This window comes from Candoia aspera, chromosome 4 (genome assembly GCF_035149785.1).
Source record: "Candoia aspera isolate rCanAsp1 chromosome 4, rCanAsp1.hap2, whole genome shotgun sequence".
Taxonomy (NCBI): Eukaryota; Metazoa; Chordata; class Lepidosauria; order Squamata; family Boidae; genus Candoia; species Candoia aspera.
This window is the reverse complement of record NC_086156.1, coordinates 94,917,689-94,976,292: the sequence shown is the minus strand read 5'-3', so window position 1 is coordinate 94,976,292 and position 58,604 is coordinate 94,917,689. Positions and strand designations below refer to the sequence as shown.

Here is a 58,604-nt window from a genome sequence, read left to right as displayed (position 1 = left end):
TTTAATGCATGCTTATTTGTATTTGTACAAATTTATATTTTATGTGTAATTCTAGTCTGTGACTGTAATAAAATATTGATTGATTTCATGGTACCAAAATGCAAAGGACTTGAGGCATTTTGATGCTTCCACTTTTTAAAATTGAATCTCAGATGTATAAGCAACTTGAATCAAATTGATTTGACTTCAAAACTCACACTGCAAACTTAAATAAAACCACACCCCTTATCAAAACAAACTTCACACAAAGAGTGACTGATGGATAGAGATTTACTACACTTATACTGAGCTAGAATACTTCCAAAAAATCTGTGTTCAACACATACATCACAAAAACCAACAACGTGCAAATCCACAACGTACAAATATAAAGGGTGAAGATAATTGAAATTAAAAAGAAGGAATATTACAAAAAAGGAATAGTGAAGGTAGGGTTATTTGTGTGTATGCTACTGATGTTTTCTCTTACTTAATTGTTCCCTGTTGTTGTTTTTATCCATTCTATCATTTCCAATTCTTGAAGACTGCCTGCAGTTCTCTTGGGAAAGTTTTTCAAAGTGGGTTGAAGTGCTTCCTAGGGCTGAGAGAAACTGATGGTGCAAGGTCAACCAGCTTGCTTTATGCCTAAGGTGGAAATAGAACTCATGGTCTTCGGGTTTCCAGCCTGATGCCTTAATCACTATCCTATGAATTTCTCCCTGTTGTTCAGCTCAAGCCTAAACGATAGCAGTCTAAAAACTTACCCATCAGCCATTTTCATGCTTCCTCATTATCCACTATGAACAAACTTTATTTTTTTCTGATTCAATCTTTCAAGAATCTTCTGATTCTTTAAGCAATTGAATACATTCAGGTTTCCCTAAAAATCTGAGGTGCAATCTTAAATAGCCTTCATCACATCTCAGATTTTCAATTTTAAATGAATGATGGCTGATTTGACCACCCTTTGCTCCTATACTGAAAACAGTCCTAAGAATCTCTGCTTCCTCAAAGTCAGTGATTAAAACACTAGAGATTTTTTAAAAATAATACTAAAAGATAATATTAATAAAAATAGGGATGGGTTGCATATTATTATCTTTTTCTCTTTATTAGTTTTTCTCTATTGTTTAGGTCTGGCCTAAGAATAATTATGAAACATTTCGGGAAATATATGCAGCCCAGCAACCCAGCACTAGAGGCCAAAATGGAGAAAACCTCCACAGCCACCATGTATTTGCCTTTGGTGCTCAGGTAGGAAGGAACAAAGGAGAGCCACACACTGCAGAAGATCAGCATGCTGAACGTGAGACATTTGGCCTCGTTGAAACTGCTGGGGAGCTTCCTGGAGAAAAAAGCTACAGTGAAACTGGCAGCCGCCAGAAAGCCCATGTAGCCCAGGACACAGTAGAACATGGTAGCTGAGCCTTCATTGCACTGCAGGATGATTTCCTCAGTTTCTGAATGGGTGTCAACATCAGGGAAAGGTGGAAATGTGAATAACCAGAGTGTGCAGATGCCTGCTTGAATCAGGGAACAAGAAAGAACAATGGAGGTAGCCAGTCCTCTTCCCAGCCATTTCCTCATCCTGGATCCTGGCTTGGTGGCCATGAAAGCCAGAACCACAGTGATGGTTTTTGCCAGCACAGAAGACACAGCCACTGAGAAGATGATGCCAAAGCTAATTCGTTGGAGGAGACATATTACATGATCAGGGGCAACAAGGAACTGCAGTGAGCAAAGGAAGCAGAGGAGGAGGGAGATGAGTAGAACGTAGGTGAGATTTCAGTTATTGGCCTTGACAATGGGAGTATTGTGATACTTCAGAAATGTTGCCAGCACCACAAGTGTGCAGAGAGAAAGGAAAAGTGCCAAAATCAATAGACTTATTCCCACCGGTTCTTTATAAGACAAGAAAGTTATTTTCTTGGGAATACACAAATCTTGGTCCTTGCTTGGATATTGAACTTCTGGGCATTTAAAACAGTCATCCATGTCTGGAATTTAAACATATATTTATAAATGATTGTTTTATTGTCATTTTATTGTTATTCTAATAACATTTTCCTGGAAAACGAGACTGGTACTGATATTATCCACCTGCCATTCTTCTACTTATTTGGGATATAGTGGACTCAAAGGAACATTGTTTTTTCTCTTCATGCATATTTATTGCATATTTCAAATACAATGGGGTTTTTTTTTTATTTCAGTTTATTATTGCATCAGATTTTAATGAATTAAAACCTGTCAGAAAAGCTAGACAGTATTATTGAAAATAATATAAATAGAAACAAATATAATAGGAGCTTGTTGCTATAACTTCTTTGCTGTTTAAACTAGATTATTTTTTAATGTTCCTGTAGCATGAAATGAGTGTTCATATCCATATTGATCTCATTCTCAAGGAAAGGGGGAAAGGATCTGCTTCTTCTTCTTACATCATCAACATACTTCCACCTCAATCATGTGGCACAGATTTTGTGGGAGATAAAATGGTACAAAGGTAAAGAAATGAGATGGTAATCCCAGGGTAAGAGAAACAGGGAGCTAGAATGTTATTTTACTAAACTTCTTTAATTGCTTGAATTTTGTGCACAACAAATTCAGATTTTTTTTTTTTAAATTGTCATATACAAATGTTTCTTCAGCAAAGGATCATTACCTTGTCATGGTGCTGGAACTCGAGCACTTCAATGATGCCATGAGCTAAACTGTGAAGTGCCAACCAAGAAGGAAAGATCATGACAGAGAGGTCAGATGAATTGTGATCCCTGGGGAAGGTAATGGCAACCCAACCCAGCATTCTTGCCCTGAAAACTAAATGGTTCAGTACAACCAGAGATATGTCTGTATACCATCAGAAGATGAGACTCCCAGGTCGGAAGATGGTCAAAATGCTATTGGGGAGGAACAGAGGATGAGTTCAACTAGCTCCAGATGTGATGACTCAAAGCGAAAAGGATGACTAGTGGCCGACAGTGCTGGTGGTGAAAGGCGAATCTGATGTTTTAAGGATCAACCCACCATTGGAACATGGAATGTAAGATCTATGAGCCAGGGCAAACTGGATGTGGTTATTGGTGAGATGTCAAGATTAAAGATAGAGATTTTGGGCATCAGTGAACTGAAAAGGACTGGAATGGGCCACTTCACATAAAATAACCACCAGATCTACTACTGTGGACAAGAGGACCACAGAAGAAAAGGAGTAGCCTTCATAATTAATAATAAAATGGCTAAAGCAGTGCTTGGATACAATCCAAAAAAATTATAGAATGATCTCAATTCGAATTCAGGGCAAGCCATCTAAGATCACAGTGATCCAAATATATGTCCCAACCACAGATGCTGAAGAAGCTGAAGTAGATCAGTTCTATGAGGACTGGACAACGCACCTAAAAGAGACATTATGTTCATCACAGGAGACTGCAATGCTAAGGTGGGCAGTCAAATGACACCTGGAATTACAGATAAGCATGGCATGGGAGAACAAAATGAAGCGGAACATAGGCTATTAGAATTTTGCCAAGAAAACTCACTCTGCAAACACTCTCTTCCAACAACCTAAGAGATGGCTTTATACATGGACTTCACCAGATGGACAACACCAAAATCAGATTGACTACCTCCTTTGCAGACAAAGGTGGCAGACATCTATAGAGTCAGTAAAAACAAGACCTGGAGCTGACTGTAGTTCAGAACATGAACTTCTTATTGCACAATTTAGGATCAGACTAAAGAGATTAGGGAAGACCCACAGATCAGCTAGATATGAGCTCACCAATATTCCTAATCAATATGCAGTGGAGGTGAAGAATAGTTTTAAGGGACTGGATTTAGTAGATAGGGTCCCAGAAGAACTCTGGACAGAAGTTCGCGACATTGTTCAGGAGGTGGCAAAAAATCATCCCAAAGAAAGAGAAAACCAGGAAGGCAAAATGGCTGTCTGCTGAGACTCTAGATGTAGCCCAAGAAAGAAGGAAAGCAAAAGGTAACAGTGAAAGGGGCAGATATGCCCAATTAAATGCAAAATTCCAGAGGTTAGCCAGAAGAGATAAGGAATTATTTTTAAACAAGCAATGTGCGGAAGTGGAAGAAGACAATAGAATAGGAAGGACAAGAGACCTCTTCCAGAAAATTAGAAACATTGGAGGTAAATTCCAGGCCAAAATGGGTATGATCAAAAACAAAGATGGCAAGGACCTAACGAAGAAGAAGAGATGAGAAAAGGTGGCAAGAATATACAGAAGACCTGTATAGGAAGGATAACAATATCAGGGATAGCTTTGACGGTGTGGTCAGTGAGCTAGAGCCAGACATCCTGAAGAGTGTGGTTGAATGGGCCTTAAGAAGCATTGCTAATAACAAGGCAGCAGGAGATGACGGTATCCCAGCTGAACTGTTCAAAATCTTGCAAGAGATGCTGTCAAGGCAATGCACGTGATATGCCAGCAAATTTGGAAAACACAAGAATGGCCATCAGATTGGAAAAAAATCATTTTATATCCCCATACCAAAAAAGGGAAACACTAAAGAATGTTCAAACTATGAAACAGGGGCACTTATTTCACATGCCAGTAAGGTAATGCTCAAGATCCTGCAAGGTAGACTTCAGCAATTCATGGAGCAAGAATTGCCAGACATACAAGCTGAGTTTAGAAAAGGCAGAGGAACTAGAGACCAAATTGCCAATATCCGCTGGATAATGGAAAAAGCCAGGGAGTTTCAGAAGAACATCTATTTCTGATTTATTGACTATTCTAAAGCCTTTGACTGTGTGGATCATAACAAATTGTGGCAAGTTCTTAGCAATATGGGAATACCAAGTCATCTTGTCTGCCTCCTGAGGAATCTGTATAGCAACCAAGTAGCAATGGTAAGAACAGACCACAGAACAATGTATTGGTTTAAGATTGGGAAAGGAATATGGCAGGGTTGTATACTCTCACCCTAGCTATTCAATTTGTACACAGAACACATCATGTGATGTGTCGGGCTTGAGGAATCCAAGGCAGGGTTTAAAATTGCTGGAAGAAACATTAACAATCTCAGATATGCAGATGATACCACTTTGATGGCTGAAAGCGAAGAGGAACTGAGGACCCTTATGATGAAGGTGAAAGAAGAAAGTGAAAAATCTGGGTTGCAGCTAAACCTAAAAAATACCAAGATTATGGCAACCAGCTTGATTGATCACTGGCAAATAGAGGGAGAAAATGTAGAAGCAGTGAAAGACTTTGTATTTCTAGGTGCAAAGATTACTGCAGATGCTGACTGCAGTCAGGAAATCAGAAGACACTTAATCCTTGGGAGAAGAGCAATGACAAATCTCGATAAAATAGTTAAGAGCAGAGACATCACACTGACAACAAAGGTCCACATAGGTAAAGCAATGGTATTCCCAGTAGTAGCATATGGCTGCAAGAGCTGGACCATAAGGAAGGCTGAGAGAAGGAAGATAGATGCTTTGGAACTGTGGTGTTTGAGGAAAATTTTGAGAGTACCTTGAACTGCAAGAAGATCAAACCAGTCCATACTCCAGGAAATAAAGCCAGACTGTTCACTTGAAGGAATGATATAAAGGCAAAACTGAAATATTTTGATGACATAATGAGAAGACAGGGATGCCATGGCCCTGCCGGTTAAACCACTGAGCTGCTGAGTTTGCTGATCAGAAGGTCAGCAGTTCGAATCTGTGTGACGGGGTGAGCTCCTGTTGCTAGTCCCAGCTCCTGCCAACCTAGCAGTTCGAAAAAAAGGCAAATGTAAGTAGTTTAATAGGTACCGCTTAGGCAGGCAGGTAATGGCGTTCTGTGACTGTCATGCCGGCCACATGACCACGGAAGTGTCTATAGACAAACACTGGGTCTTCGGCTTTGAAACGGAGATGAGCACCATCCCCTAGAGTCGGACACGACTGGACTTAATGTCAAAGGAAACCTTTGCCTTTACCTTTAATGAGAAGACAGGACACCCTGGAGAAGATGCTGATGATAGGGAAAGTGGAAGGCAAAAGGAAGAGGGGCTGACCAAGGGCAAGATGGATGGATGATATTCTAGAGTTATGGACTCATCCCTGGGGCAGCTGATGGTTTTGATGACCAACAGGAAGCTCTGGCATGGGCTGATCCAGGAATCAAGAATAGTTGGAAGCAACTAAACAAATAAACAGCAATACAAATGTTTATTCTGGCATGAGAAGTTGGTTAAGTTATCCAGGCTGTCCAATTACTGTGATACAAGCTATTTTTAAAGTCTTAATTTTTTGCCTGAAACCTTCCTTTTAAAGGGTTGTGGAATCCTTCTTTGTGGACAAGGAAAATCTGTCAACCAACAAATGATTATAACTCAGCTTCCATAAAGATGTGTTCATAGGTCTGCTTGGTGATGCCTGCAGAACCATAAGTCAACTTGGTTCACAATTCCTCTTACCCTTTTGGCTTGACATTTTTTCCTTGGGACATGGAAGGCAATCATAGCAGCAAAATGTCTTCCCCTCCTGTGTTCTCCTGAAATAACCAGGAAGGCAGCTCTCTGTACACACCGAAACAGGCAGGGTCTGTCAAAATATAAAAGAAAAAAAAAATGTTAGCATTCAGTCATTGATTTGGAAAAAGTTGAATCAAAATTGCTCTCTCTACAACTCCCTATTTAATTGAATTCAAACTTGATTGTTGGATGACAATGGAGGCAAACAGTCAGGAATTGTATAGCGCTTTTCATTTCAGGAAAAAGCCTTTCTGAGCTGCAGCTCATTTCATCAGATGCCTTTTAATAAAATTTGTTAGTTGGAAAAGGTGCTACCAGATTTCTCATGTGGACATGCAGCAGCATTCTCATTCAAATTCATTCTGCCCAGCTCTGCTCATCCATCATCAGAAGACAGAGTTGAGTTTTTGGGAGAGGCTGGCTGTGCATCAGCAGGAGCAAAGAGCTCCATAACTAGGCATACTATCACCTCCAAATTGAAAGAAACAGTAGAGGACAGTTTAGGTACACAATTACTTTGTGTAATGGATTAGATATTTCTGCTTTTCACTTTTTGTTTTTTTTTTACACTGCTAATAACTCTACAAAGTTATAGATAGATTCATATCAATTGAAAGAATAAGTTTTCTAATATTTTTTCTATTAAAAAGAATACAGCTATCATTTGGATATTTTGCATATTTGAACATTAGCATACAAATATTCAAATATTTTTAGAGAACATAGTTAATTGGATATCATCCCAATTATTCAAGCAAAATCACCTACATTCAGAACCTACTTGGTTGAAAGTGCTGTGCCAGCTGATGGCTTCCTCATGAATGGTGAGCTTTTTATCTTCAGCAGCCCAGGGATCCAGCTTCCCAACTTTCACGCGATGGAAGGACTAGTTTGGGAAAGTGACCCAGTTCTCAATATCCAGTCCTGTATCCAGTTCTCCATTTTGACCAAAGGAAATTTCATCCCCAGCATTGTTGTTAAATGAGTGTCTTTTAAAAAAAAAGTGAAGCTGAATATAGAAAGAATATGCAAATATTTGCAGAGACCATAGTCAATGTAAAGAAATATGTGATACTATATAGGGAAGAGAATATGATGGGATTCAATATCTGATACCTTTCTGCTCAAACTGACAGTTCCTTACAATCAAATGATGGAGTCATACAGCATTGGATGTATGGGAAGATTGTGAAGGGAAGTAGAAGGAGGCAAGAGTTTCTCCCCAATATTGTTATTTTAACATATTTTTAAAAGAACCATTGCAATGAAAATGTCCTGAAATGGACTAAAACCAGCAATACTTTTGCGGGCAAAGATAAGAGTAAAGCTGAAAGTAAATATTAACAGTTGAACAAGGCATATTTCTCTAGCTATGTCCTATCCTCAGTTCAAAATCCTCTATGACCCTTTGCCTTTGATTGGTAATTTAGGAATCCCACCATATGGGAAAGAGTGGGATGGAACCCTGACAACTTCATCAGAAAGCAATTATTTGAATGATCAAAAGGCCTGGCCTTCAATTAGGGCAAATTTTGAAAATCCAAACACCACTGGATTTCCTGTTCTTCAGTTTTATTCCATCCCTCAGATTCAGTGCCTGACATCTTTGTAATGTCTTCCAGGAGCAAGAATGTTCTATTTGTTCCTTCTAGGCAATGTAACATTTACCAATGCATTAATCCATGTGCAATGTACAATTGTTCATGCTAGGGAGAGATGATAGGCATCCTCAATTGCAAATATGTTCTCCTTACCTTTACCCAGGTCACAACAGGATATTATAGAACTGGCCACTTTTTTCAAGGAACTGCAGTCTATCCTGTGGCTGACATCGATGAAGAGGTTATGAATAAATACATTGGAAAGTCTGTTCTTGCTGCGCATAGCCAGAAGATTGCAAAACTGAGTTTCATGTTCAGTTGGTGAGTGAAAGCTGGGAGGTAGGGCTATTATTTTTTACCAACCTGTGTCAAAACCTGAAAATGGACTGTAAAACTGACCACCCAATTTCTAAAACACCAAAAAAAAAAATATTTTTTTTATTTTTTTATGTGTAACCTAAGAGAAGCTTTTTACAGCAAAGAGATGCTAGGTCTCTCAGTGATCTGAATTATTTTGGGGATTTTTAAACTATTTTTAAAGTTTTTTTCGAACTGCTAGGTTGGCAGGAGCTGGGACTAGCAACAGGAGCTCACCCCGTCACACAGATTCGAACTGCTGACCTTCTGATCAGCAAACTCAGCAGCTCAGTGGTTTAACCGGCAGGGCCATGGCATCCCTGTCTTCTCATTATGTCATCAAAATATTTCAGTTTTGCCTTTATATCATTCCTTCAAGTGAACAGTCTGGCTTTATTTCCTGGAGTATGGACTGGTTTGATCTTCTTGCAGTTCAAGGTACTCTCAAAATTTTCCTCAAACACCACAGTTCCAAAGCATCTATCTTCCTTCTCTCAGCCTTCCTTATGGTCCAGCTCTTGCAGCCATATGTTACTACTGGGAATACCATTGCTTTACCTATGTGGACCTTTGTTGTCAGTGTGATGTCTCTGCTCTTAACTATTTTATCGAGATTTGTCATTGCTCTTCTCCCAAGGATTAAGTGTCTTCTGATTTCCTGACTGCAGTCAGCATCTGCAGTAATCTTTGCACCTAGAAATACAAAGTCTTTCACTGCTTCTACATTTTCTCCCTCTATTTGCCAGTGATCAATCAAGCTGGTTGCCATAATCTTGGTATTTTTTAGGTTTAGCTGCAACCCAGATTTTTCACTTTCTTCTTTCACCTTCATCATAAGGGTCCTCAGTTCCTCTTCGCTTTCAGCCATCAAAGTGGTATCATCTGCATATCTGAGATTGTTAATGTTTCTTCCAGCAATTTTAAACCCTGCCTTGGATTCCTCAAGCCCGACACATCACACTGACAACAAAGTATACTTTTGAGGATTATAGACCATTTCCCTTACTTGATGAATCTGCAGAGTTGAATCTTTATCTCTCTGTTTCTACCTTCCCTTGGGAAGCTGTCTCTGCTTTCACTTTCCACAACACTGAATACATATATCTGTAAACAATGAGTTGGAGGATTTCTTTAATATCATGGACTCTGTTTGGTTAAGTCACTAGAGGGCACCATAATGTTCTGTGGTGAGACACGGAGGAATTCAAACAGATTTTCAGTGATTTCTACCAGGAAGTTTTATTCAAGCCTTTGAACATCTCTCAGAACTTGTGAATATTATTGGGAATATTATTCTCCCAATCATTGGGGAAAAAAAAAACTGATAAAGTTAAAAAAATACAAAAAATACAAATATGTTGCTTCAAGGAGAAAGTCTGAAATTCAGATTTTGGAGCTAAAAGGACAATGGAAAACTGAACTGGAGAAATTTGATGGTGAGAGGGATTTGTATTTAAAAAGAAAATTTGGATACACTGTGTTGATGGAATATAAAGAAAGAGAACAAGGTTTTGAATGTTGGAAGATCTTTGAAGAAAATCTCGAATTTTTGAGGGAACTAGAAAAAATGGAGATTTTTAAGGGGAAAGGTCTCTGTATACTGTGGAGATATGTAAATACTCTGGTTTACTTTAAAGTGGGAATAAAGGCTAAGTATCATTGTTTGGATGGTCTTTTAAGGATTTGGATGGATGTTTCTGGGTTTATTTTTTTGGATATTATACTTATGTTTGCTATTAACAAAGATATTAACAAATATTAATATTTGGGATATTAACAAAAGTTATTTTTTGCATGTACATTAGAATTAAAATGTAGACAGCTTAAGTTATTATATTTTACTATAGTTTTATATTTTAGTAGGAAAAAAGGAGTAAAATTAAAGTGAGGAGGGATATTATTTACTTTTTTTTTTCTTGGAAGGAAAACTAGGTTGGAAGAGGTTGTTGTACACCTTTTAAAAATAGGAGAAACATTGTTTTGGATGAATGTATTGTGTTGTAAATTGAAAAGAATTATAAAAAAATATGTTTATTATAGTTTAACTTGGAGCAAAAGATTGATTGATGTTTCTGTACATTTTTGTTGTAGAAAGTCAGAAGTCACTCTCTATGTAGTTTCTCACATATTTTCACAACTTTCCAAGATTTTTTCCTTTTTTTTTTTTTGTAGAATATTCTTTCATGCTTTTTAGTTTTTATCTATATTTTGAAAATTAATAAAATTTTAAAGAACATATGAGTGAAATTAAAGAACATAAGATGATACCACAAATGTGGAATATATATATATATATATATATATAACTTAAGATTTACAAAGAAGGGAATGATCCAGAGAAACAGACCAGTTTCTTTCTTGAATGAAGACTATAAATTCTTACAACAATATTAGCTGAATGACTAAAGAAATTTATTCCAGATATTACATATATATCAATAAAACAGGTTATATTCTGAGGAAGAACATAAAGGACAACACCCAGTTTATAATCAGTACAATAGAATACTGTGTATTGAAAGAGAGAGAGAGAGAGAGAGGGGAGAGAGAGAAGGCAGTTCTAATCTGACTAGACACAGAAAAAGTCTTTGATAAGCTTCAGTGCCAATTTTTGCATGCAATATTGAAAAAAAAAACATACTGGAGAAGAGTTCAGTGCCTGGGTTAAAAGTATAAATCAACAGCAAAAGACCAAGATCATAGCCAATGGAGCCCTTTTTGCAGATTTTCAAGTAGGTAAAGGAACTAGGATGTGCACTCTCTCATCACAGAACCACAAAGTGTGATAAGATGGTTGATTAAAATTTGAAATGAAACCATTATTCCTCTTACAAGCATAATGCCATTTTTTTTATTTTCTCCTTTTGCCTGCTTGTTCTCCTTCCTTCCTTCCTTCCTTCCTTCCTTCCTTCCTTCCTTCCTTCCTTCCTCCCTTCCTTCCTTCCTTCCTTCCTTCCTTCCTTCCTTCCTTCCTAAATGAAATCTAACCTAAGGAAGCAGCTCTTCAAATTTTAACAGAAATATGATCTGTTGCATGAATTATATGGGTGTTGGGTTGGTGTATGTGTTTGTGAAAGAGAGGGAGAATAAGGACATAAAATAGATCTCAACTAACTACAAGAAAAGGAATTAGACAGCAAGTGAGATGGAATGACAAAGTCTGGAAAAAAATACTTTAAGATTAACAATCTTACAAAAACAGGGAGAGTGAGAGATAAAGAGGAAATAACTTCCTAACTTTATACCTCACTGCCTGTGAGGTACTGAAGGCTCGGTGCAATTAAAATCCCATTTCCAACAGCTTTGACTATTCAGGAACTTACCTGCCATTGCTCTACCTCCAGAAGATTCATTTTCCTGTCACTGAACATTCTCCGGTGTGGTTGTGGCCTCATCTGCATGGCGTGTAAAGCATGTGCGATAGCATAAACTGCATTGTATATACAGTAACTATGACTGGTCATGCTCATTTCAAAAAAAGCCCCAGGGAGGCTCTCCAGTTTCTCTTTCCCAGTGCAGACATTCTCTGTTTCCTCATTCACAGATGGGTTTGGAAATATACAGCCAAAGGCCTGCTCCCACACATCTTTAATGAAGCCATCTTGGTGAAAGAATGAGAAATGGTTTCTTGTCTGAAGAAAATGCTGGAATCCTTCAACTTCATTTGAATAAGTTGCAAAGGCCAGAGCACCATGGAGAACTTGGATATCCCAGTTCTTCTGATAAAAGAATGATGCAAGTCCCATTTTGGAAGCCACGATCCACACCTTACCTTTTGGCTTTGTAGAAACTGTTTCTATTTCAGGTAGATATAACAACAATCTCAAATAGAAAACATAATTATCATTGCTTATCACAGCATTGGCTTTAGTGTTACTGAAAAGATGAAATGTTTTCACAAGAGATTTCAGGTCATCAGAAATTGTATTAATATAAAATGGCTTGAGTTGTTCTAAAAAGGCAACACAGATACCATGGTGAGAAAACATTGGAAAGTTGAGTTGATAATATTCTGCTGCACCATCTCCTTTCACAAGTATGCCAACCCAGGTCCACCTGAAGTGCAAAAGTAGTTGAATAATCCCTCTGAAATGGAAGTCTTCCCCTGGAACCATTTGGTAATAGAAGGGGATTTCAGTTTTACCATTCACACTTGGAGAAGAGCCATATAGCAACTATAAGAATAAAAAATGGATAAAAAAATAGAAAGAATAGAGAAAAAAATGAAAATGTATATCCTCTGAAATATAAGAATTTTGAAATATATTAGTATATACTTTCCTACACTTTCTATGGACAAGATAGTTAGGAAACTATGGTTGCAGTCCTTCCCAAATCCACAATACTATGATTAAATGAGTTGCCATCCTTTTACCACTTAAACTGGAGATTTATTCTGTTCCATCTACATTGAAAATAATAGGTTTGAAAGTAATTTATTATTAGATAAATTTATAGGACAGTATAGATTTTGTAAACTGCTTGTGGGAGAGAATGTAAATATACAGTCCATGTCTTCTCAATTTATTGAAATTTTTATTGGCACTGCTTAGCATTTTCCACAGTGAATTCCTCAGTCTTTAATGCCTTCTGCAAGGATGGAATATCCAACAAAGATGAGCTGGCTTGGTACAGTATGGGCATTATTAGCATGCTTTCATAAAGTCTCTGATATTTATAACGTAGCTTTGCTTGTTATATATTCAATTTGTTATTTGCTTACACACTTAGAGTCCTTATAGCCCCAGAGGACTCTGGGCATCATACAGCATGGAAGAAAAAAGAAAATTAAACACAATAACAACCAACCAAAGCAATATATATATAGATTAAAAAACAACAACTACTACTACTATGAAACAAACTCAGTTTCATGTGAAGATTATATACAGAAATGGAATTACTGGCAAACTACCCTGTATAAATTACTATAAATGTTGAATATTGACTTTACTAACTGCCTTCTTATAACACTAAAAAATCTAAATATTATTTTCCATTCTTTCAGGCTTCAGTAAACTGATCTTTCTGATATCTTTCCTGGTGTAGTATGTTGAATTGCCCAGCTGTTACATTGTAACAGTTCTGTCTATTCCTGACACCAAACACTTTTTAAAAAAATCTTATGTGCTCAGGTTAGGAGTTGGATATTAGCAAATATCCCAAATATACATAAAATATGGCTGGAGAGCCAGATTGATCTAGCAGTTAAGGAACTAGGCTAGAAACCAGGAGTCTGAGAGTTATGGCTCCATTTTAAGCATGAAAGCCAGCAAGGGGAATTTGGGCCAGTCACTCTCTCTCTCAGCCCAACTCACCTCACAGGGTTGTTGTGGGGAAAATAGGAGGAAGAAGGAGTATTTGGTATGTTCACTTCCTTGAGTTATTTATAAAAATAATAAAGAAGGGGATAAAAATATCTGAAGAAAAAGGGACAAATATCTGGGAGGACTTCTTAGAGATACAAAGCCATTGTTCTGCTCCACATACAGGGCCAGGAGACTTCTGAATCTGCCCAGATATCAATCTCTTTAGTGATAGTTTCTTTTACAGGGTGATCAATTATAGTTCTAAGTCTAAGAATATATTTTCCTTTTATTAAAGTATATTATTTTCTAACATTTAGTGTACAAATTAGTTTCTGCAGTGGATTCTTTCCTCATTCATATCTCATAACCAACTTTCCTCTGAATGCTATGTATAGAACTCATAAAATGTCACCGTGATGAACCGGTAATGATTATTAATGGTTAATCCTTGAAACTAACCAATCCTTACACCACATTCTGAAAATGAATTTATATTGCTTTATGGTTTAATAAATGTTTTTTGAATATATTTGATAGAGAAATGTAAGTGAAATTAAATATATCTTAAGGTCTTGTAATACAAAGCAAAATTTGGATGATTTGTCATTAATGCATCTTACCTGTGGAACTTTATAAATGCCTAAAATATCTGCCATATCAAAAGAAATTCCAGGGTCAAGAGTCCCAACAACTGATATGAGTTTGTTCAGGATGCCACACTTGTAGTTGGGAATGAATCTGTTCTGACTGGAGAAAAGTTCCATTGTGGCATGATATGTGTATGGCCCACCATAGCTGTCATAAAATCTGAATCCCAGGGTGATGTTAGGTAAAAGTTGGAGGTCTTCATTGATCATCTTCACAGCAAATACCATGACCAAAATATGCTGGTAATACTTAATTAGGACACTGCAATGGGAATTACATTCTGTATCAAATGGAATTCTGCACCCGAAAATGGCAGTGAAACTAAACTCTAAAACATTCATGTCTCAGAAAGCTGTAGTTACTACTTCACATTAACTGATTTATTTACTATGATTAAGTTCAAATATTGTGGAATTAGTTTCCATTGGAATAATCACTAGCTTTTCTTACATATGTTCTCCATTTTTCAGCTATTTTGAATAAATGGCATTGAAGAGAATCATTTGCCTGCAAGTAAAACTAGAGGTCTTGGGTACAGTCACTCTTTGTTTGGCTAAAAAGTTTTAAGGGACCGCAAAAAAATGGCAAAGATTTTGAATTTAGTCTAGTTTACCTTTTCCTGCAAGACTACATATATCTTGGTGATGCCCCACCAACAGTGATGACTCTTCTTCTTCTTCTCCTCCTTCTTCTCCTTCTTCTCTGTCTCCTTCTCCTTCTCCTTCTTCTTTTTGAAGCCAGTCTTGACTCCTGGCAACTGCTGGGGCAACTCCCTGCAGTTTTTCTTGGCAAGGTTTTTCAGAAGTGTTTTGCCATTGCCTCCTTCCAGGGTTGAGAGAGAGTGACAGGCCGAAGGCCACCCACCTGGCTTTGTGTCCAACCCAGAACTAGAACTTACCATCTCCCTGTTTCTAGCCTGGTTCCTTAACCACTATACCAAGCTGGCTCTCAATAATGACATTTATAACTGCAATACTCAATAACAGTTTGTGATGGTATAAAATGCCTCAGTAAAAGCTATAAACAATTATTAAGCATGGCATAAATTGTAGCTTTTAATATTAGCTTGGTAAGTAATTCGAAAATCTCAGAATATTAAAAATGCTCCTTACTTTTAATTAACATTCAGAGGCTTTGCTCTCCTAAATAACCAGGGTAAAAAGTATTTTTTTATAACATCAACTTCACAGATATTCACAGAGACATAAACGAGAATACAAATTTAAAAGCATATACTGTCAGTAAAAATTTGATAAAAACATGGATTTCTATAGGGAAAATAATAATCCCAACAAATTCAATGTTAAACTCTCCTTCAAATGCTTTCCATATTAGAGACAATTACAATAAGAAAAATGCAATCACATATATAGACATGGTCGAATCAGACTCAGTGAATAGATTAAAGAGACAGCAAGAATTGTTCACTGAAAGCCAGAATATATGTTTGTATGTTGATGTATGTACAAGTTGCTGGAAGATAAAATCTCATCTTAAGAACGAGGAGATACATTAAGAAAAATAACAGAATTTGAAATATGTATACAAAACCAAGACACTCTTTTAGGGGACATATCCCAACTCCTATGTAGACAAAGAGACAAAACAAATTTTAAAAAAACTGTCTGATAAAATGGATACAAAATTTTAAACGAACAGTGACAACACAACAATGGGAAGAATTATAGAGCAAATCCATATATTTTTACTCCAAGCCACAATCCTTTTTTTAAAAAATATACAAAATATTTTATAGATGGTACACAACTCTGTCTAAAATCTCCAAGATAGATAAATCATATAGTAATAAATGTTGGAAGTGTCATGCAACAGAAGGAATAATTTACTACATGTGTGGACATGTAAAAATAACCCTCAATAGTAGGGGAAAATTATGCATAGTACAATGCAGAAAATTTTGGAAATTAAATTCAAAATAAAATCATGACTCTTTTTTTACTAGGTATAGTCCCAGAATAGCTCAACAAGAAATATCATAAAATTTGAGATACATGCCCACAGCAGCCAAAATAAATTTAGCACAATATTGGAAGAAACATACAATTCTGATGAGAATGATGGGAAATTAACCTTGGGGGATATACAGCAATGGGAAAATTAAAAGCATATATTCACAAGACAAGCTTAAGTAAATTCAAGCAATAATGGTTCCCATATATACATATATTATACAGCATGGCAAATATAAACACTTACAGGATAGTTTTTAAGGTGACCTAAATGCGTAAAACACCAGAAATTGGTAGAGGCCAAGAAGCGGGGTTGGGGGGGAGTTAGAAATAAAATATCTTTTTAATTTATAAACAAGAATAAGTAAAAATGCAGTGGAAGCCTTAGCATTAATTATTAAGCATAAGATAGAAACCTTTATTAAGTAAAAAAATGATTTAATATAGTTTGCAGTTCTGCATCAATCCCACATTCAGCTTTACATGTAAAATTTAAGCAACCTTATACTTATCAATATTAACATTTTAGAGATCATAGTTCATAAAGAGATAAACATTCCTTTTTCTTTACTGTTAAAGGTTTACGTTATGTAAACATCAGAGTGTTAATAATTGCCAGTCAACCCTATGTAAATATCACTGTACTCAAACAATTAGAGTTGTTACTATTTGTGTTTTATAATAATATAATAAAATGATATTACAAGGAAAATATTATATTGATATAATCATTAATGCCTTGGTAAACCCACCTATAAGAACATGTAATGAAGAAATTCAGAGAGAAAGAGAGAAAGAAAAGAGTATCTATAAAAAGCAGAATAAGAATTTTACTGAGGGTGGGTATTTCTCCCCTCCAAACCCCCCAAAAGGCTTCAATACATCATAAAATTATTCTTGGAAGGAAATTGCAATTTTCTTGTCCTTTTATTCATTTAAATTATGCTGCATCTCCAAATGAATACTATTATTCTAGTTAATTAAATGCAATTTGAATTGTTTGCAATATCAGTTTTAGGAACTGATGCTGTACTCCCCACACTTGGGGAGTGGGGTGGATCTCGGTATTGTCTTTAATGTGCTGAGCAAATATACTGAATGGTTAGTTTGATTTTATTTTTCCCCTTCATTTAAGGAACACAGAATCTTCTGTTGGTTTCCTTTAGAAAGTACAAGAACATAATATATGATTTGGAAAAATATAATTTAGATTTAACTGGGAATATCTACATATATTTCCATCACTCCCAATAATTATGATTCATAGAATATGTCCATTAAAGAATTCCATATAGATTATAGAAATAAAGTAATGTCTTACAGAGGTTCCCCAACAGCAGAATGCTTAGGATCATCCTCAAAGGTTTCAATATCTGTAGGCAGGACAATAAAAGAACTAATGCCACCAGCAATTAGGTCACCTGGTTGGAAATAATTGTGCACAATTGGGATGGGATCTCTGGTCCTACATTTTATTTGACTTTTACAAGCCATATGTGGCAATAGCAGTAGTGGAAGAATTGTTCTCAACATGTTAAATATTAATCCCAGCTGATAACGTTTCTCCCAATTCCACATAATGCTTAAAAGTCTCCAAGAATAGACTAGCTTGAACTGAGTCTCCACCTGTTGCTCGCATTCTGTTTATGACCTTAGAATAAAAATAATTCTGAGAGAACATTATGATAATGATCTCACTTGTCCCTAATCATTAAGAACAATATAAAATGAGACATTTTACTTGTCCATCAATACTCAGTACTCAAGCTTCTTAGTAGGAATCAAATGGCAATCAGGGCCTGGCAAACAGCTAAATTAATAATAGTCATTTTGATATGCATTAGCAGGAAGGAAAATTGCAACCTTCAAATTTCAATTTCTCTATGGATTTAATGGCACACCAAGGGCAGAAGAAGTCAATAGTTATAATGTAAACTAAATTTAATGGGCGCTTATCTGTTTGTTTCATTAGTGATGCTGTCTGCTACTGAATCCTAGAGTGAATGATTATCTTAACCTTAGGTATAATCCAAAATGGATTAAAATAAAAACTAACTAAAGTAAATAAGTACCAGAATCCTTGGCTTAATTGAATGCAGGGGAAAAATAATAGAGACTGCATTACCTTTTCTAAAAGTTGAAGACACACCATTTGGCAAATTTTAACTGAAAAACATGCATGCACAAACACACATAAATGTGTTTGCAAAGTTATAACTCACACACATATTTAAATATTAGTTTAAATATTTCGAAGCAAACCTCTGTTGTGCACTTTTAGAAGAGAGCCAAAGTTTGATTCCTCCATCAGCAAGCCATGAAAATTCAGACAGCAGCCCAATTTAGTTTGACAAAGTTTAACTGGTAACGAGAGCCAATCTGGTGTAGTGGCATCAGGGTAGGAATGAGAGTTTCAGTCCTTGTTCTGCCAAATGTCCAAGCAGTGATGAGGTGCTCAAACAATTGATTCTTTTAGATCCAGAGACAATAAGCACACCAGTGGATGAAGAAACTTCAAGCTTTATTATAAATTAAGCAAACAGAGCTAAACAGAAACACAGTTTAAACCAGAAACACAGTTTAGGCAGATTAAACAAAAGCATAAAAAGCATAGCATGAAGAAAGAAATCATAACATAGCTAAGCAAGTTGATACCCAATCCCTTTTATGTTGCCAGGGGCCTCCTGGCCAAGGCAACAGAGATGCCACTAGAGTGGCAAAATTGTTCTACAGCTCCCAGTGCACTGGATCTGTACAGAAGCTCCCAAATTCCCAAAGCCAGCCCAGGGGTTTTATCCAAGTCTGGTCCTTAAACTTTGTGACAATATTTCCATGGCTTCAGGCTATGAGATCTGACCTTGACTGGCCATTTCTCAGGCCAAAAACACCTGTCCACAAGAGCTTGGGAAGTTTACAGATTTACAAAAATAATGGGGTTTTTCTCTTATCTCTTCCCTCCTATTTCACACTCTCTGGAACTGTGGGCTTGTGCTTACAAAAAAAAAAACAAAAAACAATCTTGTGGTTCTATCTCCCCCCTCCTCATGCCAGGCAGAAATAAAAACAAGCCAATTAAACATCAGCATAAATCAACATAAACTCTAATCTTCTTGTGTGAGGGAGAAAATCAACATATGTCAACTAACTCCTCCAAATAACAATGGTCTTCCGCATATTTTCACTACTGTCCTGCTTTGACATGAAGCCAGCTGGGTGACACTCAGCACTAGGAAGGAGGCAATGGCAATCCACTCCAAAAATCTTGCTAAGAAAACTACAGGCACCTGTCTAACCAGTCTCCAGGAGTCAACCCTGACTTGAAGGCACAAAAACAAAGAAAAATAATTAACACAACTATACACTCATACACCCCAAGCCAATAGCAGGCAAAGGTACTTGTTTAGCCACACATCTAGAGATGTTGGAAGCATGCTGGTGGGCAAGTTCTGAAGTTAGTCTCGTGTCAACTAATAAAGGGTTGGGAGGTGGGGATAATATGACCACAGATGTCTAGGCAGAAGCCACATTTGATTTCAGCTGTTTCAGATTCTGAGGAGGTGCCAAAAGATTCCGCAAAGCCTTTTACATCATTAGAGGCCCCCACTAGCACATGGTTCAAAGCCATTACTGACGCAATGCAATAAAATCTGTTGTCAGAGCTGTGATAAAGAAAATTGTTACTTCAGACCAATTTTGTTTGGATGTTGTAAGTCATGTTGTAATTTTAGTAAAGCTGATGAGGAACGGACTGAAATGGGGGCAATATCCTGTAATACTTACTAGACAGCCTGTGAAGTGGTGAATCTTTCCCTTTAGACATCAGCAAAGGACATCAGCCAGGTAAATAATTATTTGTTATGTAAATACTGGTGGAGCAATCAGTACTCTAAAAATGTGAATTGTAAATAGAAATATAAATTAATTATATTTTTCAATCTTTGCATTAATACCACCTTGACAACAACCAGTTGAAATGTGTATTACCATGGTAACTGCTGCTACTACAAATCTTCTGAAGTTTTTTCAGATATAGAATTTGGTTGCAATTCCATTCTATCATAATGGAGTGTGAAAAGGTTCTTAGAACTTTTACTCATCCGGACATGTATGGAGTTCTGGAGGTGTGTATTCCCTTTTCCAGGAGAACAGAAAACATATCAACACTTATTCATGAAGCAAAGCAAGACATGGCTTTCAGGGCAAGATGCTTACATATGTTTCCTGGAAATAAAATAGTGGTGCCAGCTTAGCTTAGCAATGACAGACCAATCTCATGGATGTTTCAAAAGTTTCCAAAGAAAACCATGGGAAAAAAAGTCATCTTAGCAGTTAGACATGCTACTGAAATATGCCTGGGCCTTCCCTTTATCTGACAAGTCAGGAAGCAAAATAGCTGCTGCCTTCCAGAACATCTTCCTTATAGGATATGCTCCCAAAAATTACACACAGATGCTGATAAATAATTCTTAACCAATCTTCTGAAGAAACTTTTAGCAGTGTTCCTCTCTTTGTACCATAGTCTGCTGTTATAGAGAAGTTTAACCATTTCTGAAAATATTATTTTACAGCTAGACATATTCTATTCAAATGGGTCAGAGAAGTTCAATAGAACACCTTTGATATGGTAGGGTTTCACATCCCCTTACCCAGCAACATGTTACCAGCAGCATTTTTCCAAAACAAAAGTGCCAGCTCTACTATATAATTAGCAAGTTCCCTGGATCTTCCTGGGTCATGGAAGTAGGACTAGTAGAGAAGTAATACCCACATAGCTGGAACACATTAACTTCAGTTGGTTATCTTGAAATTGCTAACAGGAGAAATAGGTGGATTTTTTCTTTGAAAAGCAGGCACTATATCAGCATCCAACAGCTGCTGGAAGACATGAACAGCCTTATAATGGGCACCAAGGATGCCCTAAAGTGTCCCTGCAGTATGATCTGGTGGTTTGAAAAAAATAATCTTTAAGGGAATGAACCACATTCTATTCCAGCTGGAGAAGGACTTGGGTGTGTATTAGGGCTCTTCCCCAGATTATGTACCAAAAAATTCCTCATTACCAGAGGATTCAACACCTTATGTTTATGCAGCCATTATAGAGCACCAGATAGTTGGAGAGTTTTGTGCCATTACTGGTTGTGTGTCTGTGTGAAGGCAAGGTAATGTTTTCATCATGGTGACTTATGACTCACCCCACTACATCTCAGTCAGCAAACAGTACATCAATACCATTGCTATAGAAATCAAAAGTGACCAAAACATAAACAACTGTATTTAACAAGGGAAGATAGTAGTCAAGTTTCATTTTAGGCCTCAGAAAATGAAGGGTAATTGTGTTTAAGGAGCATGGGAGTCCTCCAGACTCCATGGCTTTCTTTGGGTGCAAAGCTTGTAGTGGTCTTGCTGGCTTCTGAGAAACCCCTGTCGTGTACAGGACAGGCTCAGAGAATTGTTCTGTGGACTTTTTCAAAAAACAATACCCTGCCTTGAGCCCCAAAAAGGTACCTAGAGAATCAAACATGGGATGGATAGATAAGAATTTTTATGGTATACTAGAATAAAGTCACATGATTACCCTAAACCAACAAGAGGGTAAAATCCCTTCTTAAACACACTGCAGTTTAATTCTAGTGCTTCCAATTTATTTTCCATTTTCTATATTCTTTACATCCTGTGTGTTACTACACTGTGGATACATCCTATTTCATGGGATGTGGACCACACTATGTTGGCATGCAAAGTACTCTGAACATCCATACTTGTGCAGAACAGCATAAGAACTAATGGGGCAAAACTGGGCTTTGATTGCATTTGTGGCATCCTGGCTAAATTGTAGTAAACCTGACCAGTAGCATATTTACATTTAGCATGGATTGCTATAGAGTATATGGTTTAAGTACACTTAAAACTGTTAATTGATCCTATGCCTTGATTGACCAAAGTCATGATGGGTGGAAAAGGTAAATATCTATGGCCCATCTGGTAACACCCATGGAATATGGGAGACTGTAACTTGACTTGCAAGAAGAGAAAAGAAGGAAGGAAGGAAGGAAGGAAGGAAGGAAGGAAGGAAGGAAGGAAGGAAGGAAGGAAGGAAGGAAGGAAGGGAGGGAGGGAGGGAGGGAGGGAGGGAGGGAAGGAAGGAAGGAAGAAGGAAGGAAGGAAGGAAGGAAGGAAGGGAGGGAGGGAGGGAGGGAGGGAGGGAGGGAGGGAGGGAGGGAAGGAAGGAAGGAAGGAAGGAAGGAAGGAAGGAAGGAAGGAAGGATTGTGCATTGGCAAAACTTATGCTTTAAATTCTGTATTCTTTGTGGACTAATGAATAATGTGCTTGAATCTTTACAAGTTAAATTATTCTGTCTTATTCATGACTCATGAGAAGCATGTCATCCTGAAATGAACAAAGTAACAGAAATATACCTACAAACTTAAAAAAAAAACAAAAAAAAAACAGATAACATGTTAGAAATGAAGGGAAGAAATATCTATTGTTACAATTATTATATATTCATTTGTAAGTGTAGCTCTCTAAATATCTACAATATATGTTTAATACAGCTCGACAACATGCTGCCTGGACCTCTTCTTATCATGCAGAAATGAGCCTCTTATGAGTCCCAAACCTGACTTCAGTCTTTTTTCTGTGTTTCTTACTGTAGTATAGCAAAGTATAAGGATGTTCTTTGTTGGTTTTTGATTTTCTACAGCAAAGAATCTGCTGGCTCAGACTAGGAGAGGTTTTGTAAAGTTGTCTATCTCATGTTAGCATATTATGACAGTGGCCAAATGTAATTGTGTGGATGGATGGATGGATGGATGGATGGATGGATGGATGGATGGATAGATAGATAGATAGATAGATAGATAGATAGATAGATAGATAGATAGATTTGGAGGATAAAATTATCATTCCAAAGCTAGCAATTGTCCACACTTGAAAGGGAAATGGTATTTCTCAGAAGGTGTAGTAGAATCCCAGAAAAACAGACATTTTGTTTAAGGAGTGGTTGACAGGCATCTTGCAAATATTTTTTCCTACCAAAGCCTTATCACAGTTGAGCCCTTAAATGAAGTACCCAAGAAAAGGAAGTTAAAAAAATAGAGTTTATTTAAAAACATTTTTACCATGTTTCAGGTTTTGGACACTCACTTTTCAATTCAGTAACAACTCAAATTACTTTTGGTCAGTTTGCAGAATGTTCTGTATATTTTATCTTTCCTATCCATGCTCAGAACACATAAAGGATGGATTTTTCAAAATATGTTTTCATATTTTAAGCTGTCATACAACACCTATATTTGCCCCTACATTGAAAATACTCCTAAGAATTTCTGATTCCTCGAAGTCAGTGAGGGAAAACACTACAGATGTAAAAGAAGGGATGCTAAAAGAGAATATTGATAACAATAGAGTTGGCTTGCATTTTATAATCTTTTTCTTATTATTAGTTGTTCTCTATTGTTCAGGTCTGGCCTAAGAATAATTATGTAACATTTGGGGAAATATATGCAGCCCAGTAACCCAGCACTAGAGGCCAAAATGGAGAAAACCTCCACAGCCACCATGTATTTCCCTTTGGTGCTCAGGTAGGAGGGAACAAAGGAGAGCCACACACTGCAGAAGATCAGCATGCTGAACGTGAGACATTTGGCCTCGTTGAAACTGCTGGGAAGCTTCCTAGAGAAAAAAGCTACAGTGAAACTGGCAGCTGCCAGAAAGCCCATGTAGCCCAGGACACAGTAGAACATGGTAGCTGAGCCTTCATTGCACTGCAGAATGATTTCCTCAATTTCTGAATGGGTGTCAATATCAGGGAAAGGCGGAAATGTGAACAGCCACAACATGCAGATTCCTACTTGAATCAGGGAACAAGAAAAAACAATGGAGGTAGACAGTCCTCTTCCCAACCACTTCCTCATGCTGGATCCTGGCTTAGTAGCCATGAAAGCCAGAACAACGGTGATGGTTTTTGCCAGCACAGAAGACACAGCTACTGAGAAGATGATGCTAAAACTGATTTGTCGGAGGAGACATATTACATTGCCAGGGGCAACGAGGAATTTCAGAGAGCAAAGGAAGCAGAGGAGGAGGGAGATGAGTAGAAGATAGGTGAGATTTCGGTTATTGGCCTTGACAATGGGAGTATTGTGATACTTCAAAAATATTGCCAGCACCACAAGTGTGCAGAGAGAAAGGAAAAGTGCCAAAATAACGAGACTTATTCCCATTGATTCTTCATACGACAAGAAGGATATTCTCTTGGGAATACACAAATCTTGATCTTTGCTTGGATATTGACCTTCTGGACAGTTGGAGCAGTCACCCATGTCTGGAGGTTAAATACATATTGTATATTTTATGGTTATTGTGTTACTGTCCCTGTTCCATAGCTATTTGGTATACCGTTTCATGGAAGCAAGATTGATACTGACAAATTCTACCACAGAATATTCTAGACAGGGATTGTATTACTATCAGGTTATGTACGCTTAAATTATTTCATTTTTTAAGTTTCTTTAGGATAAAATAGAATGATGGTTCATACCCACAAATATAAAGCTAGTTTAATAAAGGGAAGGAAATGCATTTTTCCCCCTAACATTATCCATGTCCTTCCATCTCTGAGTAGTAGTAGTAATGTCTGAAGAGATCTGAAATATCTCCAGATTTTTTGATAAGGTGATATATGGTTAAACGAAAGTGGAAGGTAATCCCAGAAATGAATGCATTAATTACATTTTTATGAACTCTGTTAATTACTTGACATTTTTGTACACCATATCAATATTTGTATAATGGAATATGATACATAAAATGTGATATACATTAGTTAACAGATAAATTTGCCCTAGAGTGATGTCTTCTTTTTAGTGTAATGTTGATCTGGCACAGATGATGTTCTTATGAGGAGGAAAGAGTGGAGCAATGCAGGCTCCACATTTCATGTTATTTCAGCAGTTTTAGACCCTTATGTTTTGGTCTGAAGGGTAAGGGGTTCCCTCTTTGTGAAGAGGACAAATCTGTCAACAAACAAAGACTGTAAATCAGCATCGATACTGATGTGTTCATAGGTCTGCTTGGTGATGCCTGCAGAACAATAAGTCAACCTTGTTCACAATGCCTCTTACCCTTTTGGCTTGACATTTTCTCTTTGGGACATGGAAGGCAATCATAGCAGCAAAATGGCTTCCCCTCCTGTTTTCCCTTGAAATAACCAGGGAGGCAGCTCTCAGTACACATTGAAACAGGTGGGGTCTGCCCAAAAGATGAAAGCAAGAAAATGTTAACATTCAGTCATGGATTTGGAAAAAGTTGAATCAAAATCTCTACAACCTCGTATTAAAATTTAATGGTGTTCATGCAAAAGCATGAATGTTGGATGACAATGGTGGCAAACAATCAGGAATCTTATAAATGATTAATGCATTTCAGGAAAAGCTTTTATGAGCTGCACCTCATTTCATTAGATGCCTTTTAATAAAATTTGTTGGTTGGAAAAGGTGCTACCAGATTCCTTTTGTGGACATTAAGCAGCATTCTCATTCAAATTCATTCTGCCCAGCTCTGTTCTTCCATCATAAGAAGACAGAGTTGAGTTTTTGGGAGAGGCTAGATGCACACCAGGGAGAGCAAACAGCTGTTTCCTCAGCTTACTAGGTATACTATCAGCTCTAAAATCCAAGAAGAGGACAGTTTTGTTCAACAGTTATTTTGGGCAATGGAATAGATAGTTCTGCTTTTCATATTTTTTTTTTAATTTCTGCTAATAGTTTTTTTTTTCAGTTGTAGATAGATTCATATCAATTGAAAGAAGACATATTTAATATTTTTCTACTAAATGGAATATAGGTATAATTAGATATTGTGTGCATTTGAACAACAATTATGTAAATATTTGTAAAGAGCATAGTTAATTTGGATATTATCCCAGTTATTCAAGCAAAGTCAACCAAATTCAGAACCTACTTGGTTGAAAGTGCTGTGCCAGCTGATGGCTTCCTCATGAATGGTGAGCTTTTTCTCTTCAGCAGCCCAGGGATCCAGCTTCCCAACTTTCACGCGATGGAAGGACTGGTTTGGGAAAGTGACCCAGTTCTCAATATCCAGTCCTGTAACCAGTTCTCCATTTTGACCAAATGAAATTTCATCCCCAGCATTGTTGTTAAATGAGGCTCTTTTCAAAAAGAAGTGTAGCTGAATATAGAAAGAATGTGCAAGCATTTGTAGAGACCAGAGTTAGCCTACAGAAGTATGTGATACTATAGGGAATTTGATGGGATTCAATAGCTGATATTTTCTCCTCAGACTGGACTGATCCTTATACTCAAGTGATTGAATCATATGGATTTGCATGTGTGGGAAGATTGTGAGGGAAGTGGACGGAGACAAGAGTTTCTCCACAATATTGGTATTTTTTTTTAAAAAAAAAAAGATCCATTGCAGTGAAAATGTCCTGAAATGGACTAAAACAAGCAATATGTTTGCTGGCAAAGAGAAGAATAAAGCTGAAAGTAAATATTAACTCACTTGAATAAGGCACATTTCTCTAGCTATGTCCCATCCTCAGTTAAAAATTCTTTGCCTTTGATTGTTATTTAAGGAATTCCACTGCATTGGAAAGAATGGGATGAAACCCGGACAACTTCATCTGAAAGCAATTATTTGAATGATCAAAAGGCCTGTCCTTCAATTACAGCAAATTTTGAAAATCCAAACACCACTGGATTTCATGTTCTTCAGCTTTATTCCATTCCTCAGATTCAGTGCCGGACATCTTTGTAATGTCTTCCAGGAGTAATAATGTTGTATTGGTTCCTTCTTGGCAATGTAGCATTGCATTAATCCATGTGCAATGTACAATTTGCCATGGTAAAATTGCAAAAAATGTTTCCCTTACCTTTACCCAGGTCACAAGAGAATATTGTTGATTCCCTGTTTGCTGAAAATAGTTTTTGTACATTTACTAAGAAAATTACCTAGTGTAATTGAACAAAACTTCATATTTCTTTAATAAGATGTTTGTAGCTCCTGAGTCTGTCTGTGTCTATCAGTCTATCTATCTCCCATCTTTCAAATTAGAAAGTGTATTTGAAGTTCTTTCTCTCATCTGTCCCCTGCATTTTATTTCCTTGCATTCTATTTTCTGACTTTCTTTCATTGTATGGAGACATGCTAATTTCTTAGGACAATAAGCTAGCATCTGACACAGGCCATTATAATGGATGTACCACCTTTCCCTGTACAGGGTGTTGCAAACTGAATCTGGAGAGAGTTTTCATTCCTCTCTCTGATAAGACAAATATTTTAGGTAGTTTATTCTAAAATTAAGATCTGTTCCTTCTCTCATTACCAATGAATTCATTATAGTCTCATAACTTTTTGGTAGTGAGTGTAGAAGCAGGGCAATACATATTTCTGTTTATATACTAATTTCTTCCCCTCCAAGGTACCCTCTCATTTCTTGTATTTCATTCATATGCTTCTCATATTCAGTTCTTCTCTTAGTCTCTCATTTCATTGTGGCCTAAAAGTTAAGCTTTTGAAAGTGAGGATCTTTTTTATAAACAGTGAGTTTTCCAAATATCCTTGCCTTTACTTAAATCTCAAAGATGAGCAAAGATAGAATCATGAACTCCCAGGAAGACCATTCCTACTCCTCTGACATCCAGTCTTCCCTGACCTACCTACCTACCTTTCTTTCTTTCTTTCTTTCTTTCTTTCTTTCTTTCTTTCTTTCTTTCTTTCTTTCTCATTTTTTAAAAATAAAATCCAACCTGAGGAAGCAGCTTTTCAAAATTTTAACATAAATATAGTTTGTTGTACAAATTACATGGATGTGTGTGTATGTGTGTGTGAAAGGAACGGAGAACAAGGAAAAACATAGATCTCAACTAACTAAATCTTATAAGGAAGAGAATTAGAGAGCAAGTGAGATGGGATGACAAAATCTGGAAGAAAATACTTTGAGATTAACAATCCCAGAAAAATGGGCAGAGTGAGAAATAAAGAGGAAAGAAATTCCTAACTTTATACCTCACTGCCTGTGAGGTACTGAAGGCTCAGTGCAATTAAAATCCCATTTCCAACAACTTTAACTATTCAGGAACTTACCTGCCATGGCTCTACCTCCAGAAGATTCAATTTCCTGTCACTGAACATTCTCTGGTGTGGTTGTTGTCTCAGCATCATGGCATGTAAAGCATGGGCCACAGCATACACTGCATTGTATATACTGTAACTATGACTGGTCATGCTCACTTCAAAAAAAGCCCCAGGGAGGCTCTCCAGTTTCTCCTTCCCTGTACAGATATCCTCTGTTTCCTCATTCACAGATGGATTTGGAAATACACAGCCAAACGCCTGCTCCCACACATCTTTAACGAAGCCATCTTGGTGAAAGAATGAGAAATGGTTTCTTGTCTGAAGAAAATGCTGGAATCCTGAAACTTCATTTGAATAAGCTGCAAAGGTCAGAGCACCATGGAGAACTTGGATATCCCATCTCTTCTGATAAAAGAATGATGCAAGTCCCATTTTGGAAGCCACGATCCACACCTTACCTTTAGGCTTTATAGAAACTATTTCCATTTCAGGTAAATGGAGCAACCATCTCAAATGTAAAACATAATTATCATTGATTATCACAGCATTGGCTTTAGTGTTACTAAAAAGGTGAAGTGTTTTCACAAGTGAATTTAGGTCATCAAAAATAGTATTAATGTAAAATGGCTTGAGTTCTTCTAAGAAGGCAACACAGATACCATGGAGAGAAAACATTGAAAAGTTGAATTGGTCATATTTTCGTTGGTCATGTGCTTTCACAAGTATGCCAACCCAGGTCCACCTGAAGTGCAAAAGTAGTTGAATAATCCCTCTGAAATGCAAGTCTTCCCCTGGAACCATGTGGTAATAGAAGGGGATTTCAGTTTTACCATTCATGCTTGGAGAAGAGCCATATAGCAACTATAGGAATAAAAATTGGATAAGAAAATAGAAGGGATAGAAGAAAAATGAGATAAGGAAATGTAAATCCTCTGAAATATAATGTTCTGAAATATTTTAGTACTTTCTCAGATACTTTCTGTGCACAAGACAAAACTATGGTTGCACTAGATGAGCCTTGAGTTCCCTTCCAAATCCACAATACTATGATTAAATGAGTTTCCATCCTTTTACCACTTAAACTGGAGATTTATTCTGTTCCATCTACATTGAAAATAATAGGTCTGAAAGTAATTTATTATTAGATAAATTTATAGGACAGTATAGAATATGTAAACTCCTTGTGGGAGAGAATGTAAATATACAGTCCACGTCTTCTCAATTTATTGAAAATTTTATTGGCCCTGCTTAGCATTTTCCGTAGTGAATCTCTCAGTCTTTAATGTCTTCTATGAGGACGGAATATCCAACAACAATGTTCTGTCTTGGTACAGTATGGGCATCATTAACTTGCTTTCATAAAGTCCCTGACATTTATGATGGAGCTTTGCATGTTGCATATTTAATTTATTTCTTGCTTACAAACTTAGTCTCCTTACAGTCCCAAAGGACTCTGGGCAGCATACAGCATAGAAGAAAAAATAAAATGTAATAATAAACAAAATCAACCACAAAACAAACTCAGTTTCATGAGATTATATACAGAAATGGAAATATTGGCAAACTATCCTTTAGAAATTATGAGAAATTTTAAATATTAAACTTTTCTAACTACCTTTTTATAACACTGGAAAATCTAAATATTCTTTTCCACTCTTTCAGGCTTCAGTAAACTGATCTTTCTGATATCTTTCCTGGTTTACTATGTTGAATTGCCCAGCTGTTACATTGTACCTCAAGAGACAGTTTGTCTGTTCCTGCCACCAAATAATTTTCTTTATCTGATCTTCTCAGGTTTGGACTGGGATATTGGGCAAAAAGGTCCAACATCTAGGAGGGTTTCCTGGAGTTAAAATGCCATTGCCAAATAAAGAGCAAGGAGACTTCTGATTCTGCCCAGAGAGCATCTCTATAGTGACAGTTACTTTTACAGAGTGATCAAATATATTTCTAGGCCTAAAGATATATTTTCCTTCCATTAAAATATATTATTTTCCAAAATTTAGTGTGTGAATTAGTTTCTGCAGTGTATCCTTTCCTCATCCATACCTTATAATCAACTTCTCTTTGAATGATACGTGTACACTTCAAGAAATATCACCATGATGAACAGAGCAAGTCACTCTCACTCAGCCCTAGGAAGGAAGCAATGGCAAACCACTTCTGAAATTTTGCCAATAAAATTGCAGGGACTTGTCCAGGCAGTTGCCAAGGATCGGACACAATTAAAAGGCAATTAAATAACTATTTTCTTAAATAAATTTCATAGAGAAATGTAAATGAAATTAAATACATCTTAAGGTCTTGCAATACAGAACAAAGTGTGGATAACTTATCATAAATGCATCTTACCTGTGGAACTTTGTAAGTGCCTAAAATATCTGCCATATCAAAAGAGATTACAGGATCAAGAGCCCCAACAACTGATATGAGTTTGTTCAGGAGGCCACACTTGTAGTTGGGAATGAATCTGTTCTGACTGGAGAAAAGTTCCATTGTGGCATGATATGTATATGGCCCACCATAGTTTTCATAGATTCTGAATCCCAAGGTGATGTTAGGTAAAAGATGGAGGTCTTCATTGATCTTCTTCACAGCAAATATCATGGCCAAAATATGCTGGTAATACTTAATTAGAACTCTGTAATGAGAATTACATGCCGTATCAAAAGGAATTCTGCACCTAAAAATGGCAGTGAAACTAAGCTCTATAAAATTCTTGTGTCAGAAGGCTGTAATCACTGTTTCACATTAACAGATTTATTGACTACCATTCAGTTTAAATATTGTGCAATGAGTTTTTAGTGGAATAATCACTGGCTTTTCATTAGTGTGTTTGCCATTTTTCAGCTATTTTGAATAAATGACAATGAACAAAATGATGGGCATGCAGGTAAAGCAGACATTGAAGTAGAGCTCTGTGGAAAATTCACTTCTTGTTTGGCTAAGAAAAATTTAAGGGAGCATAAAAATGGTAGAGATTTTGAATTTAAAGTAGTCATAATGTGCTAAGCAAATGTATTGAACAATTAGTTTGATTTTTTTCCCTTGATTTAAGGAACACAGAATCTTTCTGTTGGTTTACTTTAGAAAGTAGAAGGAAATAATATATGATTTGCAAAACATCATCTCATTTAGATTTGAACTGAGAAAATCTATATTTGCATCACTCCCAATAATTATTATTCATACAATATGTCCATTAAAGAATTTCATTTATAGTGATATAGATTATAGAAATAAAATAATGCCTTACAGAGGTTCCCCAACAGCAGAATGCTTAGGAACATCCCCAAAGTTTTCGATATCTGTAGGCATGACGATAAAAGAACTAATGCCACCAGCAATTAGGTCACCTGGTTGGAAATAATTATGCACAATTGGGATAGGATCTCTGGTCCTACATTTTATTAGCTGATTTTTACAAGCCATATGTGGCAATAGCAGTAGTGGAAAAATCATTCTCAACATGTCAAATATATATCCCAGCTGATAAAGTTTTTCCCAATTCCATATAATGCTTAAGAGTCTCCCAGAATAGACTAGCTTGAACTGAATCTCCACCTGTTGCTCACATTCTGTCTATGACCTTAGAATAAAAATCCTTCTGAGAGATCATTATGATCTCACCTGTCCCTAAAAGAACAATAAAAGAACAATAAAAAATGAAACCTTTAAACTGTTGATCAACACTCAGTACTCAAGCTTCTTAATAGGACTAGACTGGCAATCAAGGCCTGGAAAAGAGCAAAATTAATAATAGTCATTTTGATATTCATAAGCAGGAGAGAAATTGCAATGTTCAAATTTCAATTTCTCTGTGGAATTAATGGAACACCAAGGATAGAATGAGTCAGTAGTTACAATGTATATTTATTTTAATTGGGGCTTATCTGTTTGTTTCATTAGTGATATTGTCTGCTACTCAATCCTAGAGTGAATGATCATCTTAACCCTAGGCCTAATCTGTTAATTCAAATAAACACTACCTAAAGAAAATTATTAACAGAACCCTAGGCTTCATTGAAAGCAGAAAAAATAAGTAAGTTATAAACCATAGTCTGCTGCATGTTTTCTAAAAGTTGAAGACACACACTGGCTTGAAGTCATAAAAACAAACAAAATCTGTTAACACAACCACACACACATACCCTCCAAGCCAGCAGCAAGCAAAATGCTTCTTTAGCCACATGTCTAGACATGTTGAAATCATGCTTGTGAGCAAATGCTGAAGTTAGTCTCATGTCAACTAATAAAGGGGTGGGGGTAAGATGACCAAACATGACAGGGCAGAAGCCATATTTGATTTCAGCTGTTAAAGCCCACTGTGCTTTTGAAAAATAAAATGGCACTCTCAGATTCCAAGGAGGTGCTTAACAATTCTGCAAACTCTTTTACATCATTAGCGACCCCCATCAGCATGTGGTTCATCTCAAGGCTGTTACTGACAGAATGCAATAAAATCTGTTATTAGAGTTGAATAAAGGAAATAAAGAAATGATAAAGATGAGGGAAATTGTTACTTCTGAACAATTTTGTTTGGATGTCATAAGTGATGTTGTAATTTTAGTAAAGCTGATGAGGAACCAATGGAAATGGGGGCAATATCCTGTAATGTTTACTAGACAGCCTGTGAAATGGTGAAAGTTTCCCTTCCCAAAGAGTGGGAGACTTTTGTGTGGAATTACTGGCTGTGTGTCTGTGTGAAGGCAAGGTAATCTTTTCATCATGGTGACTTATGACTCACCCCACTACATCTCAGTCAGCAAACAGTACATCAATATCATTGCTATAGAAATCAAAAGTGACCCAAACAAAAACATTGATATTTATCAAGGGAAGATAGTAGTTAAGTTTAATTTTAGGCCTCAGAAAAAGGAAGAGTAGTTGTGTTTAAGGAGCACGAGAGTCCTCCAGACTCCATGGCTTTCTTTGGGTGCAAAGCTTGTAGTGGTCTTGCTGGCTTCTGAGAAACCCCTGTCATGTACAGGACAGCCTAGGAGAATTTTTCTATGGACTTTTTCAAAAAACAATGTCGTTTCTGAGGAAAGGGTTAGAAAACATTAAGCTGCATGTCAAATCTGCAGCCAAGAACATTGTCAAGATGTATCCCCTCTTGGGAGGGGGACATGAGGGCTTCGATATGGCCATGGTCAGAAAGAATTATTCTCAGCCTCCCAAGTAGACCAGACAAGAAACATGACCAGATGAGGTTCTTCTACTTTATTGTTAGGCTACGTTAACAGAATTGTGTAGGTTTGAAAGTACCAATCTCCCACCATCCCTTTTTACTGCCTGATCAGTTAGGTGGATCTTTTCTAAGTTTATTTTTTCTCTTTCCTTTGCCCAGTTGTGGGCTCCTCTTCCTTTTATCTGATCCTTTCCTAGGCAATATCACTTCCACCCATCTTCCAAGGTCATTCCACATTACATTAGAATTATGCACTAGGATTAACTATTCAAATTAAAAAGAGGAAAGTTTAAAAAGAACCCTGTCATACAAAGAGAAGAGAAAGCACTGTGACAAACCAGAGATATCCTAAGGCAAAAAGGCATTTATCCAGGAGGCTTCAGAGGAATGAGGAATCCATCCTTGATTCTAAAATCAGGCCAAAAACTGAAGACTCTACTCTCATTTTTCAAATACATTTTTAAAACTAAGCAGAGTTAATGTCCTCCAAAGTGTTTATATTCATTGCTCTCTTCATGCTACCAAAACACAAAGGACTTGAGTCATTTTAATGCTTCCACTTTTTTTAAATTGAATCTCAGTTCTATAAGGAACTGGAGTCAAACTGGTTTGCCTTCAAAACACACTGCAAAGTTAAAATCACCCCTGCTTCAAAATAAACTGAATAGTGACTGACAGATGTAAGCTAAGTTCCCTTTAGCTGAGGCCTAGGGAACAGGGAAAGAACCAGTTTGGTGTAGAGGTTAAGGCATCAGGCTGGAAACTGGGAGGCCATGAGTTGCCATCATGCCTCTACACCAAACTGGTTCTTTTCCTGTTTTTTAGCTGAGGCCTAGCCTTCCAAATGGCTACCAGTATTATCTAACATACCACCTCCACACCTTGGAAGACAACGAGCCTTAAAAAGGGAGTGGCAGAAATGTGAGGCAAACCAACTACTACCTATACACAAAGACTGCCACAATCATATTTAGACTTTATTCTCGGAATCCACCATGGAAACTCAGACAGCAATTAGTCAGAGATACTTTGACATTGATATAGCATGGCCCAGGAGTGGGCAACTTCTAATCCAGATCTGTTTAACTTAGTGTCTGATCCAGCACAATGCCCTTATGGCTTTGATCTCCCAAGGAAAAACTGGACAGCGCTTAACAGTATTCATACTAATCGTGCCAATATTGGAAACAAAAATGGGGGCTGGTTGATAATCCTAACTGTGACTGTGGGAATTTCATCACATCACACATCACAAATGTTCCATCACATCACAATGGAATGACCCCTCAGAAGGTTCCCTGACTCCCCTGCAAGAACTACATCATCTTAAGGTCACTGCTGTCCATTGGCTAAACAATCTAGATATTCAGCCATAGGTTTAGCCACTCTAGTATCAGCTCATACATAACTTAATTCTATTTATTATTTTACTCATTATTCATATTTCATGTTTTAAAAAATAATCTACTGTCCCAATGTTTTATATTTTATATACATTTTATATATCTTTCTGTGAACTTTTATGCAATAATGCTGTATTCTGCTATGCCATACGCAATACATAAATAAGCTGAGGTCTAAATAACAGCATTCCAAAAACTGACATGTTAGCCATTTTCATGCTTCCCCATTATATACTAAGAACAAACTTTATTTTTTCAGATTCAAACTTGATTCTCTAAGCAACTGAATCCATTGAGGTTTTCCTCAAAGTCTGAAATGCAGTCTTAAATAGCCTTAATCTATTTCAAGATTTTCAATTTTAATGGGAAGACGGCTAATTTGACCAGCCTTTGCTCCTATACTGAAAATCTCTGCTTCCTCAAAGTCAGTGATTAAAACACTAGAGATTTTTAAAAAGAATACTAAAAGATAATATTAATAAAAATAGGGATGGGTTGCATATTATTATCTTTTTCTCTTTATTAGTTCTTCTCTATTGTTTAGGTCTGGCCTAAGAATAATTACAAAACATTTCGGGAAATATATGCAGCCCAGCAACCCAGCACTAGAGGCCAAAATGGAAAAAACCTCTACAGCCACCATGTATTTCCCTTTGGTGCTCAAATAGGATGGAACAAAGGAGAGCCACACACTGCAGAAGATCAGCATGCTGAATGTGAGACATTTGGTCTCACTGAAACTGCTGGGGAGCTTCCTGGAGAAAAAAGCGACTGTGAAACTGGCAGCCGCCAGAAAGCCCATGTAGCCCAGGACACAGTAGAACATGGTAGTGGAGCCTTCGTTGCACTGCAGGATTATTTCCTCAGCTTCAGAATGGGTGTCAACATCAGGGAAAGGAGGAAATGTGAAGACCCACACTGTGCAGATGCCTGCTTGAATCAGGGAACAAGAAAGAACAATGGAAGTGGCCAGTCGTCTTCCCATCCATTTCCTCATCCTGGATCCTGGCTTGGTGGCCATGAAAGCCAGAACCACGGTGATGGTTTTTGCCAGCACAGAAGACACAGCCACAGAGAAGATGATGCCAAAGCTAATTTGTCGGAGGAGGCATATTATGTTGCCAGGTACAACAAGGAACTGCAGTGAAGAAAGAAAGCAGAGGAGGAGAGAGATGAGTAGAATGTAGGTGAGACTTCGGTTATTGGCCTTGACAATGGGAGTGTGATGATACTTCAAAAATGTTGCAAGCACCACAAGTGTGCATAAAGAAAAGAAAAATGCCAGAATGACTAAAATTATTCCCATTGATTCTTCATAGGACAAGAAAGATATTTTCTTTGGAATACATGAATCTTGGTCCTTATTTGGATATTGATCTTCTGGGCATTTGAAGCAGTCATCCATGTCTAGAATTTAAATACATATATTATATGGTTATTTTATTACTGTTTCACAGCTATTTGGTATACCTTTTCATGAAAGCAAGATTGATACTGACACATTCTGCCACAAGACCTTCTAGACAGGGGTCGTACTGGTATCAGTTCATGTATGCTTATTTTATTTCGTTTTTCAAGTTTCTGTAGGATATAATAGAAGGATGGTTCGTATCCCCAAATACAAGTTGTTGTTGTTGTTTTAAGGGAGAATATTAGTTTTTGGTTCCCCTGAAATCATCCATGTCCCTCGATCTCTGAATAGTAGTAGTAGTTTGAATAGCAGTTGCAGTAGTAATGGTAATATCTGGAGACATCAAAAATCTCTCCAGATTTTGTGATAGAGAAAGGATTGTGAAAGAACCATGTTATTTAATATGGTTAAAGAAAACAGAAGGTAATCCCAGTGTTGTTGTTGTTTATTTGTTCAGTCACTTCCAACTCTTCGTGACTTCGTGGACCAGCCCATGCCAGAGCTTCTTGTCGGTCATCAACACCCCCAGCTCCCCCAGGGATGACTCCGTCACCTCTAGAATATCATCTATCCATCTTGCCCTTGGTTGGCCCCTCTTCCTTTTGCCTTCCACTCTCCCGAGCATCAGCATCTTCTCAAGGGTGTCCTGTCTTCTCATGATGTGGCCAAAGTATTTCAGTTTTGCCTTTAATATCATTCCCTCAAGTGAGCAGTCTGGCTTTATTTCCTGGAGGATGGACTGGTTTGATCTTCTGGCAGTCCAAGGCACTCTCAGAATTTTCTTCCAACACCACAGTTCAAAAGCATCGATCTTCCTTCGCTCAGCCTTCCTTATGGTCCAGCTCTTGTAGCCATATGTTACTACGGGGAACACCATTGCTTTAACTATGCGGACCTTTGTTGTCAGTGTGATGTCTCTGCTCTTAACTATTTTATCGAGATTTTTCATTGCTCTTCTCCCAAGGATTAAACGTCTTCTGATTTCCTGACTGCAGTCAGCATTTGCAGTAATCTTCGCACCTAGAAATACAAAGTCTTTCACTGCCTCTATGTTTTCTCCCTCTATTTGCCAGATATCAATCAAGCTAGTTGCCATAATCTTGGTTTTTTTGAGGTTTAGCTGCAAGCCAGCTTTTGCACTTTCTTCTTTCACCTTCATCATAAGGCTCCTCAGTTCCTCTTCTCTTTCAGCCATCAAAGTGGTATCATCTGCATATCTGAGATAGATAATGTTTCTTCCAGCAATTTTAACTCCAGCCTTGGATTCCTCAAGCCCAGCATGTTGCATGATGTCTTTTACATACAAGTTGAATAGGTAGGGTAAGAGTATACAACCTTGCTGTACTCCTTTCCCAATCGTAAACCAGTCCGTATTCCGTGGTCTGTTCTTACTGTTTGCTACTTGGTCATTATACAGATTTCTCAGGAGGCATACAAGATGACTTGGTATCCCCATACAACTAAGAACTTGCCACAATTTGTTATAGTCCACACAGTCAAAGGCTTTGTTGTTGTTTATTCGTTTAGTCGCTTCCGACTCTTCGTGACTTCATGGACCAGCCCACGCCAGAGCTTCCTGTCGGTCGTCAACACCCCCAGCTCCCCCAGGGACGAGTCCGTCACCTCAAGAATATCATCCATCCATCTTGCCCTTGGTCGGCCCCTCTTCCTTTTGCCTTCCACTCTCCCTAGCATCAGCATCTTCTCCAGGGTGTCCTGTCTTCTCATTATGTGGCCAAAGTATTTCAGTTTTGCCTTTAATATCATTCCCTCAAGTGAGCAGTCTGGCTTTATTTCCTGGAGGATGGACTGGTTGGATCTTCTTGCAGTCCAAGGCACTCTCAGAATTTTCCTCCAACACCACAGTTCAAAAGCATCGATCTTCCTTCGCTCAGCCTTCCTTATGGTCCAGCTCTCGCAGCCATATGTTACTACAGGGAACACCATTGCTTTAACTATGCGGGCCTTTGTTGTCAGTGTGATGTCTCTGCTCTTAACTATTTTATTGAGATTTGTCATTGCTCTTCTTCCAAGGATTAAGCGTCTTCTGATTTCCTGACTGCAGTCAGCATCTGCAGTAATCTTTGCACCTAGGAATACAAAGTCTTTCACTGCTTCTACATTTTCTCCCTCTATTTGCCAGTTATCAATCAAGCTGGTTGCCATAATCTTGGTTTTTTTGAGGTTTAGCTGCAAACCAGCTTTTGCACTTTCTTCTTTCACCTTCATCATAAGGCTCCTCAGTTCCTCTTCACTTTCAGCCATCAAAGTGGTATCATCTGCATATCTGAGATTGTTAATATTTCTTCCAGCGATTTTAACTCCAGCCTTGGATTCCTCAAGCCCAGCTTGTCGCATGATGTGTTCTGCATACAAGTTGAATAGGTAGGGTGAGAGTATACAGCCCTGCCGTACTCCTTTCCCAATCTTAAACCAGTCTGTTGTTCCGTGGTCTGTTCTTACTGTTGCTACTTGGTCGTTATACAGATTCTTCAGGAGGCATACAAGATGTCTTGGTATCCCCATACCACTAAGAACTTGCCACAATTTGTTATGGTCCACACAGTCAAAGGCTTTAGAATAGTCAATAAAACAGAAATAGATGTTTTTCTGAAACTCCCTGGCTTTTTCCATTATCCAGCGGATATTGGCAATTTGGTCTCTAGTTCCTCTGCCTTTTCTAAACCCAGCTTGTACATCTGGCAATTCTCGCTCCATGAACTGCTGAAGTCTACCTTGCAGGATCTTGAGCATTACCTTACTGGCATGTGAAATGAGTGCCACTGTTCGATAGTTTGAACATTCTTTAGTGTTCCCCTTTTTTGGTATGGGGATATAAGTTGATTTTTTCCAGTCTGATGGCCATTCTTGTGTTTTCCAAATTTGCTGGCATATAGCATGCATTACCTTGACAGCATCATCTTGCAAGATTTTGAACAGTTCAGCTGGGATGCCGTCATCTCCTGTTGCCTTGTTATTAGCAATGCTTCTTAAGGCCCACTCAACCTCACTCTTCAGGATGTCTGGCTCTAGCTCACCGACCACACCGTCAAAGCTATCCCCGATATTGTTATCCTTCCTATACAGGTCTTCTGTATATTCCTGCCACCTTTTCTTGATCTCTTCTTCTTCTGTTAGGTCCTTGCCATCTTTGTTTTTGATCATACCCATTTTTGCCTGGAATTTACCTCCAATGTTTCTAATTTTCTGGAAGAGGTCTCTTGTCCTTCCTATTCTATTGTCTTCTTCCACTTCCGCGCATTGCTTGTTTAAAAATAATTCCTTATCTCTTCTGGCTAACCTCTGGAATTTTGCATTTAATTGGGCATATCTCCCCCTATCACTGTTGCCTTTTGCTTTCCTTCTTTCTTGGGCTACTTCTAGTGTCTCAGCAGACAGCCATTTTGCCTTCTTGGGTTTGTCTTTCTTTCGGATGTATTTTGTTGCCACCTCCTGAACAATGCTGCCAACTTCTGTCCAGAGTTCTTCCGGGACCCTATCTACTAAGTCCAGTCCCTTAAATCTATTCTTCACCTCCACTGCATATTCCTTAGGAATATTAGTGAGCTCATATCTAGCTGATCTGTGGGTCTTCCCTAATCTCTTTAGTCTGATCCTAAATTGTGCAAGAAGAAGTTCGTGATCTGAACTACAGTCAGCTCCAGGCCTTGTTTTTACCGACTGTACAGATGTCCGCCACCTTTGGCTGCAAAGGATGTAATCAATCTGATTTCGGTGTTGTCCATCTGGTGAAGTCCATGTATAAAGTCGTCTCTTAGGTTGTTGGAAGAGAGTGTTTGTTATGCAGAGTGAATTGTCTTGGCAAAATTCTATCAGCCTGTGTCCTGCTTCATTTTGTTCTCCCAGGCCATACTTACCTGTAATTCGAGGTGTCATTTGACTGCCCACCTTAGCATTCCAGTCTCCTGTGATAAAAATAACATCTCTTTTAGGCGTTTTGTCCAGTAGGTGCTGCAGATCCTCATAGAACTGCTCTACTTCAGCTTCTTCAGCATTTGTGGTTGGGGCGTATATTTGGATCACTGTGATGTTAGATGGCTTGCCCTGAATTCGAATTGAGATCATTCTGTCGTTTTTTGGGTTGTATCCAAGCACTGCTTTAGCCACTTTACTATTAATTATGAAGGCTACTCCATTTCTTCTGTGGTCCTCTTGTCCGCAGAAGTAGATCTGGTGGTCATTTGATGTGAAGTGGCCCATTCCAGTCCATTTCAGTTCACTGACGCCCAGAATGTCTATCTTTAATCTTGACATCTCACCAATAACCACATCCAATTTGCCCTGGCTCATAGATCTTACATTCCAGGTTCCGATGGTGTGTTGATCCTTAGAACATCGGATTCGCCGTTCACCACCAGCACCGTCGGCCGCTAGCCGTCCTTTCGGCTTTGAGCTAGCTGCGTCATCACGTCTGGGGCTAGTTGAGCTCATCCTCTGTTCCTCCCCAGTAGCATTTTGACCATCTTCCGACCTGGGGGTCTCATCTTCCGATGGTATACCGACATATCTCTGGTTGTACTGATCCATTTAGTTTTCACGGCAAGAATACTGAGGTGGGTTGCCATTACCTTCCCCAGGGATCGCATTTAGTCTGACCTCTCTGTCATGACCTTCCCGTCTTGGGTGGCCCTTCACGGTTTAGCTCATGGCATCACTGAGGTGCTCAAGCTCCAGCACCACGACAAGGTAACGATCCTTTGCTGAAGCAAAGGCTTTGGAATAGTCAATAAAACAGAAATAGATGTTTTTCTGAAACTCCCTGGCCTTTTCCATTATCCAGCGGATATTGGCAATTTGGTCTCTAGTTCCTCTGCCTTTTCAAAACCCAGCTTGTACATCTGGCAATTCTCACTCCATGAATTGCTGAAGTCTACCTTGTAGGATCTTGAGCATTACCCTACTGGCATGTGAAATGAGTGCCACTGTTCGATAGTCTGAACATTCTTTGGGGTTTCCCTTTTTTGGTATGGGGATATAAGTTGATTTTTTTCCAATCTGATGGCCATTCTTGTGTTTTCCAAATTTGCTGGCATGTATCATGCATTACCTTTACAGCATCATCTTGCAAGATTTTGAACAGTTCAGCAGGGATGCCATCGTCTCCTGCTGCCTTGTTATTAGCAGTGCTTCTTAAGGCCCATTAAACCTCAGTCTTCAGGATGTCTGGCTCTAGCTCATTGACCACACCATCAAAGCTATCCCCAATATAGTTATCCTTCCTATACAGGTCTTCTGTATATTCTTTCCACCTTTTCTTGATCTCTTCTTCTTCTGTTAGGTCCTTGCCATCTTTGTTTTTGATCATACCCATTTTTGCCTTTAATTTACCTCCAATGTTTCTAATTTTCTGGAAGAGGTCTCTTGTCCTTCCTATTCTATTGCGTTCTTCCACTTCCACACATTGCTTGTCTAAAAATAATTCCTTATCTCTTCTGGCTAACCTCTGGAATTTTGCATTTAATTGGGCATATCTCCCCCTATCACTGTTGCCTTTTGCTTTCCTTCTTTCTTGGGCTCCTTCTAGTGTCTCAAGAGACAGCCATTTTCCCTTCTTGGTTTTGTCTTTCTTTGGCGTGTATTTTGTTGCTGCCTCCTGAACAATGTTGCAAACTTCTGTCCAGAGTTCTTCCGGGACCCTATGTACTAAGTCCAGTCCCTTAAATCTATTCTTCACCTCCACTGCATATTCCTTAGGAATATTAGTTTGCTCATATCTAGCTGATCTGTGGGTCTTCCCTAATCTCTTTAGTCTGATCCTAAATTGTGCAATAAAAAGTTTGTGATCTGAACTACAGTCATCTCCAGGTCTTGTTTTACTGACTGTATAGATTTCCGCTACCTTTGGCTGCAAAGGTTGTAGTCAATCTGATTTCGGCATTGTCCATCTGGTGCAGTCCATGTATAAAGCTGTCTCTTAGGTTGTTGGAAGAGAGTGTTTGTTATGCAGAGTGAGTTGTCTTGGCAATATTCTATCAGCCTATGTCCTGCTTCATTTTGTTCTCCCATGCTTACCTGTAATTCCAGGTGTCATCTGACTGCCCACCTTAGCATTCCAGTCTCCTGTGATGAAAATAACATCTCTTTTAGGTGTGTTGTCCAGTAGGTGCTGCAGATCCTCATAGAACTGCTCTACTTCAGCTTTTTCAGCAACTGTGGTTCGGGCATATATTTGGATTACTGTGATCTTAGATGGCTTGCCCTGAATTCGAATTGAGATCATTGTATCATTTTTTGGATTGTATCCAAGCACTGCTTTAGCCACTTGACTATTAATTATGAAGACTACTTGATTTCTTCTGTGGTCCTCTTGTCCACAGTAGTAGATCTGGTGGTCATTTGATGTGTAGTGGCCCATTCCAGTCCATTTCAGTTCACTGATGCCCAAAATGTCTATCTTTAATCTTGACATCTCACCAATAACCACATCCAATTTGCCCTGGCTCCTAGATCTTACATTCCAGGTTCCAATGGTGTGTTGATCCTTAGAACATCGGATTTGCCATTCACCACCAGCACTGTCGGCCGCTAGTCATCCTTTTGGCTTTGAGCTAGCTGCGTCATCACATCTGGGGCTACTTGAACTCATCCTCTGTTCCTCCCCAGTAGCATTTTGACCATCTTCCGACCTGTGAGTCTCATCTTCTGATGGTATATTGAGATATCTCTGGTTGTACTGATCCATTTAATTTTCATGGCAAGAATACTGGGGTGGGTTGCCATTACCTTTCCCAGTGATCACATTTAGTCTGACCTCTCTGTCATGACCTTCCCATCTTGGGTGGCCCTTCACGGTTTAGCTCATGGCATCATTGAGGTGCTCAAGCTCCAGCACCACGACAAGGTAAGAATCCTTGCTGAAATATCCCAGTGTAGGAGAAAATAAATCTTTAATGTTATTTTGATCAACTCTCTTAAATGCTTGACATTTTTGTAATCCACATCAATGTTTTTGTAATGGAGTGTGACACTGAAAATGTTTCATTTCATTATTTCACAAATAAATTTGCCCTGTGGTTATGTGTTCTTTTTAGTGTTATGTTTATCTATCATAGATTATGCTATTAGGAGGAAAGGGTGGAGAATTGCAGGCTCCCCATTTCTTGTGATGTCATTAAACCCTTATGTTATGGTTTGAATGATAAGGGTTCCTTTTTTGTGGAAAGGACAAATCTGTCAACAAACAAAAGACTATAAATCAGCTTCCATACTGATGCGTTCATAGGTCTGCTTGGTGACTCCTGCAGAACCATAAGTCAACTTGGTTCATGATGCCTCTTACCCTTCTGGCTTGACATTTTCTCTTTGGGACATGGAAGGCAATCATAGCAGCAAAATGGCTTCCCCTCTTGCTTTCTTCTGAAATAACCAGGAAGGCAGCTTTCGGTACACACTGAAACAGGCAGGGTCTGCCCAAAAGATAAAAGAAGGAAGATGGTAGCATTCTATAATATATTTGGAAAGAATGTTGAAGAAATCACAATTGATTGATATTTGGCAATTGAAGAATTCTGTCTTTTAAATCTTGGAATGCAGATGAACTTGTAATAATGAAAAAAATATATTTATGTTTTAAGATTTTATATTTATATATCTCCTTGAAACATAAACCAATCCATATTTAACCTCACTGATAAATTTAAAATCAGGAAATATTTAAATATTTAAAAATTAAATAAATTTAACTTTTTAAAAATATTTAAAAATATTTGAATAATTTCTTACTAGAAGTTTATTATTCAATACTGAATAGCAAAGATTTTTCTAATCCCACAGTTATGTTCATGAAATAAAATAAAGGTAGAATCTGGTAAGTCTCCAGGTATCATTAAATTTCCAAAGAATTTATAAAACAGTTAATGATATTTTAGTTCCATATTTTCTTTCACTTTTTAATACCTTGAGTGCTGGATAGTTACCAAAATCATGGAAAGAAGTACAAATAAGTTAATAGTCAGATTGGATAAAAATGCAGAAGTAATGGACTTATATGCATCCAATGCTCTTATTAATCCGGACTGCAAAATCTTGGCAAATGTTTTAGCAAATAGATTGACAAAATGTGCAAAATTGGCTCATAAATGTATTAATGAATATCTAACAGTTTTCATTAGAAGTAAATATATAACTGAACCATTATAGAAATTCATTAATTCATTTCACTAGAGTAAACATCTTTTTTTTAAAAAAACCTTGAAATTATTTTGTTAGAGATTACAAAAAGCCTTTCATAAATTTAATCTGTGTAATTTATTTTCTTTATGAAAACATATGAATTTTGGAGGCAATTTTTTACAACCAAATTATAACTTATTTTATTTATTTATTTAACACATTTATATGGCTGCCCATTTCAAAATTGTGACTCTGGTGGCATACAACACTGAATTATAAACAATAAATATATTTAAAAAACAATCATGATTAAAAAGGCACAAGAGAGGATAAATGTTAACCACAGTAGTAAGTATATTATGAGACAAAAAGTGCCTTTAAGCTAACAAAAACAAAAAGGATAGTAGATATTTTCCTTTAATTAATATTGAGTGAGGGACAAAACATAGATATCTTGTTTCCCAGTTGCTTTTTGCTTTTGCTATAGGCATTTGGCTAAGGAAATCATGGAAGTTCCTGCAATTAAAGGCATATACAGTAGTTTAATACAATTGACATGAAATTTAATTTGTGTGCTGATTATGTACTGTAGCTCTAGTTACTTCAAGCCCTAAAGAATCCATTCAAAAATTAATGAACTGTGTTGAGAACTCTTGCAGTTTGATAGGTTTGCATGTGGATCTAATAAAATCAGAAATGATGGGTTAACATATAGAAAAACACCTACGAACAGATATAATTAGTTTAATTTATGGCAATTGTTAAATTGTTAAATTTATTCTGGTTGGAAAAATAGCTGTAGTGAAAATGTCTTGTTTACCACAATTATTTGTTTGTTTGTTTGTTTAGTTTAACTGGCCACCCAATCCCAATAAAAGTCCTTGGTGCTCTCAGACCTTACTTGTTTGCTTGCAGATTTTTTATTACCTGACTTGGTCACATCATCAGTGTTGATGTTGCACTGAAGGTGTTACCTATTCAGGTAATAAAATGTCTGCAAGCAAACAACCAAGCTCAGAGAGCACCAAACACTCCACAGTTCAACCCTGAGCTACAGATACTCCCTTCTATTGGAATCCCAGATGACTCTGGGTGGTTTACCTGAAAAAGAGTAGGAACAATGACAAGCCAAGCCGGATCATAAGCACCCAAAAGACAACCTCTGAATTACAGTAAAGCAAAATGCAGGGGGTCAACCACCCTTCTGTCCCAGGCTTGCAAGAATAGCCAAGTTTTCAATGACTTTCTGGACTTCATTAGCGTACAAGCCATACAAACCTCAGAGTTTTTATTTTTAAACCCTCCCTCTGCCTGATTCAACAGATGGGCGGTGGCTAAATTCAAATAATGAATGAATGAATGAATGAATGAATGAATGAATGAATTCTTCCAGAAATAGGAGATACCATTATAAGCTTAGGGCATGGGAAAAAAAAAAACAACAACTACAATTATGTGCAGCACAGTCAACTAGGAGGAACAAGTATCTCCAATTTATAGTGGGACTATGATGCCGTGCAGTTGATTGATAAGATAATTATTAAAATCTGAGAAGCTTTTCAAATTGACTTGAGATTAGAACTAATGGTCTGAATATAGATGACAGTACAGCATTACCATGTCCTAGTTGCTCCGAAAAACACAAGAGTTAGGTAAAACATCAGTACTATTTTCACATATTTGAAGTTCAGAAGAGATGGCAAAGTAAATTGATTTCAGTACCTTCATCCCCACAAACTTTTTGTTTCATTGTCTGTTCAATAAAAATACATTAATTTAGTTAAGACTTGGAATAGAAAGGGACACTATAAAATTAGAAATCTGTTTTCAGACTATACCCATTATCTGGAGAAAAAAATAAAACTAATAGTAGAATAATATTTATTTTCATTTTATAAGGAAAGTATTTGTCCAAGAATTAGTGATAAAGGCAGGAAAGTGGAGGGGGTGGGTGCAGAATCTCTAATAGTTACATGGTTTTGCATCAACGGGTACACTAAATGATTTTCAAATAATTTGGAAAATTTAGTGCACAAAGAATTGGTGATTTCTTTTTCTTTTTATTAGTGAGTACAGGGAATAATCTTTCAAGGTCAGTTAGAGTCAACAGTACTGGCAAATAACCCTCATGCAGAAGCTAACAAAAACAAAAAGATAAAAGCTGAAGATGACTTTATGACTGTTTGGTATAGATTTATTGAATCTGCACAAGGTGGTCCTAATTTATATAATAGTCTTAATATGCATAGTAACCTATATCAGATTTAAAAATTGTTACTGTGCATTGTAGTATTCTATACCATTCTTTATTAACATATTTAGCATATTTGAAAGTTCTATTGTATAATAAAATTAACTCATTGTACTGTGCATGTATAAATATAGACAAAAATATAGAGCATCAGTTTAGAAAATTGGATCTACAATTAAACAAATGCCCGGCTTGTGCAAAATAAAATAATAAAATAAAATAAAAATGTTACTTTTAAACCTCCAAAGCAAGCTAATTCTTTGGAATATTGGTCCCAGAAGGATTCTTTGTAGACCATCCAGGTTTGTGGTACACACATTCCTAGATGCACAATATTCCTACTCTTAGGTAAAGGTAAAGGTTTCCCTTGACGTAAAGTCCAGTCGAGTCCGACTCTAGGGGGCGGTGCTCATCTCCGTTTCTAAGCCTTGGAGCCGGCGTTGTCCATAGGACACTTCCGGGTCATGTGGCCAGCATGACAACACGGAACGCCGTTACCTTCCTGCCGAAGCGGTACCTATTGATCTACTCACATTTGCATGTTTTCGAACTGCTAGGTAAGCAGGAGCTGGGATTAACAACGGGAGCTCACCCCGCCGCGCGGTTTCGAACCGCCGACCTTCCGATCGAGGGCTCAGCGGTTTAACCCGCAGCGCCACCGCGTCCCTGTTCCTACTCTTACTCTTATGAATATCATACAAATATACACACAAACATTTAATACCAAACTGAATAATAGAGAAAGGCACACAATATCATATTGTCCCAACTTCAGAAACTAATCTTCAAAACCGGTTCTTTTGGCACTGCGGCCTATTTATAATCTGGGAAGAAAAATGTACCGAGTGTCTAATCAATTTGCTATCAGACACAAATTTACTGTAGGTAGTTTGGCTACAATCAACTGTAATAGGACTAAGAATAAAGGAGATGTATATAAATTTATACTGTTACATTAACATACAATATATATATATATATATAAATATATACATATATACATACATACATACATACATACATACACACATAAACATACATACATACATACACAAATACACACACACACACACACATACTTCGGCAAGGATTGTTACCTTGTCGTGGTGCTGGAGCTTGAGCAACTCATTGATGCCATGAGCTAAATCGTGAGGGGCCACCCAAGATGGGAAGGTCATGACAGAGAGGTCAGACTAAATGTGATCCCTGGGGAAGGTAATCGCAACCCACCCCAGTATTCTTGCCATGAAAATTAAATGGATCAGTACAACCAGAGATATGTCAATATACCATCGGAAGATGAGACTCAGAGGTCGGAAGATGGTCAAAATGCTACTGGGGAGGAACAGAGGATGAGTTCAGTACAACCAGAGATATGTCAGAATACCATCAGAACATGAGACTCTCAGGTCGGAAGATGGTCGAAATGCTACTGGAATGGGCCACTTCACATCAAATGACCACCAGATCTACTACTGTGGACAAGAGGACCACAGAAGAAATGGAGTAGACATCATAATTAATAGTAAAGTGGCTAAAGCAGTGCTTGGATACAATCCAAAAAATGATAGAATGATCTCAATTCTATTCCAGGGCAAGCCATCTAAAATCACACTTATCCAAATATACGCCCCAACCACAGATGCTGAAGAAGCTGAAGTAGAGCAGTTCTATGAGGATCTGCAGCACCTACTGGACAAAACACCTAAAAGATATGTTATTTTCATCACAGGAGACTGGAATGCTAAGGTGGGCAGTCAAATGACACCTCGAATTACAGGTAAGTATGGCCTGGGAGAACAAAATGAAGCAGGACATAGGCTGATAGAATTTTGCCAAGACAACTCACTCTGCATAACAAACAGTCTCTTCCAACAACCTAAGAGATGGCTTTATACATGGACTTCACCAGATGGACAACACCGAAATCAGATTGACTACATCCTTTGCAGCCAAAGGTGGCGGACATTTGTACAGTTCTTAAAAACAAGACCTGGAGCTGACTGTACTTCAGCTCACGAACTTCTTATTGCACAATTTAGGATCAGACTAAAGAGATTAGGGAAGAGCCACAGATCAGCTAGATATGAGCAGACTAATATTCCTAAGGAATATGCAGTAGAGGTGAAGAATAGATTTAAGGGACTGGACATAGTAGATAGGGTCCCGGAAGAACTATGGACAGAAGTTTGCAACATTGTTCAGGAGGCTGCAACAAAATACATCCCAAAGAAAGAGAAAACCAAGAAGGCAAAATGGCTGTCTGCTGAGACACTAGAAGTAGCCCAAGAAAGAAGGAAAGCAAAAGGCAACAGCAATAGGGGGAGATATGCCCAATTAAATGCAAAATTCCAGAGGTTAGCCAGAAGAGATAAGGAATTATTTTTAAACAAGCAATGTGTGGAAGTGGAAGAAGGCAATAGAATAGGAAGGACAAGAGACTTCTTCCAGAAAATTAGAAACATTGGAGGTAAATTAAAGGCAAAAATGGGTATGATCAAAAACAAAGAAGGCAAGGACCTAACAGAAGAAGAAGAGATCAAGGAAAGGTGGCAAGAATATACAGAAGACCTGTATAGGAAGGATAACAATATTGGGGATAGTACTGATGGTGTGGTCAATGAGCTAGAGCCAGACATCCTGAAGACTGAGGTTTAATGGGCCTTAGGAAGCATTGCTAACAACAAGGCAAATGGAGACAACAGTATCCCAGCTGAACTGTTCAAAATCTTGCAAGATGATGCTGTAGAGGTAATGCATGCTATATGCCAGCAAATTTGGAAAACACAGGAATGGCCATCAGATTGGAAAAAATCAACTTATATCCCCATACCTAAAAAGGGAAACACTAAAGAATGTTCAAACTATCAAACAGTGGCACTTATTTCACATGCCAGTAAGGTAATGCTCAAGATCCTGCAAGGTAGACTTTAGCAATTCATGGACTGAGAATTGCCAGATGTACACGCTGGGTTTAGAAAAGGCAGAGGAACTAGGGACCAAATTGCCAATATCCGCTCGATAATGGAAAAAGCCAGGGAGTTTCAGAAAAACATCTATTTCTGTTTTATTGACTATTCCAAAGCCTTTGACTGTGTGGACTATAACAAATTGTGGCAAGTTCTTAGCGGTATGGGGATACCAAGTCATCTTGTATGCCTCCTGAGGAATCTGTATAATGACCAAGTAGCAACAGTAAGAACAGACCACGGAACAACAGAGTGGTGTAAGCATTGGGAAAGGAGTATGGCAGGGTTGTATACTCTCACCCTACCTATTCAATTTGTACCCAGAACACATCATGCAACATGCTGGGCTTCAGGAATCCAAGGCTGGATTTAAAATCGCTGGAAGAAAGATTAACAATCTCAGATATGCAGATGATACCACTGTGATGGCTGAAAGTGAAGAGGAACTGAGGAGCCTTATGATGAAGGTGAAAGAAGAAAGTGCAAACGCTGGCTTGCAGCTAAACCTCAAAAAAACCAAGATTATGGCCACCAGCTTGATTTATAACTGGAAAATAGAGGGAGAAAACATAAAGGCAGTGAAAGACTTTGTATTTCTAGGTGCAAATATTACTGCAGATGCTGACTGCAGTCAGGAAATCAGAAGACGTTTAATCCTTGGGAGAAGAGCAATGACAAATCTCGATAAAATAGTTAAGAACAGAGACATCACACTGACAAGAAAGGTCCACATAGTTAAAGCAATGGTATTCCCAGTAGTAACATATGGCTGAGAGAGCTGGACCATAAGGAAGGCTGAGAGAAGGAAGATAGATGCCTTGGAACTGTGGTGTTGGAGGAGAATTCTGAGAGTGCCTTGGACTGCAAGAAGATCAAACCAGTCCATACTCCAGGAAATAAAGCTAGGCTGCTCACTTGAGGGAATGATATGAAAGGCAAAACTGAAATACTTTGGCCACATAATGAGAAGACAGGACAGCCTGGAGAAGATGTTGATGCTAGGGAGAGTGGAGGGCAAAAGGAAGAGGGGCCGACCAAGGGCAAGGTGGATGGATGATATTCTAGAGGTGATGGATTCATCCCTGGGGGAGCTGGGGGTGTTGACGACCGACAGGAAGCTCTGGCATGGGATTGTCCATGAAGTCATGAAGAGTCAGAAGCGACTAAACTAAAATATAAATATTTGTCTGTGTGTATGTGTGTATGTATGTATGGATGTGTGTATGTATGTTTGTGTGTGTGTGTGTGTGTGTATATATATATATATATATATATATATATATATACATACATATACATACATACATATACACATACATACATGCATACACATATACATATACGTATGTGTATTTATGTACAAATACATATACATATACTTATACGTGTGTGTGTGTGTGTGTGTGTGTATAACATATGTTATTGTAACAGTATTAATGGATAAAATCTCTTATATGTATGGTTTTATTGGGCTAATTTTTTTTTCATGTCATTATAGTAACGAGTCTGCTGTCTGTGTCTGTGTGTGTATATATATATCCCTTTACTTTTTAACCTTACTGCAACATATGCTTAGAAGCCCAATAATACATTTTAAATAAATTTAGTATCTCTGCTTTCCAGATATTTTAATTCTTACATTGTTTATAATTGTTCCCACTTCTAGATAGATGCACATCCACTGAAAGAATAAGTTTTTTATATTCTTCTTATGTTAAATGATATTGAGCTATCATTTAGATATCATCCTAGTCATTCAAGCAAAATCACCTACATTCAGAACCTACTTGGTTGAAAGTGCTGGGCCAGTTGATGGCTTCCTCATGAATGGTGAACAGTTTGTCTTCAGCAGCCCAGGGATCCAGCTTCCCAACTATCAATCGATGGAAGGACTGGTTTGGGAATGTGACCCAGTTTTCAATATCCAGTCCTGTAACCAGTTCTCCATTTTGGTCAAAAGAAATTTCATCCCCAACATTGTTGTTAAATGAGAGTCTTTTCAAAAAGAAGTGAAGCTGAATATAGAAAGAATATTTATTTATCTATCTATCTATCTATCTATCTATCTATTCATGTATTTATCCAATTTGTCCCCGCCCATCTCTCCCCACTGGGAGACTCTGGGCGGTTCACAACAATCAGTTTAAAACAAATCACACAATAAATTACAATAAATAGTATAAATAGTAATAAAATAGTAAAAAATAAAAAGTCCAAGCGGCAAGAGGCTTAAAACAGTGCAAGTGTGGGGGGAATGGTCTATACTAACCATCCCCATGTAGGTCCACTCCCCTCTCCACCCCAAGTGAGGCGGCAGAACCAGGTCTTCAGACTCCTCCAAAATATGCAAATATTTTGAAAAAGGGAGTACAATTAACATATAGAACCAGTTGATACAATATGAATCCTTTAATTTAAAACTGTTTACATGTGTGCACATGTCTCCTAATTGTAATGTGCTAGTGTTCATCCATGTACTTTATATTTAATTTGGTTATCTGTCATCCTTGATGAAAATAATTATACAGCAGACTCCTTATTATAATGACATGAAAAAAAAATCTAACCCAATAAAACCATACATCTAAGAGATTTTGAAACTCAAAAATATAAAAAGGCAAAAAAATATTTATTTAACATACAATGTTTTTACTATTTTTGCTTACTTGCTTGCTTTATTGGTTTAGAGATACAAAAATCAGGAAGCAACTAATCAGCCCCATTGTTGAACCAGCTTTCAAAATTAAACTGCTGTAGATAAGAGTAGGCAAAACCATTACTTTAGAAAATATCAGCATTGTCCAAATGCCTACTAGTGCAAAATACCTCCAATAATTCTAGATTGAAATAGATCAACAGAAAGGCTGAAAATGTATGTTCAGTGTTCATTGATGCCTACCTTAGAATGCAAAAACAACAGCATGACATTGATAGCCTTAAGGGGAGATTAGAACAAGGTATGATACTAGTTACTACCAGATACTAACAATGACCATCAAGACCTCATAATGACAAGCTGAGAAAAGAAATCAAAACTCCAAACCATACTGCTAAAGCTACACCCTAACAATTCATTCCATTTGAGAAGGAATTTTCTACTTTGAGTCATATAACCATAGCTGCCTTTGAACTTTACACTTAGAGTCATAAATTTTACTGAGAGCAGAATGAACTTTAAATGAAGAACATGACAATGCATCCCAAATAGTACAATTGATATTCTCACCTTTACCCAAATCTCTCTCTCTCTCTCTCTCTCTCTCTCTCTCTCTCTATATATATATATATATATATATATATATATATATATATATATATATATATTGTTCCCCAGTTTGCTGAAAATAGTTTATTTACTTATCTGCTAAGTAAATGGCCAATTGGTGTCTAATGTTTCTTTGACAAAACTTTCCTTTTTTAATAAAACAATTTTCTCCTGTCTACTTAGCCTTGCAGACTGTTAATGCTTTTCTTCCTAACTCGCAGGTTGTTTCCTCTGAATGACAATCATTCACTATTTCTAGCATCCATCTCTTCTCATGGAACATTTCGGCTGTACCTTCAAACCTTTGTATATTCCATCTTTCAAATGAGACAGCAACACTTGGAGTTCTTTCTTTCACCTATCCCCACCACTTTATCTGCTTTCATCCTATTTTCTCTCTTTTTTAATTGTGAGGGGATGAATCATATTATTTGAATTGCATACAGGTTGGTTTCCCTATCTTAGCCTTCTTATGACAAATGGCTTGCATTTGAGCCAGGCCATTACAATGGAAGCACCACCTCCCGCTGCACAGGGTTTTGCAAGCTGAACCTGTAGTGTTTCGATTGTTCTCTCTCATCAATCAAAGTCTTGCTGGTGGTTTATTACAAAATTGAGGTCTGTCCCTTCTCTCATGTGTAATGTATGAACTACAGTCTCATAACTTTCTGATAGTATTTTTAGAAGCAGGACAATAACTATTCATGTTTATATTCTTATATCTGCCCTTCAAGATGCCTTCTCCTTTCTTGCATTTCATTCATATGCTGATTCAGTACTTCTTCTTTCTTGGTCTCTTGTACTGTAGTTGCTTAAAAGGATACCTTTTTGAAATGGTCATTCTTTTCTCAGAGCAATGTGACAGAGTTTTCCAAATATGTTTGGCATGCTCAAAATCTCAAGACTAAGTCATCCCCAGAATGATTCCTGCTCTCCATTTGTCTCTCACTGTCCCACAGATTCACTTTACTCACATCTCCTAACCATAACCTCTGACATTAGTAACATACAAGATTATATGATTCTTCCCTGTATCCATGGCCCTTTTTTCCAAATATCCTTGGTTTGATACCCATCCCATAGAAAACCAAAGATTGACTCATGCACCCCTGGGCATATCATTCCTGCTGCTCTGTCATTTGTAGTATCCATACTTACTTGATGCTGCCCTGAGTTCATGGACATTCCTTTGCCTAGCCTACAGGCTGTCCCTTGTGCCCCAGAAACATTTTCATTTTGAAAATCCAGAGGAACATCTGGTCTTTCCAGCCTATCTATAGATTGAAACTTTTCTCACACAATTAACCAGTTTTCTCTGTTCTCTTTCTCATCTTTTCTTCAGTTGCTCAGGATGATTTACCATTCTGTCTTTCACAAAATTGTTTTACTCATTTGCAAGACTGGTGTCAGCCTTATGAGGTAGAACAGACAGGAAAGACAACCAGATGGGCTAATTCTTCTTTATACTAAGATTACATTAACAGAATCTTACAGGTCTGACAGTACATCTCTACCCTTGTCTCCTTTACAGCTCAAGAAAATAGGGAGGGTCTCTTCTGAGCCACTTGTCCCACCCACATTCCTGCAATAGGCTAAGCTGCTTTTTACCTGACCATTCCCTTGGCTATATCTCATTGTTCTGTCTCCCAAGTTCATCCTCATATACCATTACACTATTCAGAAAATTACCTGCCAGGGCATTGCATCCTGAAGATCCCATTTCCTGCCATTCAACTTTCTCCTATGTTTTCTTTGGCCCAAATGCATGGCATGTAAAGCATGTGCCACAGCATACACTGCATTGTATATACTGTAACTATCACTGGTCATCCTCATTTCAAAAAAAGCCCCAGGAAGGCTCTCCAGTTTCTCCTTCCCTGTACAGACATCCTCCATTTCCACATTCACAGATGGATTTGGAAATACACAGCCAAATGCTTGCTCCCACACATCTTTGAGGAAACCATCCTCTTTTGATGAGAAATGGTTCCTTGTCTGGAGAAAATGCTGGAATCCTGCAACTTCATTTGAGTAAGGTGCAAAGGTCAGAGCACCATGGAGGACCTGGATATCCCAGCTCTTCTGATAAAAGAATGATGCAAGTCCCATTTTGGAAGCCACGATCCACACCTTACCTTTTGGCTTTGTAGAAACCAGTTCCATTTCAGGTAGATGTAACAACCATCTCAAATGCAAAACATAGTTATCATTGATTATGACAGCATTGGCTTTGCTGTTAAGGAAAAGATGAAATGTTTCCACAAGCCATTTGAAATCATCAAAAATACTATTGATATAAAATGGCCTGAGCTGTTCTAAAAAGGCAATACAGATGCCATTGAGAGAAAACATTGAAAAAATCAGTTTTTCAAATTTTGCTCCACCATGTCCTTTCACAAGTACCCCAACCCAAGTCCACCTGAAGTGCAAAAGTAGTTGAAGAATCCCCCTGAAATGAAAGTCTTCTTCTGGAACCATATGGTAGTAGAAAGGGATTTCAGTTTTTCCATTCATACTTGGAGGAGGGCCAGTTAGGAACTTTAGAAATAAAAGTTGAATATGAACATTGGAAAAGAGAGAAAGAGAAATAAAATGATCAACAAATGAAAATGTGCATCCTCTGTTCTGAAATATAAGTGTTATGAAATACCTTAGTATATGCCTTCAAATTATTTACACACACAAGATATTCATCAAATTAGGAATGAACTAGATAATCTTTATATTTCCTATTAACTCCACAATCCTATGATTCCAGGAATTCCCATTGCTTTTCCTTTTAAATTGGACAGTTCTTCTGTTTCTTCTATAATGGCAATGTTTCTCTAAAAGTTGTTTCTAATACATTGTAAGAAAAGGTAGGATTTGTAAATTCCTTTTTATATACTCTACAGAGAATATAAAGTCTGTATCCTCTCACTTTATTAAAGAATTTTGTTTTCACAACTGAACATTTCCTGTAATGTTTCCTCTTTAATGTCATATACCAGGTTGAAATATCAAACAACAATGTACTTTCTTGGTGTAGAATCATCATTGAAGACATAGCCTTGATTTGCCTCTATCTATTCTATCTATCTATTTATCTATCTATCTATTTACAATACTTTTAGCCTGTGACTGTCCCCTGGCCCATGTACAATATAAAAAGAAAAACAAAACAAAAACATAACAACAAATAATTAAATCAATATATATTAAAAAAACAAGAAGCAACTAGAAAAGAATCCCAATATGTTTTATGGGATGAAATACATACATTGATATACATACAATGTTGGGGAGCTACTTATGTTAACTACCTTACTGTACATTTTAAACATTATTATTATTATTATTATTATTATTATTATTATTATTATTATTATTATTATTATATCTTTTCCAGCTGTCTTCCTATAACATTTAAAGATAGAAGTTGTCTATTCCATGATTTCAAGCTTTAGAAAACTATAGATTTAAGTGTTTCATGTTTTATTCCTCAGCCATGGATGCCTGTAGTCTAGTGTCTTTCTTTCATATCTTAGTTGTAGGGAAATATATTAGTAGAAAGTACTATGTATGAGCATCTAAATGAATGTTTCTTAAACATGTTTTACAGAGAAATGTACATTAAAGATATTTAATGTCTTGCAATCACGTACATCTGAAAAGAAGAAGCAAAACATAAACAATTTATTAATACATCTTACCTGTGGAACTTTGTAAGTGCCTAAAATATCTACCATATCAAAAGTGATTAGAGGATCAAGGGCCCCAACAACCATTATGAGTTTGTTCAGGATGCCACACTTGTAGTTTGGAACAAATCTCTTCTGACTGGAGAAAAGTTCCATTGTGGCATGATACGTGTATGCCCCACCATAACTGTCATAGATTCTGAAGCCCAAGGTGATGTTAGGTAAGAGCTGAGGGTCTTCATTGATCTTCTTCACAGCAAATATCACAGTCAAAATATGTTGGTAATACTTAATCAGGATTCTGTAATGGGAATTACATGCTGTATCAAAAGGAATTATGCAACTAGAAAAGGTAATGAAACTAAGTTCCACCAAGATCATGTGAACTGATTAAGTGACTACCATTCTCTTTAAATATTCTGGGTTTAGTTTTCAATGGAATCATCATTGGGCTTATCTTAAAGGAATTTGCTATTTTTAAGCAATTTAGATTAAAAGAAACTGAACAGAATGATTGCCATGCATGTAAAATAGAGATTGAACTAGAGATGAGGAGTACAGTAACTTTTTTAAAAGCATAAATAAATAGACTTTATTTATCTTAAATAACTGCAAAGAAATCACAAACATATTTATCTGGCTTGGTTTTCCTTTCCCTGGAAGAGTACATATGTCCTGTTCCAGATCCAACAAAAATTCTGTTTAAAGTACTCTTGAGTATAGGATAATTAACAGAATTAACAGAAGCAGAACAAGGATTTTACTAATTAAATAATATTGAGGGCAGTTACTTCTCCCGTCCTGAGAAATAAGCTTCATCATATCATCATAGTTGCAGAATTTTCTTATCTCATTATTATGGTATAATATGCTGCATCTCTGACTGAATAGTATTATTCATATGGTTAAATATGATTTGACATTTTAACAGAGACACTTTTATAAGATGATACTGTAATCCCCACAGCTCCCTTTGGGGGATGGGGTAGATATCACTGTATTATCAGAATCTCCTAATCCTGAAGTACTGAAGGGATATATATATATATACACACACACACACACACACACACACACACATATATATATCCCATTGTTATAAGGAATACAGAATCTTACTGTTGGTTTCTTTTAGAAAGTAGAAGGAAATAATATGTGATTTGAAAAGTATTATGCCATTTAGATTTTCACTGAGAAAGTTTCCATTTGCTTAACTGTGATTAATTATGAATCGTAGAATCAGTCTATTAAATAATTTTATATAGTTTAATAAGATAATAATAATAACAACAACAACTTACAGTGGTTCACCAACAAGAGAATGAAAGGGAACCTGATCAAAGCTTTCTACATCTGTAGTTATGAAGACAAAAGAAGTAATGCCACCAATGATTAGATCACCTGGTTGGAAATATCTGTGAACAATTGGGATAGGATCTTGGATTCTGCATTTTCTTATCTGAGTTTTACAAGCAATATGTGGCAATTGCAGCAAGAAAAGAATCAACATCATCATAATGAACAATAATCTGAGTTTGACAAAGTCTCTCATTTCCATACAATGCTTAAGAGTCTCAAAAGTGGACTAGCTTGAACTGAATCTCAATCTGTTCCTCACATGACATCCATTCTGTTCTGAGCCTCAGAATACAAATAGTTCTGAGAGATCTTTCTGATAATGATCTTACCTGCCCTTAAACTCAAATGTTTAACTGTCCATCAGCGCTTAGTCATAATTCTTCAAAATATAATAATTTGTCAGTCAGGGATGTGAGGAACAGCAAAGTTAATAATAGTCTTTTTGATAATTGTAAGGAGAAAAGGAAATTGCAACCATTAAATTTT

The 58,604-nt window shown here is 37.3% G+C and overlaps 2 protein-coding genes across 2 annotated transcripts; both read right to left on the bottom strand.

The window, feature by feature from the left end:
• Positions 1 to 23,778: 23,778 nt before the first annotated feature.
• On the bottom strand, positions 23,779 to 31,774 carry LOC134496709 (vomeronasal type-2 receptor 26-like). Its single transcript, XM_063302418.1, has 6 exons — positions 31,713 to 31,774; positions 30,809 to 31,097; positions 28,466 to 29,317; positions 26,321 to 26,548; positions 25,483 to 25,609; positions 23,779 to 24,683 (listed from the first exon to the last, which is right to left on the bottom strand). The coding sequence occupies exons 1-6, from the start codon at positions 31,772 to 31,774 to the stop codon at positions 23,779 to 23,781; spliced, it is 2,463 nt and encodes an 820-aa protein (XP_063158488.1).
• Positions 31,775 to 35,555: 3,781 nt separating this feature from the next.
• Positions 35,556 to 58,269, bottom strand: LOC134496708 (vomeronasal type-2 receptor 26-like). Its single transcript, XM_063302417.1, has 6 exons — positions 58,061 to 58,269; positions 56,772 to 57,060; positions 54,769 to 55,617; positions 51,602 to 51,829; positions 43,762 to 43,888; positions 35,556 to 36,457 (listed from the first exon to the last, which is right to left on the bottom strand). The coding sequence occupies exons 1-6, from the start codon at positions 58,267 to 58,269 to the stop codon at positions 35,556 to 35,558; spliced, it is 2,604 nt and encodes an 867-aa protein (XP_063158487.1).
• Positions 58,270 to 58,604: the final 335 nt, after the last annotated feature.

Bases quoted from the DNA above. Each gene is read 5' to 3' on its own strand.
- LOC134496709 (XM_063302418.1), bottom strand. From the start codon at position 31,774: ATGCCTACAGATATCGAAAACTTTGGGGATGTTCCTAAGCATTCTGCT. The intron at 29,318-30,808 runs GTAAGATGCATT...TTATTCCTATAG, and splicing joins GCACTTACAAAGTTCCACAG to TTGCTATATGGCTCTTCTCC. The intron at 26,549-28,465 runs GTAAGTTCCTGA...TTCTATATTCAG, and splicing joins TGGAGGTAGAGCCATGGCAG to CTACACTTCTTTTTGAAAAG.
- LOC134496708 (XM_063302417.1), bottom strand. From the start codon at position 58,269: ATGTTGATTCTTTTCTTGCTGCAATTGCCACATATTGCTTGTAAAACT. The intron at 57,061-58,060 runs GTAAGTTGTTGT...TTCCCATTACAG, and splicing joins TCTCTTGTTGGTGAACCACT to AATCCTGATTAAGTATTACC. The intron at 55,618-56,771 runs GTAAGATGTATT...TTATTTCTAAAG, and splicing joins GCACTTACAAAGTTCCACAG to TTCCTAACTGGCCCTCCTCC.